Source organism: Opisthocomus hoazin, chromosome Z, assembly GCF_030867145.1.
Source record: "Opisthocomus hoazin isolate bOpiHoa1 chromosome Z, bOpiHoa1.hap1, whole genome shotgun sequence".
Lineage (NCBI taxonomy): Eukaryota > Metazoa > Chordata > Aves > Opisthocomiformes > Opisthocomidae > Opisthocomus > Opisthocomus hoazin.
The window spans coordinates 39292562-39364465 of record NC_134454.1 but is presented as its reverse complement, the minus strand read 5'-3'; the positions used below and the strand labels follow the sequence as shown (position 1 = coordinate 39364465).

General features: G+C 45.6%; 2 protein-coding genes across 2 annotated transcripts; one reads left to right on the top strand and one right to left on the bottom strand.

Annotated features, from left to right (window-relative positions):
- The first annotated feature begins 134 nt into the window (after positions 1–134).
- Positions 135–4495, top strand: LOC142358791 (cyclin-dependent kinase 4 inhibitor B-like). Its single transcript, XM_075410556.1, has 2 exons — positions 135–528; positions 3137–4495. The coding sequence occupies exons 1-2, from the start codon at positions 187–189 to the stop codon at positions 3422–3424; spliced, it is 630 nt and encodes a 209-aa protein (XP_075266671.1). The 5' UTR covers positions 135–186; the 3' UTR covers positions 3425–4495.
- A 10385-nt stretch (positions 4496–14880) lies between these two features.
- MTAP (methylthioadenosine phosphorylase) lies at positions 14881–65346 on the bottom strand. Its single transcript, XM_075411342.1, has 8 exons — positions 65296–65346; positions 57843–57929; positions 50757–50815; positions 41554–41721; positions 34650–34752; positions 30336–30575; positions 29296–29418; positions 14881–19076 (listed from the first exon to the last, which is right to left on the bottom strand). Exons 1-8 carry the CDS (start codon positions 65314–65316, stop codon positions 19038–19040), a joined length of 840 nt encoding a protein of 279 aa, XP_075267457.1. The 5' UTR covers positions 65317–65346; the 3' UTR covers positions 14881–19037.
- Between the last annotated feature and the right edge of the window lie 6558 nt (positions 65347–71904).

Here is a 71904-nt window from a genome sequence, read left to right as displayed (position 1 = left end):
GGGCACAGGCCCGCAGCCCCCATCCCCTGTCTTCTCCCACACCGACGGCCCCCCGGAGGGAGGCAGCCCCGCGCTCTCTCATGGGCACGAAATCCCGCTGCCCTGTGTGGGTGCCGAGCTGCCCCCCCCCCCCCCCCCCGCCTCTCAGCTTGCGGAGGGGGCTGACGGCACCCCCCTCCCCCCGTCATGACTCCCCTGGGAGGGGATTTTACCGCTCCCGGTGAGGGGGAACACACACCGAGGGCAGTGCCCGGGGGGGCTGGGGGCCGTGCCCGGGGGCCCGGGGAGGAGGAGGAGGAGCTGCGTCTCGGCGGCTGGCGAAGTCCCGGCCGAGGGAGAGGGACAGCCCCGGGAGGGCCGTGCGGGCCGTGCCGTCGGGGGGCGATGGAGAGGTCCCCCCGGGGCGGCGGCACCGGTGACCGGCTGTGCAGTGCGGCCGCCCGCGGGGACTGCCAGGAGGTGCGGGAGCTCCTGGACGCGGGCGCGGACCCCAACGGGACCAACTCCTTCGGGAGGACCCCGCTCCAGGTACGGAGCGCCGGGGGGGGGTGAGGGGGGTGCTGCCCTCAGCCATGCTGGCGGGGGAGAGGGGAGGAATTTCGGTTTTCGGATGGATTTTTCTTGCTGTGATCGGAGCCGGACTCCAGCCGCGGCTGCCCGAACGCGGGCGGGAGCTTTTCTGAACCCGCCCGCCCGTTCTAGACGGAGTCTGTTACAGAGGGGCACCGCTGGCAGCAAACGAATTGGGCTAGGGGGTACCCAAAAGGGGAAGTGGCACTGCAAAACCCGCTCCCAGATAGCTTCAGGGAGTTGACTGCGCTTCGATCAGCTTTTCTGGTCCTTTTGTTCGTTTTAAATACAGCCTTTATGGGTCTTTTCCCCCAGTGAAATCGAACCAGGGCCCCTTACTGGTATTTTCATGTGAAAGAACGGCGCGGGAGAAGGCATAGAAATTGTCACCGCGCAGAAGCTTTAGCTTCAAACTAGGAATTTCTTAGTGGTCGTCACTATTGATATTTTTAATTTTCACTTTTCGTCGATAGTGGTGGTATGCATAGACAGATATTACAAGTAGCAGTGTGTAGTGGAGCTGCTTCCCAGGCATTCTGAGAGCTAGAAGCATGTTATATTAACCGGCATATTTAAGTCGAATGTTTTTAAATTGAACAATTAAAGTACTGTGATTTAATCTGGAGTTGTGCATTTCATGAAAAGATGTTTTCCGAGTTGTCATGTGAAGCTACGCATTTAATGATTCACCAGCCAAGCTGAACAGATATTTTGGTCCTTGCACTTTATGTGGAAAAGGAAATGTTTTTCTAAAGTAAGTTACCGAGAAAGGGACTGAGAAAGTTATTCGTTTTGTTTCTGTTGTAGGTTCAAATTCCAGATGAAAAGGGGATCCAAATTGTTGTAAATTTTGTCTTTCCTCCCCTCATTTCGGAGAGAGACTAAGTTCTGATTCCCTTACTAGCACTTTCTAAAATGGCTGCCACTCTGACGTGTGGGCTTTCTTTATCTTTCTGAAGAACTTAACCTCTACAGGAATATATAAGTGATGAAATTTGTAAGCATTTTCACACTCGTATTTTAAATAAAACCAAATATTTACAGTCCATAACCAAATTCTCTCGAGAAAGAAAATAATGAGAAAACCTGTTGTTTCAAGGTGTTTTCTACAGTGCTAGCGTTCAATGTACTGAGGTTAAAATCCCACTGAAAATCACTATGGGGGAAGTAAATCCCCAAGTGTCGTTTTCTTTTTTTTGCCTGCTGCTTGGTTGGTTTTCTTTGGTTGTTTTTGTTCAGTTTTTGTTCGATAGTGTGCGATTGGACCTTGCCAGGAGCTTCTGCTTTTGGTTCCTCTGCGGAGTGGGGGTTCGGCAGCAGAGCTCTGTGCGCTGCCCACGAGCGCTCGGCGGCTTTCCCGCTCCTGCGAGGGAGGGAGAGAAAAGGCTCGATGCGGGGTGTCGGGAGGGGGGAAGCCCGCAGCGGGCACCGAGGGGGGCCGGAGCGCTGCCAGCCTCGCTCCGCTTTTGCCCTGCGAGCTGGCTGGCGGCTGATCGACCGGGAGCGCGTCCGAGCGGCGGGGACTTAACGGGTGTCTCCGCGGGGCTGCCACACAGTGTGCGTGCGTGCGTGTGTGTGTGTAACTATTATTTATGGTATAGTACGTGGTTACATGTAAAAGCCGTATATATAAATGGCGTGTATGTCGTGTATATTTGTGTACACAGCCGTGCATATACGTGTGTACACACATATGTGTGTGTGTGTGCGTAAACACACACCCCGCAAGTACCATATATACCCATGGTATACATAAACGGTGTAAAAGTGATATATAAGTGGTGTAAAAGGTATATATAAACGGTATAAAAGGTATATATGAATGGTGTAAATGGGATATATGAATGGTGCAAAAGTAATATATGAATGGTATAAAAGGTATATATAAATGGTATAAAAGGGATATACGAGTGATATAAAAGTTATATATAAATGGTGCAAAAGTGATATATGCATGGTGTAAAAGGTATACATAAATGGTATAAAAGAGATATATGAATGGTGTAAAAGGGATATATGAATGATGTAGAAGTTACATATGAGTGGTGTAAAAGTACATGTAAATGGTACAAAAGGTATGTAAGAATGGTGTAGAAGTTATCTATGAATGGTATAAAAGGTATATAAATGGTACAAAAAGGATATACGAATGGTGTAAAAGTGATATGTAAATGGTGCAAAAGGTATCTACAAACGGCATAAAAGGTATGTAGGAGTGGTGTAAAAGTGATGTATGAATGGTGTAAAAGCTATATGTAAATGGTAGAAGAGGTAAGTACGAATGGTGTAAAAGGTCCGTGCGAGCGGTACAAAGGGTACATGCGGGTGGTGTGAAAGTCACGTGTAAATGTCACAAAGCGCGGAGCAGAGCACGCGCTGACGTGGGGCTGCGGGACGCCGCGGGCCGGGGGGGGCCCGCGGGGACGGCCGCCCCCAGCCGCGCGCGGTGACGCAGCCGCCAACGGCCGCCGCGGGAGCGCGAAGCCCCGGAGCCGCCCCCCCACCCCCCCCACCCCCCCCCGATCCCGCGTGGACCGAGCGGGTCTGACGCCGTCTCTCCCCGCAGGTGATGATGCTGGGCAGCCCGCGGGTGGCCGAGCTGCTGCTGGAGCGCGGGGCCGACCCCAACCGCCCCGACCCCCGCACCGGCTGCCTCCCGGCCCACGACGCGGCCCGCGCCGGCTTCCCGGAGACGCTGGCGTTGCTGCACCGCGCCGGGGCGCGCCTCGACCTGCCCGACGGCCGCGGCCGCCTCCCGCTCGACGTGGCGGCAGGGGGCCCGCACGGACCCGTCGGGCGGTACCTGCGGTCACACAACGCTCCCCCTGCCCGGCCGCCGCCCCCCGAGCGCTGACGCGGGCCGCCTCCTCCCGCCCGGCCGCCCCAGACCCTCCGTCCTCCCCCCACCCCCGCGGAGGGCACCGAGCGCTCTCCCTGCTGCTGGGGAGGGTCCTTCCCTGCCCCTCCGCCCCCCACAGCTCCTCCCGCGCCCCCGGCGTCACGGAATCCGATGAATTTTTCAGGAAAAAGGCACCAAGAAGCGAAGCACGGCCGCGGGGAGGGCTCCGGGGGTCCCCCCGCCCCGCAGGCTGGCCGGCGGGCGGAGGACGAGCAGCACACGGTTCTCTGGTCCCCCGGGGCCGGGGAAAAAAAATTTAATTCGCCGCTTCCCCTCCGTTTGTCGCTGAGTTGATGCGGTTTGGAGAAGCGAGCAGGGTGCGTTTCCCTCGGCGGCTCGCTCGCTGCCCTGCAAGCCCTGGTCCCCGTCGGACACTTGTCCGATTCACGGCGGTAGCGATTTCATTCAGCGTCGCACCGCCCTGCAGTGCTCTGCGTTTTTAGCCATACCTCGAGATTTTTTTTTTTTTTTTACCGCGCTCAGAAATAGTGAACAGCTGAGCCATGCCGTTTACAAATTTAATCGGCCTTCAGATCATCCACCCTCGCCATCCTGCCCGATTTAGAAAAACATCTAACGCTGGCCGAGATTGCAGTTTGGGAACTGCTACAAATATTTCGTATAGGTGGATTCAGGGGAGGCTGCCCATTCGAGTAACCAATTGGTAACCGTTTAGCTACTCCGTTCTTTTAACGTTTGGAGACAACCCGTTGATTCAGAAGGCCTGGACAACGAGCTGGTGATTTTTAAGACATCTTTCTGGGTCTCTAAACCAGACGTTTGGAAACAAAACCAAATGGCCGAGCTTGGTGATGAACCTGAACCGCTTCACATGCATCGCCTCTGTTTTTCCTACACGGTTTCCGTTCTCTGCCCAATGTTTGTACCACTTCCATGTGATGAAATATCTGTTATTCTTCAAAGGAGAATATATAAGTGGTTGGCTTTAACACACACCCCCCCCCCCCCCCCCCCAGTCCTCGTATTTAGCTATTATTTAGCTATTAAACGCTCCTGCAAGCAGCACTACACGGTGTTGGGCGGTGTTATTTATTTCGACTTGTTCATCCCTCAGGCTTTTTGTGCCAGCGCGTAAGTATGCAGACAGACGCATAACACATCCTCGCAGGTCGAATACACAGGGCTCATACCCAGACGTGTGTCATTCACGCACATACGCACGCGAGTTGAAAACACGCGTGAAACTCGTTATTTTCCTTATTTAAAACAGCGCTTACGGAGCAACATGAAATCTCAGCCGCACTTCGTATCTTTGCACGACTTTACGATCTTTTTAAAAGTGGGAGTTTTTTCTTTTTCTTTCCCTGATAAAAAAAAAACCAACAAAGAACAAACCCAACCCCGATGGCGAGGACTCACTGCAGAACAAGGCGCCGCGGGAGCGTGCTATGCCTGAAGACTGTTTTTTCCCGATTCCCGCAGATAGGTTGGTGTTTTTGTTGCCCGTGCTTAGGTGTCCGCGCTTCGCCCAGAAGAAGCGCCCGGCCGTTTCTGGCTTGCCGAGGGGCGGCTTTCTGCCCCTCGTTTATTTAAAATAGGAGGGGCAGGGAGAGGAGGGAAAAAAAAAGCATAAGTCGCTGTCGCTTCAAAAAAATAAAAGAAAGTTATTTCCCATTATTGGGGAACTATTGGTTATTTAGTTATTATATTTAAAATATATAATAATTATTATAATTTATAGTATATATAATATTATTATGTATAATAATATGTTATGTATTACAATATAAAATGCATATAATATATTATCGTATATAATATATATATTATATATTACTATTATAATAAACATTATTGGCTATTTGGGGTCCAAATCGAGACCGAGCCCCGATCTGAGGGCATCTGGCGGCCGGCGGGAGAGGGGGTCGGCAAATTGCTCTGGGGTGTGACGAACTGCTTTTCCCTTTTTCTCCCCCAGCCCGGACCCTCCCCAGCCTGCAGATGGGCGGGCCCCTCCCCAGCAGCCTGGCGATGCGTGGGCCCGGGGGCGGGGGTATTCCCTCCCGGTCCCACCCGTTCCCACCCACCCACGCTGCCGGGGGAGCGTCCCTGCCTCCCGCCCGCAGGACGCCCACCCCCCGAGCCCCCCTCCCCGTGGGACGGAGCCCCGGGGAGCCCCCTCCAAAGCGTGGTGGGGGGAGCGGCGTTCGCGCCGAGATGCCCGCGGGGTTTCCACCCGGGAAAGCCGCCCCGGAGAATTGTGGCTGTCCCACGGGCTCCGGCCTCGGAGCTGTCGCAGCCCAGAACCCCCTCGAGAAGCTGTCCATAAGGGAAAGGGGAGAAAAGCTTGGGGACGGAGTCAGGCGCTGTGATTTGAGAGCTGGTACGTGCCCGAAGAGCCAGACTGAGCAATGCTCCTTGCTCCGCTGCTGCCAGGAGCGGGGAAGGAGTAGGAGATTTCTCATTGCTTGGAAAAGTCTAGAAAACAGGCTTTCCTTTACATTTGACTAGACATTTTCCATTGTGGTGCCAAGCTTTTCTTCCTCCCCCAATAAAAATATCTTCATGTGTCATGGCACTTAGAAGAACAATGTGTTTTCTATTACATGTTCTGGAAATTTACTCTTTCTGGACGTGACTCCCAAGCTTTACAACAGGCACCACCCCCTTTACATCCACCTACACTTACTGAAGTTTCTTTGCTGACTGTGTTCACGGTCTTTGAAAGCTTCACAGAAGCGAAAAAAAAAGTGTTTTAGGAAAGACAGTCATCACCTGAGCTTCCCTGGGCCAAAGGTGTGGAAATACATGAACCTCACTGCCTACTTACATAGAAAATAAGCCTCAAGCACTGTGAGTCTCAGGAAGAAAATGGAAATGCTCAGAGCCCTCGTAGAAGAAAGTGAGGAATTTGAAGATGGGACAGGTAAGCCACAGGACCTGGTGCTGGAGAGAGGACCTCTGAAGACACTCTCATCTTACAAGAGCCCTGGTGGGGCAATCACTTCCAGCAGCAGAGTTGAGGAGTGATTTACCTGGTGGTTCTACACTTTTTTTTTTTTAAATCAGGTCTCAATCAGTCTCAATCTGTCTCAATCTGACAGTCACTGAAGTAACTCAATATTTCTTTGTTTTTGTCTTTTTTTTTCTTTCCCAGACTTCCAGGAAAAAAGATGTAGGAATACTTTAATATACTGTATGAATAGAAGCTAAGGCAGATGATTATTTTTCTTCGTGGAAAACAGAGCAGAGGACAAATTTCCCCACATTTCTCTCTCTTTGTTACCATGCACTCCTAAGTACCAGCATGCTCTTCATGGAAATACTTGCTAAGAAAGTGTTTCTGTGCTGGAGAAAGCCCATGAAGGGGAAATGAAATGAGAGATGGTCCTTAGGAGATGAAAACCAGGAATCTTGCAACTAAAAGCTTCAGGTTCCCTCACAGAAAGGTACACAGATGCTTGCCACTAGACCCAGCATCGCTCTTGGCAGCAAGCATAAGCTCAGGGCTGAGGGCGGGCTGTGAGCAGCCCTGTTTGCACCTACTGCTCCAGCCAGGGGAAGTGCAACCAGGGAGAAGTTTTCCACAAAGGACCAAGTGGGCAAAGATCATGGTGTTAGAAATAACCTACTTCCCACCACCGAACTAGGTAGCTCACGCTGCCATTGATGTAGTCACTTTTCTCAGGAAGCAGCCTCCTGCATGTGATTTCTGAACAGAGACATCGCTAGCTGAGGAGGTGAGAGTGGTAATCTAGAACATAAGAGTTTATTCTTCTAGGTGGGGAAAGTCCCAAGCTCAGCATCTCTTTTTCTCTACATGGTGCTGGTGGTTGACAGCACGGACTGGGCAAAAAGGTAAGGAAACAGGCATGTTGAGAGGTGGGAGGGTGGGGCAGAGATACAGGATGCCCAGAACAGGGGGAAAAGAGGCAGGGCCAGCTCAGGGGAGAGGTGCCTGGAGAAAGAGGAGACAAACACTGCAGAGTCTGCGTAAGCCTGCAAGGATGTACAATGGACATCTACCTCTACCCCACCCCATGCCAACGCAGGTCACTGTTTTTGTGTGGCTTCTAAAACAAAGCTCACACCTGCATATATCCAGTACAGACGGCTGATGAGCAGTGGCACTTAGTGGCACAGTTAGACAATGGACCCTGTTTGGTGGAAATCATGGGAGAGAGGGCGTTCCTTGCATCCAGGGATCAAGCATTTGAACACTGCTAGCTTTACAGGTTTTTTTACATCTGTTTTCACCTTAGACCCTGAGTAGCCTAAGGGCCAGAGAAGGAGCTGAGAGTCAAGCCAAGGTACTAATAACACAGTGGAGTGGAGAATTTGTATCAAATATGGGCCATGTCCAAGGACAGAGCTGATTCTGCTGTCCTCCTTACATCCACTTTAAGGGGAAAGCAACTCCTTCCCTCACCTTCCCCTTACTGGCTTATGTTGCTGGCTTGTTTTCAGCCAGATGCAACAGAATGATTTTAAATTTTTGACCACGGTATGAAAACAAAACATGTTTCAGAACCTGCTTACACAGTGGATAAAAGCCACACAAAAGCTGCTTCCTATAATGGACTAATTAATAAAATACAGTTTCTAAGGTCAATTTAAAAGATTTCCATGAGATCAAATGTTTTCCTCCTTGTCCTAGAGGAGCCATACTGTAGGAGACCAAACAAATGGACAGACTTCATGTGTCCTCTAACATGCGTTTTACTTACTTCAGGCACTATTCTTGGTTCTGTATGTTGCTAAATCTGGGGGAAAAACATTGTGCCCATTCTTTTCTTGTTCCCCCCCCTTTTGAGGGGTACATAGAAATAAATGGTTTTTTTAAACTCATATTGCTCCCTTGAGAAATGCTATTCAACACTGTGTACATCAAGATATTCTACAGATTTGTACCATCCATTTCTTTTCTACAGCTGTATAGAAGCATATAAGCTATTACAATTTATGAATGTATTTCATTTGCATATGTGCTCCTTCTGTGGTTGTTTTCAGTAAATGTTCATGCAGTTCTGTTCACCGGTGGCAAGGCAAAGTGTCTCACCAAATGTCAGGCTAAATAATTTCATGCTAACTAACGTGCAGAAGAAACCTGATTCCATGAGGAACGCCTGCCCTAAGGCAGGACATCTGAAAATACTGAGAGGTGTATGAACCCAAAATGAACATCCTGTGAACAGACTAGTCCAGACTCGTTCACAAAAATTATATGCAGAAGTTACTTTGGCATTTCGTGTCAACCAACAGTGATTTCTAGAAAATCCCACTCTACATAGGCATGGAAAAAACAGATGATGATAATCAAAAAATGGAAAAACTTCTGGATTCTGTTCAGACTTATTCCACACAAATTTAGAACATTCTGTTATCTGGTGTTGCTACTGAGGCCATAAGGCATTTATCTTGCTCTGCCCTGAGCAGAAGACTGAGTCAGAAGATTCGTAGTGTCATTCATACTTACTTAAGGCTTCCGGACGCAGGTTATGTGTTCAGTGATAACCACAAGAGCAATAATGTTATTCCTTACTGCTTGGTTTCATGAGAATAAATTTCATAGGCAACTGAAAATAGAGATACAGAGTTAAGTGTGGGGTTTCTTACCAACACAAAGTCTTATTACTCTCTTGCAGTAAAAACACCAAACTAGTATTATTTTCTCCCATACAATTTAACAAAGATCAAGAGATCCAGGCGGCCATTTGTATGCTAGGAATTAGGCTATTGAACAATGACTTTATTGTTTATTTACAAGAATTAGCAGAAAACAGACAATCCAAAGCTTGATTTTTTCAGCCAAAAGTTTTTTCCATAGAAATAGGGACAATTCCAGAACATGTTCAAGACTGATGAAAACTAAATTGCCTTTCTTTTGGAGTGCAGCTCAGGGGCAGCTGTCAGACTTAATTTTTCACAGGTGTGCTCAGGAAAAGCCCTTTCCTCCCGCCACTTTTCCATGCAGCCCCATTGTGCTGATGCTACTTTGCACCCTTTCGTGACCTGCTTTAACTTACTAGTACGATGGAAGCTGTTCCTTGTTGAGGAAGGGATTACATCTTTTTTTTTTTTTTCTTCTGGTTCTGTGAACTGATGAAACGTAAAGAGGAGTTTGATGTGCATTGGAGCCAGAATAAAAATAAGCAGAAGGGAGGGGTAGGAAAGGGCAGCCCCTTCGGTACACAAGATGTGCTGTAAGGAGTTGAAAAATCCCAGAAACATCTGTGAATAATCTTAGATGAGAATATTTGTAGCCTCCTAAATTCATGCCACTGGGCCTGCTCTATGACATCCTGATGTTCAGACAGAAAATGTATTTCCGATATGCCTAGTCACACATAGCTTTGTACCACGAATTGCCTGAGCCAATTCATAGCACAGGTGGTGAAGAACTTAATAATTATCCAAATACACAACTGAAAACTTTTGCAAAAAAAGAATTAAATGTTAATTTCATTTCTCTTGCACTGCCCTGATTCAGTCAGTACTGCAATGACAGTGGGGAAGAGGAAGCAGTCATTAAAACAGTTAAGCCAGAGTTTCCGTCTTAGAGGGCTGATCCCGCCCAGTGCTGAGCACCTCCCGAATTAATTTCTCCCTTTACTGATACACAGCTGGTTTCATTAAGCAAAATGCTCTCCTACTGGTTACTGTTCTGGGAACTCCAACTGCTCTCGGGTCTGTTTTGAATATTAACACAAGAACCTAATTCTGATGTCACGTGCCACCTGTGCTGATGCTGAGAGATGCTTTGAATGTTGTTAGTATAAAACAGTGCGAAGTGTTAGCTAAGTGAAAATGAGATATGAGTGAGCAATCCTAGGTTAGCAAGATAGATCAATGTTAGGCCGCACACAATGATTTAGAGGAAACAGAAAAGAGAGAAAAAGGGTAAATCTAATGACCTGCCTCATGGTCTAGTTAGTATCGTATTTGAACCTGCAATATTGCATTGGCATCAGTACATTACACTGTTAACACACACACTGGAGGATACTCCGAGCAAAACACATGTCAATCTCATCCAAGAGCAAAGGACTTTAAAAGCTTTGCATAGCTGGGGTAGGCAAAACATGACTTCCAAACAGTAAGTGAGAAGCAGGGTAGGACACAACAGCAACTCCACAGAGAGAGCAAATGCTCATGATACAAGTCTGGGGTGCTCACTTGGGATATAGACATGGGCTTTTAGGTCTCAATGCTACCAAGTCCAGATCCAGAAGTGTCTTTAGTCAAAGCAGAAGGAGATCTGCCGCCTGTGTCATGTGTGCCAGGACGAAGCAGAACTCCCAACAAACGCTACTGGAGGGACAGTCAGACAGAAGCTCCTGCAAGTGGGTGTACTTCTTCCTCTTGCATTTGCTATTTACATATTGAACTTACTCCGCACTTACACTTCTGCTTGTGGTCTGCATGGATTTGGACATTTCATGTAGTTCTAAGCTCTGGCATTTCTGGCATGATGTTGTCTACCTTGACTTCAGCAAGGCTTTCGACATGGTCTCCCATAACATCCTCCTAGGGAAGATCAGGAAGCGTGGGCTGGATGAGCGGACAATGAGGTTGATTGAGAACTGGCTGAATGGCAGACCTCAGAGAGTTGTCATCAGCGGTGCCGAGTCTAGTTGGAGGCCGGTAACTAGTGGTGTCCCCAGGGGTCAGTACTGGGCCCAGCCTTGTTGAACTTCTTCATCAATGACCTGGATGAAGAGTTAGAATGTACCCTCAGCAAGTTTGCTGATGACACCAAACTGGGAGGTGTGGTACATACACCAGAAGGCTGTGCTGCCATTCAGCGAGACCTGGACAGGCTGAGGAGTTGGGCAGAGAGGAACCTGATGAGGTTCAACAAGGGCAAGTGCAGGGTCCTGCACCTGGGGACGAACAACCCCATGCACCAGTACAGGCTTGTGGTGGAGCTGCTGCAGAGCAGCTCTGTGGAGAGGGACCTGGGTGTCCTGGTGGATGACAGGTTAACCATGAGCCAGCAGTGTGCCCTGGCTGCCAAGAAAGCTAATGGGATCCTGGGATGCATTAGGAGGAGTGTGTCCAGTAGGTCGAGGGAGGTTCTCCTTCCCCTCTAGTCTGCCCTAGTGAGGCCCCATCTGGAGTACTGTGTGCAGTTCTGGGCTCCCCACTTCAAGACAGATGAAGAGCTACTGGAGAGAGTCCAGCGGAGGGCTACGCGGATGATGAGGGGACTGGAGCATCTCTCCTACGAGTAGAGGCTGAGTGAGCTGGGCTTGTTCAGCCTGAAGAAGAGAAGGATGAGAAGGGACCTTATAAATGCTTATAAATATCTGAAGGGTGGGTGTCAGGAGGATGGGGCCAAACTCTTTTCAGTGGTGTCCAGGGACAGGACAAGGGGCAATGGGCACAAACTGAAGCACAGGAAGTTCCGTCTGAACATGAGGAAGAACTTCTTCACTCTCAGGGTGACGGAGCACTGGAACAGGCTGCCCAGGGAGGTTGTGGAGTCTCCTTCTCTGGAGATATTCAAGACCCGCCTGGAAGCGGTCCTGTGCAGCCTGCTGTAGGCGACCTTGCTTTGGCAGGAGGGTTGGACTAGATGACCCACAGAGGTCCCTTCCAACCCCTACCATTCTTTGATTCTATGATTTCCTTTGGAGCCCAGTGGAAAATTTTACAAGGCCTAAGTTGGCTATCAAACCTGTATTTCCCAGTCCTTGGCTAATTCTGGCTGCTTCCTGCTTTCTGCACCTGTGCTATTACAATCACTCACTGCCATTCAGTCTCCCCTCCTTATACATGGGGAAGAAAATTAGGCTTTCAGCATTTGTTTCCAACATGCCCACTATTTGTTTCCCAGCTGCATTCCTCTAGTCCCACAAGGTAAATCCTGCACAAGAGCATGAGAGAATGACCTGAACTTCAGCAGTGCCTGCTAGCTCAAGGACTGATGTCTTTCCCTTAAAAGCCTTGAAAGCACTCAGGCTATACAAATCAACGTGTTAATTTCAGACAATTCAACTGGAGAATGAGAAGCAGGCTTGAAAAATGTAAGGTTACATTTCATAAGTTAATACTTCACTAGGCTTTCCATGGTTCTAATCTGTCTTGCATAAGACATGCAATTTACTCACAGAGAAGCTGCTTCATTTTCTTCAGTGCTTGCTATTTAGGTACCTGTGTTGAAGCAGTTACTGTTTAAATAAGCCTTTAAAAGGTAACAGTTCAGAAACATATAGAGAGAAACCAGTCAGGTCCTGAAAAGTCCTGCTGAAACTTCGTTAATTTTTCTAAGAGGCAATATTTGGTATAAGAAATGTCAGAGTGAAACTGTAGCAGTAAGTGTATAACAATTTTTGTTTAACACACCGAAGACACAAGGTTTCTGTAAGAGGAGCAATGACAGCAGTCAGCCTTGGGAGGCATTCATTTTGGAGTCCGAGATGTTTGAAAACTACGCAATAGCAAGAATTTAGCACCCTATATCCTGCTAAGCCACTTACTAAGCCGAGATGTGATTTTCCAAGAACCTCAAGCCAGTTTTGTTAACACTGATTCTGATGTTACAGTACAGGAGCAGCATGAGTACTATGCACCAGAAGAAGGCACTCCAAATCCATCACTGCAAATGCACTGAATAAGGGTTGTAAAAATAAAGTTGCATGGAGAGACAAACAGAAGAGAGGTAATTTCCATCAGTGAAGTCCTCTGTGTGTCATTGTCTCAGTCCTCTCAAGCCACAGACATTCTGAGTCTAAGAATGACCACTGTTCTCTGCTGGAATGTTTACCTGGTTTTAATAATGTAGTACATTAAATTTGTATCTTCTTCTCTGTCATACCTGCAGTACATCCCACAAGATATTCGATACCTTTCTTAGGACTGTTTAGAAAGACAACTAAAACCATTCATCTGGCCAATTTCTATATAATTAAACACTACCTGTGCTTTCTTTGCCAGTTACCATCTTCATCATGGGTACGTAAATATCTCCCAGTACATTTCAAAGAGTATAAAATGCATGCTAAACTTTGCAAAAACACACTACCACTGTGTTACTGACTCTATATTGACTCTGCATGAGACACCTTCAGATACCCAGCCTATGTTCAGAAAGCAAACAGGTATCATGGAATCATACAATGATTTGGGTTGGAAAGGAGCTTCGAAGCTCACATAGCCCAATTTTCCTGCTGTGGGCAGGGACATCTTTCGCTAGATCAGGTTGATCAAAGCTCTGTCCAACCTGGCTTTGGACACATCCAATGATGCAGCATCCACAGCCTCTCTGGGAAACCTGTTCCATTGTTTCACCACCCTCCTTGTGAAAAAATTCTTATGCACAATCTCAGTCTACCATCATTCAGTTTAAAACTGTTGCCTCTTGACCTGTCACTACAGACCCTGGTGAAAAGTCTTCCTCCAACCTTCTCACCAAGAATGGCTTTAAGTATTGAAAGGCTCCAATAAGATCTCCCTGGAGCCCTCTCTTCTCCAGGCTGAACAGCCCCAACTCTCTCAGCCTTTCCTCACAGCAGAGGTGCTCCAGACCTTGGATCATTGTTATGGCCCTCCACTAGATCCGCTTCAACAAGTCCATGTCTTTCCTGTGCTGAGGGCTCCAGAGCTGGATGCAGGACTCCTGGTGGAGTCTCACCAGGGCAGAGCAGAGGGGCAGAATCCCCTCCCTTGCCCTGCTGGCCATGCTGCGTTTGATGCAGCCCAGGATATGGTTGGCCTTCGGGGTTGCGAGCCCACATTGTCAGCTCATGTCCAGCTTTTCAGCTTTTCATCCACCAGTACCTCCAAGTCCTTTTCAGCAGGGCTGCTCTCAGTATCTTCATCCCCCAGCCTGTATTGATACCAGGGGTTGCCCCGACCCATGTGCAGGACCCTGCCCTTGGCCTTGTTGAACCTTCTGATGTTCACAGAGACCCACTTCTTCAGCTTGCCCAGGTCCCTCTGGATGGCATCCCATCCCTCTAGCAAATCAACGGCACCACTCAGCTTGGTGTAATTCACAAACTCCATCCCACTGTCTTATGCCATTGATGAAGATATTATATAGTATTGGTCCCAGTACAGACCCTTGAGGGACACGACTTGTTGCTGGTTTCCACTAACAGAACAAGACTAGCAAGCTAAAAAGCTTACGTATGTACCTGCTTTTTTATTTTCCTTTGGATTTTTTTCTTTACATTATTGTGAAAATTTGTACCTTTCATGTTTCTGATCTTTCCCTTTCTTGGCTTGGATTGCAATCTGAACCACTTCTGTCTCAGCAATCCCTGTTGTTGGACTTCAAACTTAAGTTCTAAGCAGCACAGTATTTTCTAAAAGCAGTCTTTCTAGAAGCGATGTTTACAAGGTATTACCACCAACGTGTTCCATGAATGGCAAAAGTTGTTGTCAGACAAACAAAATTCACTCACTAATGACTAGAAGTAAATAAAAAATCGATTTCCACACAGTTTGGAGAAGCACATTTATTTACTATAAAATAAGCAGCAGATTATTTTATTGAAGTCAAATTGTATTAGAAAATGAAATGCATACATTCAAAGCACTCGAGCACACTCATCATTTAAAACAGAAACTAAAACCAGAGTTGTTCAGATCAATGAGGCAGAAAAAAGCCCAGCACAGTGTTCAGGACACTGGCAGCAAAGTACTTTCCTGTACTGTTCTGTAAGTCACAAAAGTACACCTTCAGGCACAAATTTGGCTTAGGCATTACCTAATTTTTTTTAAGAAAATATTCATTCATTACACATCTGCTGCTGTGAAAGAACCACCACAGTAATTAAGACATGTCTTCTAGCACAGAAACAAAAAACACTGCTTTAAAAAAAATCACTGAAATAAAAAAATATGGATAATGTATAAAAAAAGTATAATTTTAAATTGCCTGTTCAGTCTTTCTGGTATGTTTCTGAAGTGAACTGTAACCATTCGCCCTATAAAAGGAAAAGATGGGAGGCAGAAATAGCAAATAGCGTACCTGTCAATCTGCTTTCCTGGATCTTTCTTTACGAAACCGCGACAGAATATCACCTAGCCTTTCCTTTCTTCCATCAGCTAAAAGGAATCACTGAATAGAGCATGACATCTTGCTGCTGACCATTTTCTTCAGCCGCTGTCTGATCGGGTTTGATGGTAAGGCTATTCCAAGTCTAAACTGTTGAGGCAGAAGCCGCTGTCCAAGCATTCACACACCACTCAAGGAGTCGCACACGCACACCTTCACAGCCCCTTTTCGGCTGCTCACACACACACACACACACACACACACTCTCACGCACTCTTGAGCGCTTCCTCCCTCAGGCTTGACCCGCAGTTTCCCAAAGCAGAGTCTCTGACATGACATACATCAGACGAATCTATTGAGTGGTGCAACAGAGTAAACCAGCTCAAGCTGAGTGCCTCCGGAGAGGGACCCCAAGCAAAGGAATCCCTGGGCAATACTACCTTTACAATCTAAGTTCCTGCCCTGCATGACTTCTCCATGTGGTGTCCAAGTGGCAGCTGATCCGATGGTGTTATTTGGGTCTGGGGCTTTTGTCCCTCACTGGGCCTCTTCATTGTCTCTGGGCAGGCTGAAGATTCTTCACTTATCTTCAAACAGGCCCTGCTGCTGTCAGTTGATGACTTAACCTCCTTAGCTTCCTTATCGGGGGGGTAAAGCCACTGTAAGGGAAGATCGGGTTCGTGACCACCTGAGGAAACTGAACGTATGTAAGTCTATGGGACCTGAGGAGATGCATCCCAGAGTCCTGAGGGAATTGGCTGATGTAGTTGCCAAGCCGCTCTCCATGATATTTGAAAGGTCATGGCAGTCAGATGAAATCCCTGGTGACTGGAAGAAGGAAAACCTTGCACCATTTTTAAAAAGGGTAGAGAGGACCCTAGGAACTACGGACCCATCAGCCTCACCTCTGTGCCTGGGAAGGTCATGTCGTCTATGCAATGGATATGCAACGGATGTCATGTCGTCTATGCAATGGATGTCATCTATCTGGACTTCTGCAAAGCCTTCAACATGGTCCCCCACAACATCCTTCTTTCTAAATCAGGGAGATCTGCATTTGATGGGTGGTCTTTTTGGTGGGTAAGGAAGTAGTTGGTAAGTTGCAGCCAGAGGGTAGTGGTTAATAGTTCAATGCCCAAATCCCAGGCCCCGGAGGGAAGAGAAGAAGCCCACAGAGAGGATGACTTTCCCTTGGTCGAGGAGGACTGTGTGAGGGATTGCTTAAGTGATCTGGACGTCCACAAATCCATGGGCCCCGAAGGAATGCACCCACGAGTGCTGAGGGAGCTGGTGGATGTCATTGCTGAGCCACTCTCCATCATCTTTGAGAGGTCCTGGAGGACAGGAGAGGTGCCCGAGGACTGGAGAATGGCCAGTGTCTCTCCAGTCTTCAGAAAGGGCAAGAAGCAGGACCCAGGGAACTACAGGCTGGTCAGCCTCACCTCCATCCCGGGGAAGGTGATGGAGCAGCTTATCCTGGAGGTCACCATCAAGCAAGTGAAGGAAAAGAAGGTTATCAGGAGTAGTAAGCATGGATTCACCAAGGGGAAATCATGCCTGACCCATCTGATAGCTTCCTACAATGGCATGACTGGCGGGTAGATAAGGGGAGAGCCGTGGATGTTGTCTACCTAGACTTCAGCAAGGCTTTCGACACAGTCTCCCATGACTTCCTCCTAGGGAAGCTCAGGAAGTATGGGCTGGATGAGTGGTCAGTGAGATGGATTGAGAACTGGCTGAATGGCAGACCTCAGAGGGTTGTCATCAGCGGTGCCGAGTCTAGTTGGAGGCCGGTAACTAGTGGTGTCCCCAGGGGTCAGTACTGGGCCCAGCCTTGTTTAACTTCTTCATCAATGACCTGGATGAAGAGTTAGAGAGTACCCTCAGCAAGTTTGCTGATGACACCAAACTGGGAGGAGTGGTGGATACACCAGAAGGCTGTGCTGCCATTCATGAGACCTGGACAGGCTGAGGAGTTGGGCAGAGAGGAACCTGATGAGGTTCAACAAGGGCAAGTGCAGGGTCCTGCACCTGGGGACAAACAACCCCATGCACCAGTACAGGCTTGCGGTGGAGCTGCTGCAGAGCAGCTCTGTGGAGAGGGACCTGGGTGTCCTGGTGGATGACAGGTTAACCATGAGCCAGCAGTGTGCCCTGGCTGCCAAGAAAGCTAATGGGGTCCTGGGATGCATTGCGAGGAGTGCGGCCAGCAGGTCAAGGGAGGTTCTCCTTCCCCTCTACACTGCCCTAATGAGGCCCTATCTGGAGTACTGCATCCAGTTCTGGGCTCCCCACTTCAAGACAGATGAGGAGCTACTGGAGAGAGTCCAGAGGAAAGCTACAGGGATGATGAGGGGACTGGAGCATCTCTCCTATGAGGAGAGGCTGAGTGAGCTGGGTTTGTTCAGCCTGAAGAAGAGAAGGATGAGAGGGGACCTTATAAATGTTTATAAATAACTGAAGTGTGGGTGTCAGGAGGATGGGGCCAAACTCTTTTCAGTGGTGTCCAGGGACAGGACAAGGGGCAATGGGCACAAACTGAAGCACAGGAAGTTCCGTCTGAACATGAGGAAGAACTTCTTCACTCTCAGGGTGACGGAGCACTGGAACAGGCTGCCCAGGGAGGTTGTGGAGTCTCCTTCTCTGGAGATATTCAAGACCTGCCTGGACAAGATCCTGTGCAGCCTGCTGTAGGCGACCTTGCTTTGGCAGGAGGGTTGGACTAGATGACCCACAGAGGTCCCTTGCAACCCCTACCATTCTGTGATTCTGTGATGGAGATTGGAGACAGGTAGTGTCCCTTAGAAGTCCGTGTTGGGACTGATGTTGTTTAATATTTTCATCAATGACTTGACAGTGTGATCGAGTGCACCCTCAGCAAGATTGCAGATGACACCAAGCTGAGTGGTGCTGCTGACATGCCAAAAGGATGGGATGCCATCCAGAGGGACCTGGACGAGCTGAAGAAGTGCGTCTCTGTGAACATCAGAAGGTTCAACAAGGCCAAGGGCAGGGTCCTGTACATGGATCCGGGCAACCCCCAGTACCGATACAGGCTGGGGGATGAAGGGATTGTGAGCAACACTGCTGAAAAGGACTTAGGGGTATTGGTGGATGAACAGCTGGACATGAGCTGACAATGTGGGCTCGCAACCCCGAAGGCCAACCATATCCTGGGCTGCATCAAACGCAGCGTGGCCAGCAGGGCAAGGGAGGGGAAGTGCATAGTGGCGGGTGTGGTTTTGCTGACCCCCCTCTTTACTCCATCAAGAAGTGAGAACTCTGTCAGTTCATGGTCACTAAGCAAGTTAGCTATATAAACATGTATGAGTAGTATACTGGAACACAAAACAGCAACTCTTCTTACATTTTGACTGATTTTTTCATAACAAAAACTTACCAAAAATCTAACTTTAGCCACTTTTTACATTATCAAGCATAATAAAGATCATAAAAGATGTCCTATACATTATTATCGGTCAATGTGTACTCCATTCTTTTATGCTTGTAACAGTTTTTGAAGATATTATAACCTCTGGAAGTTCAAAAGTGATCCACTCTTCCTTGTGACTCCCCAGACTTCAAGATCCATCCAGGTTGTTACTGCTTTGGCAGGATGACCGAACACTGCACTGTTGTCTGAAATACAAAGTTAAAGTAGATGAATTCTTCCTCTGCCAATGCAGAGCAGAATTACTTATCAACGTCAAGGCAAACTACATAGCTTCCATTTGGATCACAAACAGATGTAACTCCTTCCATGTGCGTAGTACCTGCAACTTTCTCCACCACCACAAAAGCTAAAAGAATTACAGGGAGGGCATAAGGCACAACAGTTCAAGGATTTGTCATTACAGCTTTTAAAACCTATGTAACAGGCTTATTGGTATCGAAAACAACAATTTGTATTGCGTTTGCGTGGCGAGGTTTTAGTACCAGGGGGTGCTACAGGGGTGGCTTCTGTGAGAAGCTGCTGGAAGTTTCCCCTATGTCCGACAGAGTCAATGCCAACTGGCTCCAAGATGGACCTGCCGCTGGCCAAGGCTGAGCCCATCAGTGATGGTCGTAACACTTCTGGGCTAACGTAAGAAGAAAAAAAACCCAACCGTGTAATGTCATTTGCAGCAGGAAACAGGAGTGAGAATACAAGAGAGAAACAACTCTGCAGACAGCAAGGTCAGTGAAGAACGAGGGGGAGAAGCTGCTCCAGGCACCAGAGCAGAGCTTCCCCTGCAGCCCGTGGAGCAGACCATGGTGAGGCAGGCTGTCCTCCTGCAGCCCATGGAGGTCCACGGTGGAGCAGGTATCCACCTGCAGCCCGTGGAAGACCCCACATTGGAGCAGCTGGATGCTCTAAGGACTCTGTGACCCTGTGGGAAGGCCACACTGGAGCAGACTCCTGGCAGGACCTGTGGCCCTGTGGAGAGAGGAACCCATGCCGGAGCAGGTTTGCTGGCAGGGCTTGCGGCCCCATGGGGGACCCATGCTGGAGCAGCCTGTTCCTGAAGGACTGCACCCTGTGGAAGGGACCCATGCTGGAGATGCTCATGAAGAACGGTAGTCCATTGGAAGGGCCCACGTTGGAGTAGTTCATGGATGACTGTCTCCCGTGGGAGGGATCCCCTGCTAGCATAGGTGCACAGTGTGAGGAGGAATGAGCGGCAGAGACAATGCATGACAAAATGACCACAACCCCCATTCCCTGTCCCCCTGTGCCACTTGGGGGGAGGAGGTAGAGAATTCAGGAGTTAAGTTAAGCCCAAGACAAAAAAAGAGGTGGGGAGAAGGTGTCTTTAATCTTTATCTCTCATTATCCTGCTCCCATTTGCTTGGCGATAAATTAAATTCCTTAAGTTGAGTCTATTTTGTCCATGACGGTAACTGGTGAGTGATCTCTCCCTGTCTTTACCTCAACCCACAAGCTGGTAGTCGTATTATCCCCCCCTGCAGTCCAGCTGAGGAGTGGGAGTGATAGAGCAGCTTGGTGGACACCTAGTGTTCAGCTAGGGTCAACCCACCACACAATCATATTGCAGAAATACTAAATTAAGGACTCCAAGCCCACAGGCTACAAATCAAAAATTGTGCAGGTTGCTTTTTGTTTTTAAGGCTAGCATACTGGCTCTGAAAATGAAGTTCCTATAAAAAAAGTGATTTCTACATGCTATGTGTATCTTCATCAATTTTGAAGTACAGCTATCAAGAACAGAAACCTTTCTCTAAAGGTGCACTGATCAGGAGTGAATGAAATACTCGTTACACAGGGACAGGCAACTTTCACATCAGCCACAATCAAGAGTAGGACCTGAGACATTCTTCAATTTCAGCTTTCTTGAGAGGTCACAGGATCACAGAATGGCAGGGGTTCCAAGGGACCTTTGGGGATCATCTAGGCCAACCCCCCTGCCGAAGCAGGGTCACCTAGAGAAGGTTGCACAGGACCATGTCCATGTGGGTTTTGAGTATCTCCAGAGAAGGAGACTCCACAACCTCCCCAGGCAGCCTGTTCCAGGGCTCTGTCACCCTCAGAGTGAAGAAGTTCTTCCTCATGTTCAGACAGAACCTCCTATGATTCAGTTTGTGCCCACTGCCCCTCGTCCTGTTGCTGGGCACCACTGAAAAGAGTCTGGCCCCATCCGCTTGACACCCACCCTTCAGATATTTATAAGGTCTCCCCTCAGCCTCCTCCAGGCTAAACAAGCCCAGCTCCCTCAGTCTTTCCTCATGGGAGAGATGCTCCATTCCCCTCATCATGCTTGTAGCTTTCCTCTGGACTCTCTCCAGTAGCTCCTCATCTTTCTTGAAGTGGGGAGCCCAGAACTGGATGCAGTACTCCAGATGGGGCCTCGCTAGGGCAGAGTAGAGGGGGAGGAGTACCTCTCTTGACCTGCTGGCCACACTTTTCTTAATACACCCCAGGATCCTATTGGCCTTCTTGGCAGCCAGGGCACACTGCTGGCTCATGCTCAACCTGTCATCCACCAGGACACCCAGGTCCCTCTCCACAGAGCTGCTCTGCAGCAGCTCCGCCCCAAGCCTGTACTGGTGCATGGGGTTGTTCGTCCCCAGGTGCAGGACCCTGCACTTGCCCTTGTTGAACCTCATCAGGTTCCTCTCTGCCCAACTCCTCAGCCTGTCCAGGTCTCATGAATGGCAGCACAGCCTTCCGGTGTATCCACCACTCCTCCCAGTTTGGTGTCATCACCAAACTTGCTGAGGGTACACTCTGTCCCTTTATCCAGGTCACTGATGAATAAACTGAACAAGACTGGGTCCAGTACTGACCCCTGGGGACACCACTAGTTACCGGCCTCCAACCAGACTCAGCGCCGCTGATGACAACTCTCTGAGCTCTGCCATTCAGCCAGTTCTCAATCGACCTCATTGTCCACTCATCCAGCCCACAATTCCCGAGCTTCCCAATGAGGATGTTATGGGAGACAGCATCAAATGCCTTGCTGAAGTCAAGGCAGACAACATACACTGCTCCCCCCTTATCTACCCAGCTGGTCATACCATCATAGAAAGCTATCAGATTGGTCAAACATGACTTTCCCTTGGTGAATCCATGCTTACTACTCCTGATAACCTTTTTTCCCTCCACTTGCTTAGAGATGACATCCAGAATGAACTGTTCTGTCACCTTTCCAGGGACAGAGGTGAGGCTGACCGGCCTGTAGTTCCCTGGGTCCTCCTTCTTCCTCACCATCAGAGGGACCTTGACAGGCTGGAGAGGTGGCCCTGCGTGAACCGCATGACGTTCAGCAAGGCCAAGTGCGAGGTCGGGGCAATCCCAAACACAAGTACAGGCTGGGTGGAGAGTGGCTCGAGAGCAGCTCTGAGGAGAAGGACCTGGGGATACTGGTGGATGAGAAGCTCAACATGAGCCGGCAATGTGCACTTGCAGCCCAGAAAGCCAACCACATCCTGGGCTGCATGAAGAGAAGCATGGCCAGCAGATCGAGGGAGGGGATTCTGCCCCTTTACTCCGCTCTCCTGAGACCCCATCTGGAGTACTGCGTCCAGCTCTCGAGCCCCCAACATTAGAAGGACATGGATGTGTTGGAGCGGGTCCAGAGGAGGGCCACGAAGATGTTCAGAGGGCTGGAGTACCTCTCCGAGAAGGACAGGCTGAGGGAGTCGGGGCTGTTCAGCCTGCAGAAGAGAAAGCTCCGGGCTGACCTTCTAGCAGTCTTCCAGTACCTGAAGGGGGCCTACAGGAAGGATGGAGAGGGACGTTTCGCAAGGGTGTGTAGTGATAGGACAAGGGGGAATAGCTCTAAACTAAAAGAGGGCAGATTTAGATTAGATATTAGGAAGAAATTCCGTGAGGGTGGTGAAACACTGGAACAGGTTGCCCAGAGAAGCTGTGGCTGCCCCCTCCCTGGCAGTGTTCAAGGCCAGGTTGGCTGGAGCTCTGAGCAATCTGGTCTAGTGGAAGATGTCCCTGCTCATGGCAGGGGGGGTGGAACCAGATGATCTCGAAGGTCCCTTCCAACCCTTACCATTCTGTGATTCTGTGGTTCTATGATTCTTGCCCTTTTTGAAGACTGGAGTGACACTGGCTTTCCTCCACTCCTCAGGCACCTCTCCTGTCCTCCAGGACCTTTCAAAGATGATGGAGAGTGGCTCAGCAGTGACACCTGCCAGCTCCCTCAGCACTCGTGGGTGCATCCCATGAGGCTCCATGCGTTTGTTGGTGTCCAGTTTGCTTAAGTGATCTCTAACCCGATCCTCCCCAACCAAGTGAAAGTCCTCCTTCCTGCAGGCTTTCTCTCTTTCCTCCAGGGACCTTTCCTGAGGGCCAGCCTTAGCACTAAAGACTGAAGCAAAGAAGGCAGTCAGTAACTCCGCCTTCTCTGTGTCTTGTTACCATGGCACCCACTTCATTCAGCAGTGGACCCACACTTTCCTTAGTCTTCTGTTTGCTACTAATGTAGTACAAGAAGCCCTTCTTGTTGTCTTTGCCATCCCTTGCCAGACTTAATTCCAGGTGGGCCTCAGCCTTCCTTGCTGCTTCCCTGCATGCTCTGACAATGTTCCCATATTCCTCCCAAGTGGCCTGTCCCTCTCTCCACATTCCATAGACCCTGCTCTTCCATTTGGGTTTCACTAGAAGCTCCTTGATCATCCATGCAAGTCTCCCGCCTCCTTTGCTTCATTTCTTACTCCTGGGGATGCACCGATCCTGTGCATGGAGGAAGTGATGCTTAAAAAGTGACCAGCTCTCTTGGACCCCTCTACTTTCTAGAGCCCTAACCCATGGGATTCCTCCAAGTAGCTCCTTGAAGAGGCCAAAGTTAGCTTTCCTGAAGTTCAAGGCTGTGATCCTAATTTTTTGCTCTGCTTCCTCCACGCAGGATCCTGAACTTCACCATATCAAGGTCACTGCAGCCAAGGCTGCCCCCAGCCTTCACATCCTCAACCAGTCCTCTATTTGTCAACACAAGGTCCAGCAGCACACCTCTCCGCATTGACTCCTCCACCACCTGTGTCAAAAAGGTATCATCAATGCTCTGCAGGAACCTCCTGGACTGTGTGTGCCTGCCTGTGTGGTCTTTCCAGCAGCTGTCACAGAATCATAGAATAATAGAATGCTTTGGGTTGGAAGGGACCTTTAGAGGTCATCTAGCCCAACCCCCCTGCAGTGAGCAGGGACATCTTCAACTAGACCAGGTTGTTCAGAGCCCCATTCAACTTGGCCTTGAATGTTTCCAGGGATGAGGTCTCCATTTCCAGGGATGTGGCCTCCAATTTCTCCCCTTCCCCATCAGGGACCGAGTCAGGAGTCAAAATGCAGGTGTCTAGTGGTGCTTACAGAGCCCCAGGGGCCATGCCTTGTCAGGGTGGCTGCAGTCCTCCATAAGAACCAGGGCCTGTGATCGTGAGGCTACTTTCAGCTGTCTGTAGCAGGCCTCATCGACTTTCCCTTGCTGATCAGGTGGCCTGTAGTAAACACCCACAACACTGTCACCCATATGAGCCTGTCCCTTAATTCTTACCCATAAGCTCTCGTCTCTTTCTTCATCCACCCCCAGGCAGAGCTTGATACACTCCAGTTGCTCCCTCACATAAAGAGCAACTTCACGACCTCACCTTGCTGGCCTGTCTTTCCTAAAAAACTATGTAGCCACCTATGACAGCATTCCAGTCATGCAAGCTGTCCCAGGTCCTTAGCCTGCAAGGACCACAGTACGCAGACCAATGCAACTGCAGTTGAAGTGAAGCCTTGATGAATTTTCCCCCTTCACCTCATTCACCTGAGCCAATTCACTCTAGTCACATTAGTACGTTTACTGATTTCATTGACATACTTTTTGAGGAAGAAAATGAGTCAAGAATACTTACAAGATCAGAGCTCTACACACATAACTTACCAATGTCAGCTTCAGTTTATGATAGACTACAAAAAATGACTAAAAACATTAACCTTTATGCCCTTCAACTTGTTAGCTACCAAACATGTTAAAGACCAAGTACATCAATGATCGAGTGCTAAAGCAAATGTACAGATACCTTACCCAATCTAAACTACCTCACAGTATTCACTTACAACAGCTCTCTTACTTAAGTACAACACTATTCCTTGTATCAGAGGTCTTACAAATATCGTTTCACACAGGCAGTTCAAAAAAGGCAGGTGCTATCAGCAGGTCTCCTAATAAATTCCAGAAATTTATATGAGGAGCATCCACAGAAGCTCTGACAGGTTACCACAAGCTGATTTTTTTACACACATGCTGTCAGAAAAATCAGTTCTAACATGATATTCCTTTTACCATCCCAGTACAGATTCTTCCTCCTGATCCTCATGGGGTTGAACCTTCATGTAATAAAGGTACAGAGCTCAATTCCCAGTTGTTATGATTTAAAATTCTTTTCAGCAAGCCAGTTTTTCCTCTCTCACCAATACTTTTCCTAACAAATATAAAAAAGAATCTACTGTATTGGTTTCCTTTTGGAACTGTCCACTGGCATTGATTCCTTTACTTCATTCAGCAATGAGCTCCCATTTTACCTGATCAGCTTTTGATACCAAAGCAGTGGCTGAAGTTCTTGTTGCCTTTGATATCTCTTCCAAGTGTCAAATACAGGCAAGCTTTGGTTTTCCTGAAACCACCCCTACATGCCTACTCCTGCTTCTGGATTCCTTCTTTGTAGCTTGTCCCTGCTTCCAACTCTTGAAAGCTGCATTTTCGCACTGGACCTCTGTTTCCTGTTTAGCCAAGTCAGTCTTCTGATCAATCTTTCTGTGGATTACTCCTGTGCTTGGAGAATGCTCTCCTTAAAGACCTGCCAGGTTTCTGAAGTTCCTTGCCCCTTCAGAGCTGCCTCCCATGAGATGACACCTACTAGTTCACTGGTTAAAGCCAAGTATACTGACCTGAATCACAGCATATGTACTCTACTTGCCGTCCTTGCTCCCCACAGGATGTAGAATGTCACTATTTCATGAGCATTACAGCAACAACTGCCAGTGATTATCAACCACTAAGCAACTCTTTTTAGTGAACAGAAGATCCAGCTGTACACCACCCATGGTTGACCCATCCTATCCAGAATTTTCCCTGACACCAGCCAGAAATCACTTGGACCACTGTGATCATCTGTGTTTCCTGATACACGACATAAATACAATGTGGTCATACCTTGTTCTGAAAGAGTAAGCGCTCTGTACCCTGGCCATGTCTCAGAAGCACAGGCTGCAGGAAGATGCTGTGCTTGCAGACAAGCTTGCAAAAATGTCCAACACTCCAGAGTTTCCTGAAGACTGCTGTGAGACTTAGAGGTAACATCACCTCATATTGTAGGCAGCCTATCCTTTAGCAGAAAAATAGCCCTTGGACGTTTTTGCTTCAATGCTCCAGGGTTTCCTAGACTACTGTGAGATTCAGAGGTAACACCACCACATGTGGGTGCGTGGGTGGCATACATAGCTCCATGGAGGAGACAGATAAATGCAGCTGGGCAAAGAGATTGGCAGCATATTTTCTCCTGCCTGGTGAAGTTCCTCTAGTCATAGCAGCCAGATTACACTGCTCGGAAAGGAAAAGTCGTGTCCATGTACACCTTTATGGTTTCACACGCTTCCCCAAACACTAGAAACAGACAGTGGCAAATGCCTGTCTGAGATGCGGCCTGGATGCAGGCTGGCATGGCCTTACATCCTCACTGAGCGCAGAGTAGGAGCTGCAGTCTTCCTTAGCTCCCTCCTTGCCTGCATTCCTTCCTAGAGGGCGTGCAAGAGGCCCTGTCTTTGAGCTCTAGGAAAAGGTGACTCCGAAAAAGATCAGTTAAAAAAATCCCACCATCTGCCTTTGAAAATTCCCAGAGTAAAATATACAGAAAAACACATCTACAAAGAGAATTTTTTTTTTTAAACTCCTTATGGTTCAACTACACACTTATACAGAGGCACACACGTGCGTATCTCTCTTTGCGGTATTGCATAATTGTGTCTCTCCTTATCCACTAACACAGAAGGCTAGGACGTTCCTTTCATCTACTTTACCACTATTTAACGCCTCCAACAGAAAGATTTTTAGCCTTTTCTGTCCTTCCTAAGTAAAATCAGAGGAAGCCTCCAAAGCCTGAGGCTTTCCTGTCACTTGTCCAGAGTACTTGGTTGTGTTAAATCAGAAACAATTGTGACTTCTCATCTCCCGACATAAAATCTCTAGCACTATTGCCAATACCTAAGTTCCTGTTTCCAGTTCTTCTAATGCCTTCAGATCAACTCCTTTTCTCAGTATATTATCACTCAAACCAAGCCACTACCAGCAAAGAGCACAAACACGTAAGAGCCAAGAGCCAAGCCAAAGTGAAACTGTGTCAGTCTTCACCCCTGATACCAGGCAGTAGCAGATGCTTAAGAGAAAGACTGTAAGAAGCTACATTAGAATGGAGTGACCCTTCTTCTGGAGCATCATATTTCCTTCTTTCAGCAAACAGTTCAGGTACTGAGCTGGAGGAAGCACTTGAATCAGTGTTTTAAACAGCTGACAATGAACTGAAAGAGTCAGGGTTCATTAAAGGGGAACTTCACAAACTCAGCGCCAGCTATTTCCAGTCACCTGCTCTTTCACTCCCGATGAAGAATCACAACAATCACTCAAGGGAAAGCAACAGGACACTGTTTACTGAAATACACCTGCAAGAATTGGAGGCAGATCCCTTAGTACCTAAGTAGTGTTTTACACTTGGGAAATTTCCTTGCATGCCAGCACGACCAAAATAGCTGAGGAATATCTAGGACATTTTTTAGATTATTTGTTCAAACTCTAAGGTTTTTTGTATAGACAGGCATCTGTATTAAAAAGTGTCACCCAGTCCTCTGAAAATGTTTTCTGTGGATTGGAGGGGAGAACAAATATTGATTCTGTTGTCTCCCTTACCCATCCACGACACAGCTTCTTACAGACTGCAAAGGGGAAATGGAAAAGGCAGTTACCGCTCACAAACATATAGAGAGGATATTAAAATAGCTGTTTCAGATAATTGGGTGAGGAAGAGTCATAAACATAATCCAAGGCCTCCGAATAATAAGCAGGTTTTCTAGTGAAGAATCAGCAAAAGATTAATTTCAAGGATTTGGGTTGGACCCCCAGGAACCTGATCTGGTCAAGCATGCTTGAAAGTGTCTGGGGTGAATTTTGCTTAATATGTATTTCCTTTAGGACACTGACTAAAGTAGAGCTGAGAGTCATGGACAAGAGAACCATACTGGAAACAAAAATGAAAATTTGATCCCAATCAGAAGACATGGAAGATTTTTACAGCACATGCAGTTCTGCTGATAGCTGAATTTCAGGAATACACTTTCAGGTATACGAAGACATGACTTATGTCTGTGTTCATCTTTCTTACCCGTTCAAATTTCAGTCAACACAGTAATCTTCAGAAAAGAGAAGGAAAGAACCTAACAGAGGACAGAGTTATCAGAGGCTGCAGTCTCTCAAAAGTTTCCTCAACAGGCTTCCTCCTTTTCAGACCACTGCTGCTTCCACTAACAGAGATCTTTGTAGCCCACATCTGTCTGCTCTCTGTCTTTCACACTTCAATTCTCTTTCCCTGTCTCCCACACCATCTCTATATAATCCTCAGTTGGTCTTGTGCTTCACGCTTTTGCACTCTTGAAAGTGGCTATTTGTCACAAAAAGCTTGCTGAGAAGTTGGATAGACATCCAAACTATTTTAACATTGTTCTTCCCCTCTATGCTACAGCCAGAAACAAATCTCAAGCATGGCTGTGAAACAGATGTGATGTAAAACATGTCAATAAACTCTTGTCTAAGAAAAATTCTGCCTCAAAATTCCCTCACCAATATATTGTGAAATGCGTTTTTTTTTCACGCACTGCAGACTTGAATTCTGTGGGAGAACACCGTTCTAGTAATTTCAAACCAGTTATTACCCACAACTTGTAGCGGACTCCTCTCCTTCTACATGTCAAGGAGCACAATGTTTCTGGTTTGGTTCAGTCTTCTCTGCTGGGCTCTCCATTGTTCCAAGATCAAAGCTGAAGCTGAGTAGAGGTACAGGTCTTTTATTCGGATACTCACATAGAATTGTATCTTACCTGTGCTACGAAGGATTACACTTCATCAACCATATATAGACGTCCTTAATTTTATTACCTTTTGTATCACTTCTCGTAAAACTGAAACTAGATCTTTGCAATAAAGCTTGTGAAAGTCTTAATTAATTTGTTTGCCTGTCTTGAATGGATTTGGTTTGTTGACGCATCTACTCTAAGAAGACACTATTTAAGCAGAAACATCTCAGAATGTATACGTGTATTAGGTGTATATATGCATACATTGTCCCCAGTACTCATCAGCCTCATGTATGTACTTACTTTCAGGGTTTGCAGGGTGTCGGTCCATTCCATGGAAGCTATCTGAGGTATAGCAGTAAGGAGTATGCTAGTAGCTTTATTTGCGTTTCCTTTCAGCGTCTTTAAAACTTTATCCACTGAAACCTAGAAATACAATAAAATTGAGTGATGTCTCTCAATTTTGATGGCACACATTTTAAATACTCAAATAAATTAATTTCACTCGTACATCTCTAAGTGAAAAGATGATGTCTTAAAACGCCACAAGCAATTTGGCCAGTAAAAACTTCTTTCCTCTGTGGGTGTATGTCTGACAGTATTTTACACAAACAGAAGACTGTTGTGGTTGAGCCCCAGCGGGCAATAAAGAACAACACGGTCGTTCTTTCGCTCTTCCCCTGTCCTGGTGGGATGGGGAGGAGAATCAGAAGGAAAAGGTAAAACTTGTGGGCTGGGATACAAACAGTTTAACAGAACAGCAAAGGGAGAAGAAAATAACAAAAATAACACGGATAAAAATAATACACAGCATACAATTTTCTCGCCACTCGATGCTCAGCTTGCTCCTGAGTTGCAAATCCCCGTGTTCCAGCCAGCTCCCCCACTTAAACACTGAGCATGATGTCACATGCTATAGAATATCCCATTTGACTGGCTGGTTTGGGTCAGCACAACCAGCTTCCTGTGATAATTAACCAGCTGAACCCAAGACAGAGAACGAAAGCAGATACATAATTTTGCACAGAGTTGCAAAAGAAAAAACACCAGACCAATTACGGGAAGGCAAGCTCGTACACAGAGCTCAGGAGCTTCATACACACGGACCCTCGACTCAGACAAGAAGAGACAAAAGGTTTGCTAGTAGTGAGGTAAGTTTATGAAAATGAATGAGGTAGCAACAATTGATTCTGTTCTTACTTTCACAATCATTCAGAGTAACTCAGTGATACAGATGTAAGCTAGAACAGATTAGGTTCAGTATGTGATCTCTTATCAAAACCTACAGGTTCTCATCCAGATTCCTCAGGACAAGACTCGGAGGAAAAAAAAGTTTCACTCACTGCTTCTTCATGTTCTTTCCAGCAGTCGTAATCTGTTGCCATGGCAATACTGGCATAACTCATTCCAGCTTCTTTGGCAAGAATCACTTCAGGCACTGTGGTCATGTTGATAACATCAGCTCCCCAGCTGCGAAACATCAGGCTTTCTGCTCGAGAACTGAAACGTGGGCCTTCAATTGTGATCATTGTCCCCTTGGAATGACACTGGAGCCCAAGCTTCTTGGCAGTCTCAATAAGAACCTGCAAAACACGCCAATATCAGAAAAAGAAAATAATTCCCCTGGTGCACTGCTTTTGCATCGCATCAAAAAACTTTCAGTTTCCTTATCCAGCAGATAAATTAACAGTCCTACTAACAGGAATGATCCTGAACTCATCTGATTTTGTTCATATCAGTTGGATTACTGTTTACAGTGGAGACCAAGATGAATGGAAACCAGAATTTTTTTGCCTGATATTTAGGCTGTGCTGACATTGAGAAAACAACGGTGAAAATGCTCCACTGAGCACTAACATTACCACATGGTGGAGCTGAGCTGGTAAGAACAGTAATAGGAAATTTACTTTTTCAAAGTAAAACTCTACAAGCACTTACTTCAGAGTACCTGGGAATGTGTAGAGAAATTGTTACCACATTTTCCTACCCAGTGACGGAGCTATACACTTTACACACACCATGTACTTCACATTAGTCTTTATAGTTGCAGCTAGAACATTGTATATGGCAGAATCACCATGACTTACTTTCTTGGTAAATCGCCAGGCTAAAATCAGTTGATACAGTAGGCACTGAGAGCAGCCCTGAGGAGAACAACTTGGGGGTGCTGGGTGACAAGCTCAGCATGACTTGGCAATGTGCGCTCACAGCCCAGAATGCCAACCATACCCTGGGCTGCATCAAATGCAGCGTAGCCAGCAGGTCGAGGGAGGGGATTCTGCCCCTCTGCTCTGCTCTGGTGAGACCCCACCTGGAGTCCTGCATCCAGCTCTGGAGCCCTCAGCACTGGAAAGACATGGACCTGTTGGAGTGGGCCCAGAGGCAGGCACAAAAATGATCAGGGGGCTAGAGAACCTCTCCTATGGGAACAGGCTGAAAGAGTTTGGGCTGTTCAGCCTGGAGAACAGAAGGCTCTGGGGAGACCTTATAGCAGCCTTCCAGTATGTGAAGGGGCCTGTAAGAAAGCTGGAGAGGGACTTTTTACAACGGTATGTAGTGATAGGACAGGGGATAGTGGCTTTAAACTGAAAGACAGCAGATTTAGATTAGATATAAGGAAGAAATTCTTTACTCTGAGCATGGTGAAACACTGGAACAGATTGCCCAGAGAGGCTGTGGATGCCCCCTCACTGGAAGTGTTCAAGGCCAGGCTGGATGAGGCTTTGAGCAGCCTGGTCTAGTGGAAGGTGTCCCTGCCCATGGCAAGGGGGGCTGGAACTAGATGATCTGTAAGCTCGCTTCCAAGCCAAACTATTCTATGATTCTATGTGTAAACGGGACTAGGACACCCGTAACTGTCCTGAGTAGGAACAGGAGGGTAACTGTGATGACATCTGTTAAAAATGACCACTAACAGACAAGAAAAGCTTGAAAAGAAGTATAAAAGCAGCACAAAAAACTGAAAAATTGTGACATGACAGGACAGACCTTCATAACACAGCAGCAGTGAATACATAGTCAGGCACCACTGGAAGCTGCCTTCAGGCCAAGTGTAGCTGCGTCCCTGCAAAACGCTGAGAGAAGCCTGCAGCCCAGCCGGTCGGCCAACCTGCCACAGGCAGGTGTAACACCTCGAGTGTGCTGTGTAACCTTGTGGGATGCCTCCTCACTGGCATGTGGATCAGTGGATTGTGTGGAGCAGTGCAAATACACATAACGCTGGACTACCCACATCTCCCACTACAGGTGCCTGTAAACAGGTAAACCTGCACTCCCAGAAGAGGGTGGGTGTCCATGGAACCCACGTGCGCAGTGGAAGGGTGTCTGTGCATGCAATATGTGTGAATACGTGTGTAAGGGTAAAGCAGAGCTTCTGGGGATTAGCCACAGAAGGACGCTTAGCAATTTGTAGGTATTTATTAATATGCTGTAAGTTAACCTAACATTAATCACACCTAAGATTGTGGTTTATTGCTGACACTCATTCTGAATGTATGATTCACTGAGTGCCAGTTAACTACACGTTGTTAATAAATCAATAGACAGCTTGAATTGTGATTTAGCTTCAACCACAGTTGAGCAGTATTTCCCTGAAAATCTTTACCAAGTTGCAGCTTTATGATGTTGCAGTGAACCCCAATTTCTCAGAGCACTAATAAACAAAGCACCATACATTACTCAAAAGTTTGCAGTCAGAGAAAAGATAAACTCCTTTCAGATTCTCATTTATAGTGCATAAACAAAACAACCCAGAGTATTTTCATGTATTTACACATATACAATTTAATATAAAGTTTTCATATGTTTTCATGCAGAATTCCTTTATTAGTCTATTACATTAATAGTTTTGGCTTTATTATTATTGTGCTTATCTATGAAATTCCCCAGAATTAGGATAAACTGGGCTGAAATGATCCCAACAATTTTCAGGGATAGTTCCAGGAAAAAAGTTTAAGTCACTTTTATTTGGTATTTTCAAATGAAGTGAAAGCATCCCTTTTAAGCCTGCTAAGAGCTCAAAACCACATGTTCTTTAAAACATCTGTTAGGCTGATTAGAATGCACAGGCTAGTGAGATAATGATCACATGTGAGATTGGGAAGTACCTAAATGTTTTTTCTCTGTTTGAAAAGGAGCATTTCTCTGTTGGCTTTTCAAAAAATGTAATACCCAAAGAACATTAGCTACTTAACAATCAAACAAAAACTAGCCTTGGCATATGTTTCCTGCAACCTCAGGAAACAGCTTATACGTGTCTACTTACCTTTTTTTAAAACATGAGAAAGAGATACATTGTGCCAATCCCTTCAGTAATAACACTGTTTTTAATCCATTTCAGAAAGTGTACAGTCAGTTCTCAACAAACTCCTTGTATCTGCTGTGACATGACATCATGCTCAAAGTCAGTAAGCAACTAATCCTTGGTGAGTGCATGTGGCTAGGCTTCTGTTGCAGGAAAAATGCAAAGTATTTTGCATAATTTGCTGCCTAATGGAAGCAGTGCAAAAGCATGCATGTGTATAATATGTAGTTGATTGTTCGCTCATGAGATTCAAAATGTCTTTATTGCAAAACACCTTGATTCCCAGCACACTGAAGCATTGTTCTGCTAACGGTGCTGTGGAGGACCTGCTGGTAGGTATCTCGAAACCACACTGTGTGAGGCCAGTTAACAAACATAGCCTATGATGACACTGAAGTGAACGGGTGACAAGAGTGGAATAGCTCAGTAGTACAAATGTCTGTACTGCTCTCGGTACAGACTGGGCCACCTGCTTCACAATTCACCTTTGTCCTGCTCAGTGTAGTAACTGACTACACAGAGAGCACATCTCTGAGATGGGTATGACTGATTCTGTAAGCTTTCCTGTGCCCCTGGAGAGTGTACCTCCCTGTGGCTTCTGATCCCAGCATTACACAACAGCACAAAATGTGCAGTTCAGTCTTCACCTTCCTTTTTCCTGAGGTCTAAGAATATGCTGAGGTGGCATATTTAATCACAGATACACTCCTCCACGAAGCTTATAAAAGTGTTGAAAAACAGAGCAGTGTTTTTGAAGCCTGAAAATCTTGAAGTGACAAAACTAAGTGCAACAGTTAAGAATAAAAGGCTACTGTAATTTGGCTTCTTTCTATGTTTAACATCCTTTAAACTCAGCCTTGATCCCCACCCACTGCTACAGTGCACAAAAAGCACAATTGCAATATTGTAATTTCTGTGAATGCTAAAGTACTATTTATTTATTTTTTTGTATGATGTAGAGTGCCTCTACCATAGGTGCAGTTTTATTCAGAACAAAAAAGGAACTAATTCCTAATTCAATCCTCCTGCTTTGTCCACTTTGTTGCTCTCTTGGCTTGTTACCTGATAAATAAAGATCTTTTGCCCTGTTATTAAGACCCTGGGTGAATCTAGGTTGCAGAATAACATCTTCTGCATACCTCCCTTAGGAAGACAGCTGCTATAGACATAAGGTCTTTTACTCCCCATGCCTTCTAAATATTACGTTCTTCCTTAATACCACAATATATCTGAGAAACAGGAACAAAGAGGTGTAGGTGGTGTCTGTATTCTGAGAATATATAATTAGACGACTATATTATGAGTAAGTGCCATAAAACCAACATTTCTAAACACTGTTACAACATTCACTAACCTCTCTGGTTTTGGTGCAGAACGGCTCTGCCATTGGAATATGACATACTCCTGAAAGAGTGGAATGCTGACCATCGTATAAAGTACAATGTCTTTTAGTTGTCCTAGAAAAGCAGAAAACATGCTCAGAGAGAAGAACATGCAGAAAACAGAAGAGCAAGCAAGAAATTTACACAAATCCAAAACAATAGCATTCCTGAGGAAACAAAAATATCAGTACAACCTTAATGACCACCTGTAGTCCTGTTTTGCCTCTGTACAAACTTATCAGAATTGAGCTCAAGAGTATAAAAGTGTTACTCCAGTAGTGCACTGTCAATTAGAGAAAATCGATTGTTAACAAGACACTGAAATGCTGATTTATCCCTAAATTACACAAGCAGTCACATTATGCTGCAATTCTACCCAAAAGAAATCAGCTAAATTTAATAGTCAGGCAAGTTAATTTCTGAAAAAAACCAGCACAGTAAGCTTTCAGGCAGGGAAGGAATCAAGTCTGAATTACCACAAAGCTAGTCAAAACAGAGCTTGTTCATATCATTGCATTCATATATTGAAAGGGTGGGAATTTATAAGACCAGTTTCCTGAACGGAAGAGGTGTGAACTCAACCAGAAAAACCCTGGAACAGAACGTCTTCATATTCTCAGAAAGATTATACACATGCATTGGCAGCTTGCAAGTAGAAAAATCCTTTATTTCCCCTCTTTCATTTGAGAAACTGTTTCCTTGCATGGAAATGGTCAAACATACTGCAGAAATTACCATCCACCATGCCACTTTGACAACTACTGGAACTGCTGCCCACCATCCCTTTACCTTCAAATGCACTGCCTCAAGCTAATTCAGCCAATTGGATCACAAAAACCTATAGAACAAAATTATTTGAGATATTCCCTTCTTCCCCCCCAGTGTGTCACATCTTGTACTTCATAGGAGAAAAGTAAGGTAACAGACAAATTCAATTCAATTCACAGTTAAAATACAAAATTTCTGCTGGTGATACTAGTCACAACAGTTTCCCCACTCAAGTCACAAGCAAATATTTAAAAGAAGGTTTTAAATACAAGTTACATGTTAGAGTAGAATTGGAAAAAAAAGAACCAGTAGGGTAGCCTTCAGGATGAGATTATAAAACAGGAAAAGAGATGAGCAAATCAAAAACATATGCAAAATGGGATACAGCTGTTAAAATTGGTTGAAACGCTAATATTAATTTTTCCTTTACGGGATACTGAAGAGCTGCAATTAGAATGTATATGATTTTACACACTTCCCCCCCCCAGTGTCTTCTAATGAATTATTTAGAATTGGAGGAAATGGGAAAAGTCATAATCCATTTCCTGCAGTATAGTATTTCAGATGTTGTTAGTCAGGCCCTTTCACTCAGAAAAGCCCTGAGGAAATATCACGTATGTATAAATACTAATCTCTAACTTTCAGATACCCTACATTCTTAAGGCAGAACACACATCACTACATGTTTAGCACCATACCTACAAACCGCATGGGAATAAGTAACAGCGGTAAGACCTATGACTGGTCTGAGCAATGGACCGCATGAGTTTGCACTCCGAGTCCATATTTCCTCTTTTGCATGGAGGGCTGCGGCTCTGCAAAGGCCACAGCTATTCGATATGGGGCCAGCTGACGTGTCCATAAGTTGCCAGGCTTAGGGTGAGAATAAAGGCAGATTTGAACCAACCTCTGACTCTTGCTATCTATGAAGTAATGGCTGGCATAGAGGAATGCCTTTTAGCCTCTCCTCTTTTCTGCAGCCCTGCTACTGAAGTCAGGAGTTGGCCATCCTGATGTGTCCTACTCAGCTGTCTGCGAGGTACAGGGCAGCAGCACGTAATTTTCACCGCTGCAATACCGTTTCTCTGTATCCATTGTAGAGAGCACAAAGGTTACAGAATCACAGATGCCTTCCTTTCCCTACTGTCACAGAGATGAAAAGCCACAGAACAAATTACAGTATCTGCCTAAAGCTCCTCTCATTATAGGAGTTTCAAGACCTTCCCCATGTACCTTGAGTGACTCCTTATGGAGCCAGTAGGAAACATTAAGGAACTCAATAGCCTTTCTTCAAAGACAATCTGCTCCTTAGATCTCACAGTTTTAAATGTGGAGAAGTCTGCATGCCCTCCATCAGAAGCAGAGCCTGCTTAACAACAGAGCAGAACATCTCCGGCTGAATGTTATACAATTGCCTGATGGTTTACATTAAGACAGGAAGAAGTCACCAAGTACCTGCTTAGAAGCTAGCCACACTACTCGTAGTAGCAGCGCATGATCCAGAAGGATCAAACATAGCATAAAGGGAAAGTACAGAGATGCTCCCAGTGGGGGAGATCTGAAGCAGCACCTGAAAGCATCGGACTGATAACTACAACCAAGCAGCTCCTGCTGGCCGTCTGACCTCTGCAGGGTTCTATGGAGCACCCCCAACGGACCTTCATGCTGCCTCTGGGCCAAACAGTGGATGGCAGTACAGGAGAAAAGTGATCTCCTTCCCTGGGAAAGGAACATGTATGTTTTTATGCATAATCGCTTGTGTACAAAGCTCAAGGAGACAGCGGTACTCACAGTGCAAGCAAACCCTTGCACTGTTGTGCCATGCCTGCATTCCCCTTACTGCTTGTTCAGAGCTACACGTACTGCAATTTTGAAGGTGTCCCCAGAGTTTGTATTCCCCACCCTGCAGCCATAGCCACACTTTTAATCAGACAGTAAGATGGCTTTTGCTCCTTCATCTTTATTTTATCACAGTCACACAAAATTTTCTGGCAATGCTGATTCTGACTGATGCTAAGAAGCAAAATCCAACTCAAATAAGTGAGCAAACCAACCATTTCCATCTGTGACAAACTGTCCACTACCATTTGCACCATCACCTTCCCCTTTCTTCCAACAGTGCTGAATTAGCAACAAGCTATTAGTAATTAAAGAACAAAATGAAAATTCACGCTGGCACCTGCTATATAAAAAGTCACCTTGGCATGCTCTGCCTCTTCAGCAACAGTCAAAGAAAAATCTTCTATGAAAAATTTTAAGGAGCGTAACAATACTGTAATAATTGTAATGCTGTATGTGACACAAAGAATCCAAACAATAAAGGTGGGACCTGTCACAGGATTTCTTTTATGAAGCTATTTTCTGCATCTTCTCGAGCTGAGTACAAATAAGTAGTTAGCTTCTTATTCTTCTTTTCCTAGCAAACATCATCAGCAACACAAAGTATTAGCAAGCCCGCAATCAGTCTGATCTAGCCAGTCGACTAAGAGCACTGTAATAAACTAACAGGAGCCAAAGGCATAAAAAAAAATTTATTCCACATTTTTTTTAGGCACTTGTTTCACAGAATAGAACAGCTGTTTTAGCCCATAATAGTACCTGTGATTACTTTTGGATCTGGAAGCAGGGAGAAGATCATGTAAATATTTTGGTACTTATTTAACAAAATGTTATCTTTTATTGTTTAGACAGACATACTAATAGATAGGCCTGAAGAAAGCAGAGACTCTCTATACAAAATCAAATACTTACTAGAAGTGCTACTGATCTGCAGAATTAAGCTCTCAAAAGTTTGGAAATGCTACATAGGTCTAGTTACACCTATTCATTATTCCTAATCACAAGCGAAACCTATGCCCTAAATTAGGCAGAAGTCCTACACAACTCCGCATATTGAGAACCCGTTATTAATGCCACAGCATGCGTGCCCAAGGGGAGCAAATTACAATCGCTGCCTACAGCTTTCTGCTCAATTCTAGTTCTTCTCCCATTCCCATTCACTATTAACCCTTCTTGTTTCACGCCTGAAAGAAGAATAATGATGTCGTCCCTACAGAGAATTAGAGCCCTCATACCAAAAGGTATCTGGACACGTCGAAGGCACTGATTTTAATGGCAGCTTAGGTAAACCCTTCCCACCTAGACACAAGCCTCTTTCCTGTGTAGTGCCTGGCATGGGTTAATCACCATGCAGAAGCCAGGGTACCTTTCAACAAAAATAACTGATGGTTTTTGCAGCTTTAACCAGTACCTTTTTCCTAAGACTGCTGACATGGTTTGTTTGCAGGACTATGATCTTTCATTAGAAGGTATTTCACAAAAATTGCATGTTTTCCAACTTTGGTGGACAATTGGTCTATTTGGACCCATGAAACCTTCTTCCCATCAGCAGTAGTTTTCATAATGTCTTAGGACGTATAATGCAATCACTCTTACAGATGATACACCCCTGTGAAAAGCAAAAATGCAGACCCTACCTCTGAAGAACCAGCAATCTAACACTCACTGGGAAAGACCATCAGGGAAAAAGACTTACCACAGAAATCAAACTGTCAGACAAAACAGACTATTATGACTTGTCAGTTTTATGAATTATAGGGCAAGCTAGTAATGATTTTTAAATTTATATTAGCTATCTCTTTCCACACCGAAACATTCTCACTTGCTCTTCTGAGAAGCTTGTTAGTTTCCTGAAGCCATGAAACAAGTCCTCACTCTTCTACTCAGAAATGAAAACTTACTTGCCCAAATTAAATGTTGCTCACATACAGGCTACTTCATTACTACTCAGGAGTATCTGAATCAACTCTAAATGAAGACACAGATCACAGAAAGACTGAGGTAGGTAGGAACCTCTGGAAATCATCTGAGCCAACCCCCCACTCAAGCAGGGCCACCTAGAGCCAGTTGCCCAGGACCACACCCAGACAGCTTTTGAGTATTTCCCAGAATGGAGATGTCACCACCTCTCTGGGTAACCTGTGCCAGTGTTCAGTCATCCTCAGTGTGAAAAAGTGCTTCCTGATGTTCAAAGGGAACCTCCAGTGTTTCAGTTTGTGCCCACTACCTCTTCTGTCACTGCGCACCACTGGAAAGAGCCAGGCTCCTTCTTCTTTGCATGGTCCCTTCTGGTATTTATACACATTGATAATCTCCACGTTGAGTCTTCTCTTCTCCAGGCTGAACAGTCCTAGATCTCTCAGCTTTTCCTTGTATGAGAGATGCTCCAGTCCCTTCGGCACATTTGTGGCCCTTCGCTGGACTCTCTCCAGTATGCCCATGTCCCGCCTGCACTGGGGAGCCCAGCACTGGACACAGCATTCCAGGTGTGACCTCACCAGTGCCGAGTACAGGGGAAGAAGGATCACCTCCCTCGACCCGCTGGCAACGTCCCTACTAATGCAGTCCAATATACTATTTGCCTTCTTTGCTCCAACATAAATGATTCCTGTTCTTTCACTTACCTTCACCTCAGATAAATACATTGACCTGTTCAACAACAGTTTTTTTTTTTTTCCTTCTTCTTGACATGTTCTCAAAACCCAAACTTCACCAAGCTGATTATTTCCTTTCTAGCTCAGAAAACATGATGCAGACTGGCAAGTGCTGGGAAATGTAAAACTGTGGGAGGAGATTAGCCGGCTTCAAAATTAATTGTAAATTTTCATAATGACATATTGGATGAAGGATGGTCTCAGATTTCGTATCTGGGTTCATTTCCTGGCTTTGTTAATGTCTTTCTGCCTGATCTCTGCAAGAGTTAGTTTCTCCATACTTTCACCCTCATCCATAGCAGATAATAACTCTGCAATCATTTACAACGTTTCTTGTTTAGAACTGCAGGCCAGAGGCTACTTCTTACCATGCATGCAATTCACAACTTAGCATGGTCATGCTTCCCTCACCTACCTAGGAGTCTGCCAGATGATAATGCCATCAAAATAACTGATGCTTTACTTGCAATCATCTAAATCATGTACAGAAGTGTGTTTAATATCTTTCCTAAATAAATCAGCATTAATACTAAAATTACTCATTTCCAAGTACTACTGGCAGAATAAGGATGGCTATGATTTAATCTGTAGAAACAGTGATCAGTCTAAATACTTTTAGACTTGAAAAAAAGAAATAAAAGAGACCATTGTCAGCAATACCGCTGCTCTCCATCCATAACTCAACTCTAGTACAACACGAAGCAGTTTACCTGGGGCTTGCTCCTGCAGGGTACTTAGTCATCTAGATACGCTGTACTTAAAATGTACTCTCTTACAAAAGAAAGCATTTCAGTTATGCACACACAAAAATGTAAGTCAAAACTTGAACAGCACTGCAGAGAACAACATCACAAAGAAGCTACATAAACCATTCCAAACATCTAAAATTGGACAAATGAGACTTCCAGATATAGTACACCTACCAGTATTGTTAATAAATTTACCTCTTATAATGTGCAACCATATTTTTGAAACATTTGGTGTAGCTGGTGATCATTAAATGTAGCGCTTTTTTTCCCAATTGCTTGATTTTTTCAGAACATCAGATAATCAAGGAGGGGAGTACTGACTGGAGCACACAGACTTCGCAAAAAAATTACTTAGCCAATCAAAAATGTTAGCATCTCTCCTTGTTTTATAACAACCTCTTCTCTTTCCCCACTGTGTTGCACTTGATCTCTCTTCTGTAGTGTCTCATTATTACTGCCTATATCTTCCTATTCGCCTCCTACAATGCTTTCATGCACCTCCCCCGCTCCTTTCAGATTCTTCTTAAAACTTACAACAGCCTGTGCTCTTATCCATGTTCCTCCCCCACATCTGAGAACAGAAGATCTCTTCAGAAGACTCTTCCCAAGGAGCTACACTTTACTTCATTCAAGGCCATTCTTCAAAGCTGGGTTTCTTCTACGTCTGACAGAGCTCAACTTCTTGTAATCTCATTCCTAGCATGGCTTCTTGTACAAATCTCACCTTTTGCCATAAGAACTGAGGCTATCACTTCACTCCACAAAAAATTAATTTAACATTATACATTATTGGATGGTTTAACCCCACTTGTGCCCTTTTCCCTCCCCCAAAACTAAGAACACAATAAAAAACAAATGTTACTCACCTGTCAATGAATTGGTCAATTATGACAAGATCACCAGGTTGTATCTCCTCTCGTAATGAACCACAGGCAGTACTCACTAAAACATGTGAACAATTTTCTTCTTTTAATGCCCAGATATTGGCACGGTAATTGACGTTTGATGGCATAATGGTATGATGCCTTCCATGTCTGCAAACATACATGTTCCATGAGTAAAATAAATGAGACTGAAATTGCCTTCCTTCTCCCAGATAAAAAGAATTCCAGGAAATGTAATTTCCCTAACAACATTGGAAGTGGAACTGATCTTTTCAGCTACTTCAAGTGCAGCTTGTTTTCCTAACTGTATTAAGGTTCTCTCTTTATTTGATTTAAGAAGTAGTGGCGTGGTTTTCTTTTTAAATGCAAAACTTAGAAGTTCAAGACTTTAAGAATCTTGATAATATATTCCAAATAAACTTCAGCAGCTTAAGAATACAAAAAAGCATTTATCTCTGAATTTTGTAAGTCAGCTCCATAGACTCTGAAAACCCATGTGCAGCAAATTGTATCTTCTATACACCACAACAACTTCGTAAGATTTATATACACCTCTGCAAATTTCTGGTCAGAAGTGCTGTTTGTATTCTTCCAGAAAAGAGTGGCACATCACAGGAAATTAAAACCAGAGAGAACATACTGTTTTAATCTGTCACCTTCCCAAAGAAAACAGTAGAATCATCACATTCTTCTCTTTGCTCTTAAAATTGCTCTTAAAATCATCTGACAGCTATCATAAATTAGAAGAATGACTTGACACTGTTGCAGTGTATTTTTTCACCAAGACAGGAAAAACACAGTCTTATAAGGACAAACTTCCATGTTATCTCTGTCATCACTACAGAGATACATCACTCACATGATTAAATACATTTGAAAATTATTTTCAACCACTTAAGAGGAAAGGAGAAAGCTAATTTCCCAATTCATTCTTCCACAGAGACCAAAAGGTCTTACGAACTGGATCAACTGAGAACTGGGAGTTGCACACAACATGACTGTCCTGGGTTTGGCCAGGACAGGGTTAATTTTCACCGGACTCCAGAAAGGGGCACAGCCGGGGGGTGGGGGCTGACCCCACCTGGCCAAACAGAGCCCGGTATTCCATACCATGTGCCGTCACGCTGGGTTCCGGTGGGGGGGGGGGCGGCACGGCGGGAACGCACTCGTGCCTTGGGGGGGCGCAGCGCCGGTCCTGTTTCAGGAGAGCGGCTGTCTGGGTCGTACGGTTCGTTGTTGTGTTTTCTCCTTATTTGTATCGTTGTTCCTGTTTCCCTCTGTTTGCTGTTCTGTTAAACTGCCCTTATCCCGACCCACCAGTTTCTGCCTCTTTCTTTTTATTCTCCTCCGCATGCCGGCGGGGGGAGGGGCGGCCGTGTGGCGCTTTTGTTGCCGGCGGCAGCCGAAACCAAAACATTATATTTGGCGCCCAAGCGTGGGGCAGGGATAACGGCAGGGCTGAGCAGTGGGTGTTAAAACTGCTTTCTTAGATTTTGTTAAATTTTGTTGTAGGCATTTTTTCTGTGTTACTTAAATAGTCGCCGGTAAAAATGTTTCTGTCTTTCATCAGATGGTTGTGTTTTTTGAATCCGTACTTGCTGTACTTGTTCCCTGTGGTGCTATTCATCGTCACAGGGAAAAGGATCAGGATTATGGTTTTACTGTACTGTACGATATCGACTTATGACATGATAACGTCAATGTGCATGAAATTAGGCTTGTATTTGCATGCGGCACTGCGGTCATTTCCGTACCTCGGACCCCATGTCTTAGAATTTGTGAATAATCAAACCCAATCTGTGGGGAAAACCGAAGGGGATACCTTCCCCTACTCTTTCGCCCCCCCTCTCTCCCTCAGGCTGGTCCTAATGGCTTTTGAGAATTTCGAGTACCCGTGGGATGCTCAGGGCAGCACTCTCCTTTTGTTATGCCTCCTGAATGGGTTTCAGCTTTTGTTTAGGGTTAAGCAAGCAGTTAAGAACATCGTGCAGAGACCTGCCCCGGGCCTGGATAGCTGTGAGTGGCTGGGTGTGTGGGACAGCATGGGCAGGTGTGTGGGACAGCAGTGGGCAACCCCGGTGTGTTTTAAACTCACCCCTGAACACGTGCAGGATCCGGACAATCTAGTAAAATATCTGCAAAAAGTGTGCTGCCACCCTGGGAACTCCAGAGAGACACAGATCACTGCAACGTGCTGGGGTCTGGCCCATGCCTACCGAGCCATGTTCAACCTGATTCAGTGCCCTAAAGGGGAAAGGGGGGGAAGCGAAGCAGCAGGCGCTGCGGCTGGCGCTGCCCCCCCAGCTGGCCCTGCAGCCCCTCCAGCCCAGCAGGCAGTCACAGCCCCCCAGACCGGCACTGCCGCTGCCACAGCAGCAGGGTCTGCCTCGGTTTCCCTGGCAGGCACAGCAGCTGCTCCAGCCCCAGCTCCAGCTGCAGGCATCGCGGCTGAGCCCAATGACCAACCTGTGCCAGTAGCAGTCTCCCCCGTAAAACTAAAGAAAGACGCAAAGAGAGCAGATCGCTCCGGGAGGGATGACGATGAGCCAGGGTCATCGCGGGAGATAGAGACAGAGATCATCACCCGGTCCCTGTCCCTGGGCGAGCTGCGAGACATGCGGAAAGATTTCAGCCGCCACCCAGGTGAGCACATTGCCACCTGGCTGCTGCGGTGCTGGGATAACGGGGCCAGCAGCTTGGAGTTAGAGGGCAAGGAAGCCAAGCAGCTGGGATCCCTGGCCAGGGACGGGGGCATTGACAAGGCCATTGGGAAAAAGGAACAAGTCCTCAGCCTCTGGAGGAGACTTCTGTCAGGGGTGAGGGAGAGGTACCCCTTCAGTGACGATTTTGTATGTCATCCTGGCAAGTGGACCAATATGGAAAAGGGTATTCAGTACTTGAGGGAATTAGCTGTGCGGGAGCTGGTTTATAATGAACCAGACGATGACCAGTTACCCACAGACCCAGATGAAGTCCAGTGCACAGCATCTATGTGGAGGAAGTTTGTGTGGAGCGCACCCTCCTCATATGCCAACTCACTGGCAGTTGTAAACTGGAAGGGTAAGGAGGCACCAACAGTGGATGAGGTGGCTGTCAGACTCCGGCAATATGAGGAAAGTCTCTCTTCCTCCCTTGTCTCAGCTGTGGAGAAACTGGCCCGGGAGGTGCGGCAAATCAAAGAGAACATGTCCTACTCCCCACCTGTACGGGCCAGTGTCTCAGCTATTAGGGGCAAGCGTTTCTCTGCTCAGGAGAGGGAATACAGAGACTATACACCCCGGGGCACCCTGTGGTTCTACCTGCGTGACCACGGAGAGGACATGAGGAAGTGGGATGGAAAACCCACCTCAAGTCTAGAGGCACGAGTCCGTGAGTTGCGAGGTAAAACAATCACCAAAGGGCATTCTGCTAGGAAAAATGCTGCTCCAGTTTCCAGCAGTCAGCTCTCCAGACCAGGTAGACAGTTTGACCTTGATTCTGATCCTCTGGAGGGGACCTCCAAGTCCTTCTTACAGCAAGTGAGCAGCAATTTCTCTGACGAGGATTAGAGGGGCCCTGCCTCCAGCCAGGTGGAGGAAAGGGACAACCGTGTCTATTCGACGGTGTGGATTCGGTGGCCTGGCACGTCAGATCCACAAGAGTATCAAGCTCTAGTGGACACTGGTGCACAGTGTACTTTAATGCCATCAGAGTTCAAAGGGTCAGAGTCCATTTGCATTTCGGGAGTGACAGGGGGGTCCCAAGAGCTGAGTCTACTGGAGGCTGAAGTGAGCCTCACTGGGCAGGACTGGCAGAAGCACCCCATTGTAACTGGCCCCGAGGCTCTGTGCATCCTTGGGATAGACTATCTTAGGAGAGGCTATTTCAAGGACCCAAAGGGGTATCGGTGGGCTTTTGGCATAGCTGCTGTGGAGGCGGAAGAAATTAAACAGCTGTCCATTTTGCCTGGTCTCTCAGAGGATCCTTCCGTTGTGGGGTTGCTGAGGGTTGAAGAACAACAGGTGCCAATCGCGACCACAACGGTGCACTGGCGACAGTATCGTACCAACCAAGACTCCCTTCTCCCCATTCATCAGCTGATCCGCCAGCTGGAGAGTCAAGGAGTGATCAGCAAAACTTGCTCACCCTTTAATAGTCCCATATGGCCAGTGAGAAAATCTACTGGAGAGTGGAGACTGACAATAGACTACCGTGGCCTGAACGAAGTCACACCACCGCTGAGTGCTGCCGTGCCAGACGTGCTAGAACTTCAATATCAGCTGGAGTCAAAGGCAGCCAAGTGGTATGCTACAATTGACATCGCTAATGCATTCTTCTCCATCCCTTTGGCAGCAGAGTGCAGGCCACAGTTTGCTTTCACCTGGAGGGGCATCCAGTACACCTGGAATCGACTGCCCCAGGGGTGGAAACACAGTCCCACCATTTGCCATGGACTAATCCAGACTGCACTGGAAAAGGGTGAAGCCCCAGAACATCTGTAGTACATCGATGACATCATTATATGGGGCGACACCACGGAGGAAGTTTTTGAGAAAGGGGAGAAAATAGTTCAGATCCTTCTGAAAGCCGGTTTCGCCATTAAGCAAAGTAAAGTCAAGGGACCTGCTCAAGAGATCCAGTTTTTGGGAATAAAATGGCAGGATGGGCGCCGTCAAATCCAAATGGATGTCATCAACAAAATAGCAGCTATGTCTCCACCAGCCAGCAAAAAGGAAGCACAGACCTTCCTGGGTGTTGTGGGTTTTTGGAGGATGCACATCCCAAATTACAGCCAGATTCTAAGTCCTCTGTACCACGTGACCTGGAAGAAGAATGATTTTGAATGGGGCCCTGAGCAACGACAGGCATTTGAACAGATTAAACGGGAGATAGTTCATGCCATAGCCCTTGGTCCAGTCCGGTTAGGGCAAGATGTTAAAAACGTGCTCTACACCGCAGCCGGGGAGAATGGCCCAACCTGGAGTCTCTGGCAGAAAGCACCAGGGGAGACTCAAGGTCAACCCCTGGGGTTCTGGAGCTGGGGATACAAAGGATCCGAGGCCCGCTATACTCCCACTGAAAAAGAGATTCTGGCAGCATATGAAGGCGTTCGAGCTGCTTCATAAGTGGTCGGCACTGAAGCACAGCTCCTCCTAGCACCACGATTGCCGGTCCTGGGCTGGATGTTCAAAGAGAGGGTCCCCTCTACGCATCATGCCACCGATACTACGTGGAGTAAGTGGGTCGCTCTGATCACCCAGCGCGCCCGAATGGGAAACCCCAGTCACCCAGGAATTCTGGAGGTAATCATGGACTGGCCAGAAGGCAAAGATTTTGGAGCATCGCCAGAGGAGGAGGTGACACGTGCTGAAGAGGCCACACTGTATAACCAGCTGCCAGAAGATAAGAAACAGTATGCCCTGTTCACGGATGGGTCCTGTCGCATTGTGGGGAAGCAGCGGAGGTGGAAGGCTGCTGTATGGAGCCCTACACGACAAGTCGCAGAAACTGCCGAGGGAGAAGGTGAGTCCAGCCAGTTTGCAGAGGTGAAAGACATCCAGCTGGCTTTAGACATTGCCAGTCGAGCGAAGTGGCCAGTGCTCTATCTTTACACTGACTCTTGGATGGTGGCCAATGCCTTGTGGGGGTGGCTGCAGCAATGGAAGAAGAACAACTGGCAGCGCAGAGGCAAACCTATCTGGGCTGCCCCATTGTGGCAAGATATTGCTGCCCGGCTGGAGCAGTTGGCTGTAAAAGTCCGTCACGTGGACGCCCACGTCCCTAAGAGTCGGGCCACTGAAGAACATCAAAACAACCAGCAGGTAGATCAGGCTGCTAAGATTGAAGTGGCTCAGGTGGATCTGGACTGGCAACATAAGGGTGAACTGTTTATAGCTCTGTGGGCCCATGACACCTCGGGCCACCAAGTAAGAGACGCGACATACAGATGGGCTCGTGACCGAGGGGTGGACTTGACCATGGACACTATTGCACAGGTTATCCATGAATGTGAGACATGCGCTGCAATCAAGCAAGCCAAGCGGGTAAAGCCTCAGTGGTATGGAGGACGATGGCTAAAATATAAATACGGGGAGGCTTGGCAGATTGACTATATCACACTGCCACAAACCCGCCAAGGCAAGCGCTATGTACTCACAATGGTGGAGGCCACCACCGGATGGCTGGAAACCTACGCTGTGCCCCATGCCACCGCCCGGAATACCATCCTGGGCCTGGAGAAACAAGTCCTGTGGCGACATGGCACTCCTGAAAGAATCGAGTCGGACAACGGGACTCACTTTCGCAACAGCCTCATAGACACCTGGGCCAAAGAACACGGTATTGAGTGGGTGTATCACATCCCCTACCATGCACCAGCCTCGGGAAAGATCGAACGTTACAATGGGCTGCTAAAAACCACTTTGAGGGCAATGGGGGGTGGAACTTTCAAAAATTGGGATACCCATTTAGCAAAGGCCACCTGCTTGGTTAACACCAGAGGGTCCACCAACAGGGCTGGTCCTGCCCAGTCAAAACATCAGCGCCCCGTGGAAGGGGATAAAGTTCCTGTAGCGCACATGCGGAACATGTTAGGGAAGACGGTTTGGGTTAGTCCTGCCTCGGGCAAAGGCAAGCCCGTCCGCGGGATTGCTTTTGCTCAAGGACCTGGGTGTACCTGGTGGGTAATGCGGAAGGATGGGGAAGTCCGATGTGTACCTCATGGGGATTTAATTTTGGGCGAGAATAGTCCATAAATAAATTGTATAAAGTTAGTTGTTAAATAACCCTGTCACTGTCTGTTATCACTGTTATGATTGTTGTATTTTGTACCAGTAGTAGCATAGTAAGAATTCTCCAGATTAAAGAAGGATGGACTTCTTCGATGAGAACCTAGCAGAGCACAGCGATGATGGAAGTGGACCTGGTTTTCAACAACTGGCATCCAGCAACTTCATTAAGATCAACATCTCCTGCAGACTGTGGGCACAGGCCGCACCAGATACATCAGCCGTGAGCTCCGGATGCAGCAAGTGACCGCCCATCACCACACATCACCTCTCCTGCCACGGAAGACCATTACGACAGATGGAGCCTGAAGTCACGGATTAAATGAACTCAACGGACACTTTAGAGTGATGATCCACAGACTAAGGGAATGATATCTGGAGACAGGAGAAGTGGTGGTGAACAACTGGACAATGGGGGACCTGGGCATGACGTAGATGGTATGGAATAAGGGGTGGATAATGTCCTGGGTTTGGCCAGGACAGGGTTAATTTTCACCGGACTCCAGGAAGGGGCACAGCCGGGGGGTGGGGGCTGACCCCACCTGGCCAAACAGAGCCCGGTATTCCATACCATGTGACGTCACGCTGGGTTCCGGGGGGGGGGGGGGGGGGGGGGGGGGGGGGCGCGGCGGGAACGCACTCGTGCCTTGGGGGGGCGCGGCGCCGGTCCTGTTTCAGGAGAGCGGCTGTCTGGGTCGTACGGTTCGTTGTTGTGTTTTCTCCTTATTTGTATCGTTGTTGTTCCTGTTTCCCTCTGTTTGCTGTTCTGTTAAACTGCCCTTATCCCGACCCACCAGTTTCTGCCTCTTTCTTTTCATTCTCCTCCGCACGCCACGCCGGCAGGGGGGGCGGCCGCGTGGCGCTTTTCTTGCCGGCGGCAGCCGAAACCAAAACAATGACCAAGCACTGTCAGGCAGGATACCCATGTTGTCATTGGCATTTCTGACAAATTACTATGCACATAGACTTCTTGTTTAATGTCGCAGTTGTCACAATCCTCTTCTAGAATATACACACCCACCTATTTTTTTTTTTTTTTTAATCTGGCATTCATGAGCAACTCTGTTATTATTCACAAAATAGAAAGGAAAGTTGCAGGTACCTTAGCCCCAAAAGCAAACTCATGGGGGTTGTATGTGGATTATCATAAATCCCAGCGAGGATGTAAACCACATCTGATTTGTTCAGCCATCTGTAGGCTTTGGGCTACTTTGATACAGCACAGCAATGAGATCTTGGCTTAGCATTTCATTTGAGAAAATGAGAAAAATGCTGTGCAGGTGTAATAAAATACATGAGCTAAGTCCATGCAAGATATGAAAAGTAAGACTACAGATGGAAGTGTAGTTGCAGAGATGGTAACAGTCAGCAGCTTAATGGAAGAATACTGGCATGAAAAGAATCAGGGCCGTGAGTGCACCACTGGGTTGTAATCGCCCTGGTCAGCTGATCCTGGGCCTCCATGCAAACACCCAGTGCCCGTGAGCCTAGGCGCTCCTGTCTCCAAGCTCAGGCCTCAGCCTTCGCTCCTGGCCTGAGCTATGTCACAGGTGTGCCTGTCCCCAGCCCTGACTCCCGGATGGCCTTCAGATTTGTGCTGTAGTTTGTCTCCAGACCTGTTTTCTGGATGGACTTTGGACACACACTGCAGCCTTGTCTCTGTCTCTGGCCCCATCTCCCACTGTTCCTGCCTGGACTCCCTGGATGGATCCTGGACTTGATTCATCACCTCGACTTGTCTGGGACTGCTGACGAACCCTGTTATCAGCACCTGGCTCTGCCCATGCTGTTCAGATGCTGAGAACTGTGCTAGTATTCTTATGTTTTATCTAGTAGTCCTAGATATCCATGCTTAGATCAGCATGAAATTTCCATGCACCCATCTGCAGATCCTGCTTCCAGAGTCTCTTCTGAGTATGGTAAGAGATGGCTGAATAAAACTGACCCAGGGAGGGAGAACTACACAGGATGCAGCCTCCTAAGCAATAGTTAACAGCCAGAGGACTAAGTAATCAAAGGGAACGATTTGGAAGAACCCACAGTGATACCAGGGATACAGTTCATCTGGAAACAGGCAATTTCCCAGTTTCACAAAGGAAATCTGCAAACACAGGTAGCAGACACATTACTGAAGTTATCAGCCATCACCTACCTACCACCTGAGCAGGTAAGCAGGGGATTCATACTAGGGCAGCACCCCCCCCACTGGATTTCTCTTTCCTAATCTAGATGATATTTTTAATACTCTCAGTCCCTGCAGTACTCAATTTGTTCACGAAAAATCCCAGACTTCTGCTGGACTTTGCTAGCAACTACACAGAGCAAGATGAAGTTATCAGTTCACCTGATGTAAAAAGAAAAATCTTTTGAGAAAACTTTAGGACACACAATATAAAACCCCTTAAAATGCTCATTTACCTTGCCAACAGCACACAGTCCACATTTTTTATCTTTCCCAATATCAAAGCATCCGATGGCTGCAAGGCAAGCAAATAAGAATGAGTTACAGCCTGACAATCACATTAGAAACCTTAAATGCTACTTAAAAATAAGCAGGATAGTTATGAAACAAAACACTGGTTACCACTGTAGCCTCACGTTTTATTCAGCTGAGAATATGTAATTTGATATGGCAGATTTGTAAAACCAGTCTGGAACACGAAGATAAACTCTGATGCCAGAAGCATTATCACAATTTTTCTGCGTTCATACTGCCATTAATATTGCAACTCGTCACTTTCCGGTTTGAAACAGCAATACGTTCAAATACTTTGAAAAGGTATTTCAAACAGCTCTACACAAACGTGAAAAAAAGCATGTACATATTGCCTTTACATTGGTTAGCACATCTCACTCTCTTCTGTAGACTTAAGTGCCACTCCCTACTAAAACCCCCCTCCCAACAGAAATCACATTTAATCTGTTCCTTTTCATAACAGTCCCCGTTCTCTTCTCTGTCCCCTTTCTACCACGGCCCCCTAGCTCATGTTAGGGGTGTGAGGAAGAGTTCTAGACACCTCCAAACCACCCTTCACTCCCCTCCGCTGCCTGACAACCTCCCTCTTCCCTGCTGCTGGCAGTCCCACTTTTGGGAAGTGAACTGTGATATGTCAGAGAACGTCTGGCACACCAGTGGCAGCAGCAGTGCTGTGTGCATTCTGCCCAGGGACCAGGAGACAGCATGCACTCTCCTCTCACGCCTACACAATGAGAACACATGTTTCTCCTGACCAGCCTGGAAGTTAGAGCATTTTGTGTACAGCTGTCCAGTTGGTACACATGCCCTGCCTTGGAGGCGGTCATATCGCCCACACGAAGCAGCCCCCAAGTCATCAACTGCCACTACAGCAAATTGACTGCTCTGTGGGCTGTGTTCTGCTCCTGGGCTATAGGCATCAGGGATCTGAAATACACAATGCTTCTAGCTTCCCTTTTTTTTGAAAAATGTAAGGCTCTGTTCCATTAGATGCCAGACTGCATTTGTGCCTAAGAGCAGTGCAGCTGGATGTGCTGCTTCTCCTCCCCAGTTCAGAACTGCATGCATTTCATTCTTTTTATTGCACTGTAGAAGAAACTGTAAATAAACTAGAAGCCACTCTGTGCCGACCTCTCCTTCCATGCCCTGGGATTTAAAGCTGAAACAGCTATTAAAAAAATTATGATTTATTCACTGATTACGAGTCTGAAAGTGTCTGGAAGGACTAACACACTTGTATTTAGAAATATTCTGTTGCCTGTTACTTAATATAATTTTATTTATCTTTTAATGCTAGCCCCAAGATTTCAAATAGCATTTAGTTTTACAACTGTTAATTCTATTACACACTTGAAAACTCACAGAGATCTAGAATAAAGTAATACCAGTCTCACATAGCTGCATTTTAGATATACTAATCTCTAATAAAAACATCACTTTCCACTCCCTATTGCACAGCTCTTTTTGGTCATTTTTGATGTGAAATCTTCTCAAAGCACCATAATTTACTCAATCACCTATGTTTAAATTCTGACAGACACAGATTTACTTTTTTTTTTAAAGCTAATGTTCCAGAAAGAGTTTTTTTAGAACTGTAGTGTATTCCGACTTCTTTTCAAAAGTGTCCGCTTAATATTCATGTATTGACATTTAAACATTAATCTATTTACCTCACTTTATGTATACTCTTCTGAACCAGATATGGCTTTAACAGTGAAATTTCACACAAGGCAAAAGCCTTGCTGTCTAGTTGCCAAGGCATTTTCATGTTGCAACTTTCCATAACAATGAAAATTCACAATAATTAGCATTTGGGGTTTTGTTTTTTTGGGTTTGTTTTGTCTAGAGAGCACACATTTGCTGTGTGAAGTAATAAGCACACAACTTAGCTCACAGTAAGATACACAAACACCCTTAAAAACTAAAGGTGACTTCAGTCAAAGTTCCTTGCCTTCTATTAGAAAGAAAAGTAAACACCATTACGTTGGGGACTGGACCCTTTGCTTTACAAGTGACAGATACAAGTTTATTGCAAGCAATAGAATCAAGTTTACATCAATTTCTAAAAGATCTGAGGTAGAACAGTGCAATTGAACTGCTATTTGATATTCATCCCCACCACAGAACTCCGTTGAGTTCTGGCATACACTGCTGATGCACCAAGAATGCAACAGCTTTGAAATCGAATAGGCTTCAAAACCCAGGCAGCAGCCTGGGTTTTCTTCCTGATCCACTGCCATCCCAGTTGCTTCAAAAGGCTTCAGGGTGGCCATGTAACAGGACTGGTTGTCATCTTTACACAGATTTTCACAGAACACTTTCAGGGCATCTTCCAGGTGACTGCATGAATACCTTTCTTGCACATGACCACTACAAACATGGCAGAGAAAATGTCAGAAGAACAAAGAATGCTCTGCTAAATGATAAACTGACAGTTTAAGAAAAGACTTTGCAGATACTGCACCATGGGTCATTAAAAGAGAGGAAATAAGGATAAATCAGTATGTGTAAAGTTACAAGGATGTGAAAGATACAGAAATTTCAAACCATGTGTTAACCACGTAACAGAACCAGTGTATGCTTCTGTTCCACTCTCTTCATCCCATAAGTTCTTTCCAGTGCTGTTTATCTCTCTACTATTATCTCAGCTGTAGTCGGCAGCTTCGAAATGCTAAGAAAAACCTAAAAACTTCCAATGAAACAATCCGAATTTAAAGCTCCAATACAGTATTTTAAAATAAGGATTTAAGAAAAGGCTCAATAAAAGTTCTCAAACATTAATAATTCATATAAGTATTTAACTACTTCCCCCTTCCACAAAATCCAAGTCAGACACATATTACTCCGTTGAAAAACCGAAAAGGATGCAAAGAACCCTGGACAGTTAACCCTAAATTACAACAGTAACAAACAATTGAAATAAATCCCTTTTGTCTGCAATATAAATCTGCTTAAAGTACTGCTCATCTGGTATTTATATAATTCATTTTTTCCTTGGTCTCACCTCAAAAGCAAGCTGGAAGGGAAAACAGAATGAATGAACAAAATAAAAATCTAAGCAAAACTTGAGATGGAAAAGAATCTCACAGATTCCCCAAGCCTTCATTTAACCTGTGATCTAGTTTAGAAACCAAAGAATGTACGTGTTTGGGGAGCCAGAAGAGGAGCTTAAGTGTTACGTCATCTGGTCTGATTTACCTGATGCAGGCATACAAAGCTCATTTGCATGAGCTTTGTTTGCCATATACACATATGACCGAAAAAAGCAGAGGCACCTACAATAATTTTCTAGAATGGGAAGATATTTTGCTGATCTGGGGAAAGGTGATTCAGAACCACGTTCTGTCATCCAGAAAGTAAAACAATCTAACTGAAAGTATATTCTGAACAAAGTTTTATTAGTAGTGTCAAAATTCAATGATGAAGATAAATGTGGCTGCAAGCAATTTTCTTATCCTATAAGTGAACAATATTTTCCACACCTGGAGATGGAATGCCAAAAGATTTTATGGTATTTTCCACAGAATACCAAACGCAACCAAAATGGTGGAAGCAGACAAGGCAGAAAAGAAGGCTGGAATATTAACAGCCGTAAGCATATTTATTCTTAAAAAAACTAATGTACTGCATCTTCACTAGTATTACTAATGTAACCTGAAAGATCGTGGGAGGACCAATGCCAATATAGAGAACCACAAAAATGCTCACACTAGTTTCCCTTAAACCTTTCCATATTTCACCCGAAAAAAATATCCCCACATTCCCTAACGATGTAAGTTTTGTTACTAAATGAATCTTAGAATTTGAGAAGGCCAAAGCAGAAGACAATTCAAGGACTCTACGTGAACAAAATGTAAGCTATTATTCTGCTTCTAAAAGTAAAGAAACAGCACTAAAGAAATGTCTATTTTGCTGTTGTTAAATGTCAAAGGAGCCAAGGAACGTGACTACCAGAAAGGTTTTCAGCTTAAAGTCTTTTGGCTATGTTCTTGCCAAAAAACTTAAGGATTAAAAACCAAAATTTAAGGCAAGTAGAAATGTACACTTTACATTTTTACAGGATAGAATGAAATTTACATACATTTTTTTAACTATGCCTTGCATTTTCCTTTTGGCATTCATTCATTTTCATTCTTCATAGTTTTGCTTGAACTAAATAGGCTTTATGTTGCATCTCTAATTCTCCCACCAATTAAAAGACCACAAAGGTCTGAACAGTTTATTTAGATTAAGCCCTTTACTTCTTCAAATTTCAGGCAGATTCTGTCTCCACTGATGATACAGCTCTATGAACAGGCATCTTTATGGCAGAAAAACCCAAATTTGGTTTTATTTCAGTAAAAATCAAGAACAAGACACACCTTTAGAAAAAAATACTAACATAAACCAAAAACTTCTAAACATTTCCAAGCACACTTAAAAAAAGTTCTCATTTGCTCTTTCGCATTCAGCAGTAGCTGCTTCTCTCATCTCTGCTGTTCTAAAATGAGAGAGGCAGGCTGTGCAGCACCTTCCTTCTGAATGCTAAAAAGCCTCAGCACCAAAATAAGCAAACATTAATCCACCTGATGATACCAAATAAATTTGTGAGGTTTGTTTCTGCTTCAATTGCAGTCCATCAGCTTGACCCACTCAATGCACTTTATACAACCCTGCAACTTCTGGTCCAAGCCCTGCACATCTTACACTAAGGCTGATCCACCATTTGCTCCATGAAGATGAAAACTGCATTCGAACACTGAAGTTAGTGCGATTCTATGCAGGAGTGAATCTACATGAAACAACCCTTAGATCGATGGCCTGAGTTCTTAGAGTTCAAATCTACAGGCAGAGAGAAGAGAGACAGGCCAGCAGGGGTAAGGACAAAAGCTCGCTGTTTGGCTGTGCTCCCCTTCACAGGCACAGAAGTCCCACAAAGTTGCAGTTTTCTATCCATATCAGCTTAGCAGTCCCAGTTCAGCCCACTACAGTATCCAGAATCCACGCTTGGGTTCCTATCATGACACCTCAGTTACACCCCACCCCATACACAGAGACAGAATATTCACTAGCTTTTTCTTTAAGTTGAGCCTATGCTAAATGTGTAATACACAAGCTCAGACACAGCCAGTCCATTGACCAAGGCTTCTCACAAACCACAACAGGCAACCAAGATTTATTTTCCCTTATTCATGTTGCATTTTGTGAAGAACACAGAAAAAAAAGACAGTAGCTAAGCTGCTTCCTAAACGAAATTTAAAAAGCCTTCCATACTGACCAAAGGTGCAGGACTGAGGAAGCTTTTTCCACTCCCTTGTGCAGAAGCCATCCTGCAGGCACTCCTACTCCTCTCAGTAATACTAAACCCTGCTGTAAGCTACCTACTGCACTGCAGAATTTGGGCAACCCAAATGCTGTTGCATCCCAACGCTGTGACAGAACAGCCCTCCAAATGCTGTGCTGCCACTGTGCCCTTAACAGATCCCTGTGAGGGAGAAAAGCATTTCATCCTTCCTGGATATGAAGGCTTCAGTTAAGATCTGCTACAAGCATAGTGCTATTTTTGCTCCATGAGCAGTCTCTAGACACAGTCATGCTGTGACCATCCATGACTCCCAAAAAACGGGGAAGGTAAGGTAATGGCAGCTGGTTTGGGTTAGCCGGTGGATTCTACTTCAGACCAACACTGGCTACCATTTGGAGAGCAGAAAACAGAGGAGACAGGTTCCCTTCATTCTCTTGCAGTTTGTTAATAGATTTTGAAGGATGGTGGAAAAGTCATACATGTATTTTTCTGATGGTGTTTTCTCCTCCCTTAATCTTTATCCCCTTCCCCTTCTTGAATGGTGCACACACAAACTCCGCTTGCTCTTTATGCTCTTACTTCCCCCTTAAACTATCTTGCATGGAGGCACGGATTCAGATTTTCAATCACACACCACACACTGAGCCTTCTGGCAAGCTTCTACTCACAAAATGACTTCTTCCAACACATGCCAGATGTTTTATTGTATGTATACTAGCTTACACTGGTAGATTTCATAAGATATAATTCTGATGGCAATTATAAAGCACCCAGACTCCCCTGGTCTTATGACATTACACAACATCTGAGATCCAGTTCTTCTGTGTCAACTAGAACCTCTCTCCCTGCCTCTATTTCCTGTTCATGCAACACTCTCTCAACTTTCGGCTTGCCTGTTCCTACTATACATGCTTTGGGGCAGGAATTGTACTTTACAACACATTTAGCACAGTGAATAGAGAAACACCCCTAGCCTCTCCTCCCTTTTGCTGAGGAAAAGAGCTGAAGTAATGTGAAGCAGAGCTGGTCAAGCACATCTGTGCCACAAAAACAGTTTCAGAGCTTCATTTTCAAACCAGTTTCAAAAAATGTGGTTATAAGCATGACTACAGAGGAAGTTCCGTCTGAACATGAAGAAGAACTTCTTCACTCTGAGGGTGACGGAGCACTGGAACGGGCTGCCCAGGGAGGTTGTGGAGTCTCCTTCTCTGGAGATATTCAAGACCTGCCTGGACAAGGTCCTGTGCAGCCTGCTGTAGGTGACCCTGCTTCGGCAGGGGGGTTGGACTAGATGACCCACAGAGGTCCCTTCCAACCCTGAACATTCTGTGATTCTGTGAAAGCAGTGGTCTGTAAAGCATAATTCAGTGGTTACAGGGAAAATGGTGGCCCATATACCTCAAAGCACAGTGTTCTCCAATCCAGAAAAGTTACTGGAGCAATCTGACATATACTGCAGGTCACAAAACAGCACAAATTTAAAAGAGAGTGTTTATCACACTTGACTTATAAATTCATCCAATCTACAAACACTAATAGGTATAGTCTCCTTTGGACATCACCTTTGTAACACCTTGTTTCTACAAACTAAGAATCACACAACACATAGCAACTAAAAGGAAACAGTCTTATGACAGTACCTCCTTCATGCTCTCATTTAACAGTCTGAAAACTCTTAAAGCATACAAACATCTTTAAACACAGCAAAAAGTCTCAGTAATAAAAAAACATACGTTATACAGACCTTGCCGTAAGGAGTATCAACATATTTTTCTGTTCTTCCTTCTAAGATATCTGGATCATCCAGGCCAGTTCCACCAATAATTCCGACCTTCACACAAAAAAAGTACATATTAGTCTTCTTGAGATTACACACCATTTAACACCGTGTCTGAAAAACTAACTAGGCAGCTACAAAATGTATCTTCTGCTTGGGATGGGGCTAGACTACTAATCAGCAAAACATAGTATGTCCAGCAGTTTCCCAGAAAGGAAATTTGAAATGACTGATTTTGAACAACTGTGTTCAACTTGCCAATTTCTTACACTATGATTCTTCTCTTTAAAGACACCAAATTTAAAAAGCTATGTAAAATGCACAAAGATGTGCCAATTCATCATTTATCCCCAATACAAAAATGACGGGTGTTATTTGGCAATGCCTTTAATGAGTGAGAAATACCTGTATAAAGCATATTTTAACAAAGGCTTCCTGTTCACATGTAGAAAAACAGTCCTACACATAACTGCCATACTGAATACCAGGCATTACTATATAGTAATTATAGTATATTACTATATATATAGTGTATATATATACACATTACTATATAGTAATTATAGTATATTACTATATATAATGAAAATCTTTTTTCAAAAAATTAGAAGATTTTGCTGTTGACTTGCCAAGATCTAAGAACTTCCCTGTTTCTGTAAATAGTCTCTGTATAGCTTCTGAAAAGGGAGACAGTTCAACAGCATCTTCACAAGTGAAATAAAAAGAATCTGCTGACAATTTCACCTGGTGTGAGCACTGCCAGGTTGCTTCACATATTTATGACTAGGTCCTCCAGTACCTAGGAAGACAGCAGCGCTCATTCAAACTCTGCCTGCAGCTGGGTCACTAATTGTCTCCTGTGTAGACACGCTGGTGTCAGGTTTTTATTCAACTCACAACATTTCCCTAAGTAAAAACTTAACAGACTCTTGCTCCTCCTACTTTTTTATGAAGTCTTTTCAAGTACCTTTTTCCCCAAATTTTTATGAAATTGACTAACTGTTTCAAAGCATAATGGAAAGGGAAAAGAGAGGGCAAAGCAAAGGACCACTTAAATAAAATATACTTAATTTCCTCAGGAAATCAGCTAAAAGTCCTGTGTTGTGTTTTGATACAACTTGAAGTGAAGGAGTATGAAGTGATTCACAATCACCACGTATCTGTCTCGCTTTAGTAATTACTAACTTCTTGTTCTTTCTCATTGCTCATCTGTTCTAGTTCTTCTGTAAAAAAAAAAAAGGGGGGGTGAAAATAAGGTAGTTTGAAACATAGATTCTCATTGAGTCTACACTGACCTGTGACTTCATACTCCAGTTAAAGAAAAATGCATCTGAATTTTCTTGTTTCTAGTTCACCATTGGAAAGTATCTTGGTTTTGTCCTTGTAGGGACAATTCCATTTTCAATCAGGTCAAGTTTTCTCTAAAGTTCAGAACACTTCTAGCTCCTTGGATGGAACAGGTACTGTCAGGCCCTTCACAACCTCAAGCAAAGTAATGGTATTATAATACCATTATTAATGGTACTATAAAGCTGTAAGATGCTGGCAGAAGTCTCACAATCACTAGCCCTTGTTCTTGTCGGGGACTTCAACTTACCAGACATCTGCTGGAAACAGAACACAGCAGAGAGGAAACAGCCTAGGAGGTTCCTGGAGTGTGTGGAAGATAACTTCCTCACGCAGCTGGTAAGTGAGCCTACCAGGGGATGTGCCTCGCTAGACCTGCTGCAGAGGTCGGGACTGCTGGTCAGGACTGCTGCAGAGAGGGACTGCTGGGAGATGTGGTGGTTGGAGGCCGTCTTGGGCTTAGCAATCATGAAATGACAGAGTTCTCCGTTTGAGGTGAAGTTATGAGGGGTGCCAGCAAAACCACCACGACAGACTTTCGGAGGTCAGATTTTGGCCTGTTCAGGACATTGGTTGAGGGGGTCCCCTGGGACAGAGTCCTGAAGGGCAAAGGGGTCCAGAAAGGCTGGACATTCTTCAAGGAGGAAGTCTAAAAGGCACAGGAGCAAGCTGTCCCCATGTGCCGCAAGGCGAACTGGCAGGGAGGACGACCAGCCTGGCTAACCAGGGAGCTCTTGCTGGGACTTAACAGAAGGGTTTACCACCTCGCAAGAAAGGGCAGGTGACTCAATCGGAGTACAGGGCTCTTGTTAGGTCACGCAGAGAGGAAATCAGAAAGGCAAAAGCCCAGCTAGAACTCAGGCTGGCCACTGTTGTAAGGGACAACAAAAAATGTTTTTACAAATACATCAACAATAAGAGGGCCAGTGAGAGTCTCCATCCCTTATTGGATGTGAGGGGGAATACTGCCAATAAGGATGAGGAAAAGGCTGAGGCACTTAATGCCTTCTTTGCCTCAGTCTTTAATAGTCAGGCTAGTTATTCCCAGACAGTCAGCCCCCAGTGCTGGAAGATAGGGAAGGAGTGCAGAACAAACCTCCCATAATTCAGGAGCAAGCAGTTAACAACCTGCTATGCCACCTGGACAGTCACAAGTCTATGGGACCAGATGGGATCCACCCAAGAGTGCTGACGGAACTGGTGGAGGAGCTGGAGAAGCCACTCTCCATCATCTATCAGCAGTCCTGGCTAACAGGGGAGGTCCTGGACTGGCTCACCAATGTGACACCCATCTACAAGAAGGCCTGGAAGGAGGATCCTAGGAACTACAGGCCTGTCAGACTGACCTTGTGCCAGGCAAGATGATGGAGCGATTCATCCCGAGTGCACTCACCAGGAATGTCAAGGACAATCAGGGGATCAGACCCAGCCAGCATGGGTTCGTGAAAGCCACGTCCTACTATGACCAACCTGATCTCCTTCTATGACCAGGTGACCCGTGTAGTGGATGAGGGAAAGGCTGCCGATGTCATCTACCTGGACTTTAGTAAGGCCTTTGACACTGGTCTCCACAGCATCCTCCTGGAGAAACTAGGTGCTGCCCATGGTTTGGATGGGTGTACTCTTCACTGGATAAAGAACCGGCTGAATGGCCGAGCGCAGGGAGTGGTGGTGAATGGAGTTAAATCCAGCTGGCAGCTGGTCACGAGTGGTGTTCCCCAGGGCTCAGTTTTGGGGCCAGTCTTGTTTAACATATTCATCAATGATCTGGATGAGGGGAACGGGTGCTCCCTCAGTAAATTTGCAGATGACACCAAGCTGGGCGGGAGTGTAGATCTGCTCAAGGGTGGAAAGGCTCTGCAGAGAGATCTGGACAGACTGGATCGATCGGCCAAGGCCATCCGTATGAGGTTCAACAAGGCCAAGTGCCGGGTCCTGCACTTGGGTCACAATGACCCCATGCAACGCTACAGGCCTGGGGAGGAGTGGCTGGAAAGCTGCCTGGTGGAAAAGGATCTTGGGGTGCTCGTTGGCAGCTGGCTGAACATGAGCCAGCAGTGTGCCCAGGTGGCCAAGAAGGCCAACGGCATCCTGGCTTGAGTCAGGAATGGTGTGGCCAGCTCGAGCAGGGAGGTGATTGTGCCCCTGTACTCGGTGCTGGTGAGGCCGCACCTCACGTACTGTGTTCAGTTTTGGGCCCCTCACTACAAGAAAGACATTGAGGTGCTGGAGCGTGTCCAGAGAAGGGCAATGAGGCTGGTGAGGGGTCTAGAGAAGAAGTCTTATGAGGAGCAGTTGAGGGAGCTGGGGTTGTTTAGTCTGGAGGAGGCTGAGGGGGGACCTTATCGCTCTCTACAACTTCCTGGAAGGAGGTTGTAGTGAGGCAGGTGTTGGTCTCTTCTCCCAGGTAACTAGCAGTAGGACGAGAGGCAATGGCCTCGAGTTGCATCAGGGGAGGTTTAGATCAGATATTAGGAAAAATGTCTCTACTGAAACAGTGGTCAGGCATTGCAACAGGCTGCCCACAGAGGTGGTGGAGTCACCATCCCTGGACGTGTAGATGTAGCACTTCAGGATATGGTTTAGTAGCCATGGTGGTGTTGGGTGGATGGTTGGACTCAATGATCTTAGAGGTCTTTTTCAACCTATGATTCTATGATTTAAAAATAACGTCACCATTTATCACACACAGAGAAAATGCTACTGCTTTTTTTTCTTTTCTCTAATGAGACCAGTTGTTGTGATGTTGGACTGACCTTTAAGATGAAGAATTTATATCACGGCTGAGTTGCTTATCATGGCAAAAAAAAATCTGGAACCATTCTGGCATGACTTATTACTGCATGGTTCCACCAGTTTTTATTATTTTTAAAGACAGAAAAATTCTCATGTAAAAGCTCCAGGCTTCAACGTACAACACCCCTCTTCCACAACACACCCCCAACTGCCTCTTACTCCAGCTTTTTCTTAACTTTCACACTTATAGAGAGCTCAGTTGTTTAACCATTATATTAGCTGACTCATAAAGCATTTTGTGTCAACAAGCAGGGGCCCTGTGGTCTTCGTTACACATCAAATACTTCTCCAAGAAAGCTCTCTACACTATATGATGTAAGCGCTGATACGCCGAAGTAGTTTTAACAGACCTCCTGTTTCCTTTTGCTACCCCCCTGTGGAGCACGAGGAGTAGTGCAAAGGAGAATACCAGCAAAAATACACAAACTCCAACCATGAGTATACTCAAGCATTAGGGAAGACCTAGATCATTGTCTGCAGTAGTACTGATGTGTCTGTTCCCATGTTACTCATGTTGGTTATCACAAACGTTCAGGTTGTTAGCTTGCTCATGAAAATTCTGAACAATACATAAATTTTAGGATAAATACTTTTTGCCTTAAGAATTGCGTTAAGTAGTGTGCAACAGGAACAATCATAAAACTCAAACCAAACAAAAGACCACCTTTACCATTGCTCATGTGTACATTCAGTAAATATGGAAGATTACTATATTAACAGAAGCCAGGATAAAAATGGTGCCTTTTTTTTTTTTTAAATCCGGAAAAAAATGGTTCCTTCAGTAACTTAACTAGTTCTAGTTTGATAAAATGCTTGTTTTATAAGTGCCCTATGATTTAAGATTGAGAATACTCAACAGGGAATGCTTACCTGCCTGAGATTTTATGTTTGGTGAAGTGAAAATTCTTGGGACTGCGAAAAACAGTGCAATGCTGCAGGTATCAGCTACATGACACAAAACTTAAGTTTGGAACGACAATGCTTTGAGGTCCTTACGAACATACAGATCCAGCACGGCAACAGACTGTTCCTGTACCAGAAAGCAGCACACCCGATCTGCGGCAGCACAGAGCTTGTAGGCCTGGTGAGGCTGCTTTCAGACTTGCTCTTGGGCTCCCTACTCCGGCTGCTGCAGTGGCATCAGTATGTGCTTGTGCTGCATAGCTCCATTCCAGAGCAGGCTTTTACACCAAGGGCCATGCTGTCAGAAACAGTGGCAGTGCAACAAGCTAGCAAAATATTCACAGCTCTCAGGGTGGAGTACCCACATCTCGGAAGAAGACCTAGACTATCTTGAATTTGCTTTTGCCTTACTTCACACAAACCACCTTTCCAGCAGTTTGGTCAACCTTCAAGCCACCTCAGGCAACACTGGCTAGAGAAATACTGGGCTCACTATAATTCACCAGAAAGCTACTACAATGGAAGGAAAGTTAGGCCAGCAGAGATTTGTTGAAGCAGGAGCTTCTCTAACCATGTAATGCCAACTTGGAGCCGCCCACTCCAACCCTAAAATCAATTTTACTTCTCTGCAAGAGAATTATTTTTCCTCCAGTTTACACAGCAGGCATGGTGGTGATGGGTTGATGGTAGGACTTGATGATCTTAGAGGTCTTTTCCACCCTTGAAGACTCTACAATTCTATGATTCTATAATCTCCAGGACTATCATCTGCGTCTGGGGACTTGAGACCCAAAGATCTGATCCTATATTAAATTCTGCTTTACAGACCTTCTAGTGAATTATCAGAAGGAACGCAGCTGCTCTAGGGTCCGTGGGGAGTTACTCTGCCAAGGGAGGTAAGGTCTATTCCAATCTATCAGCCCAGGCATTAAAGGTAAGGACAGCAGAAAGGAGCTGACTCAGGGAGAAAAGTCTCACCTTTCCACAAAAGACAGAGCCAGTCACATCTAGGGGTGACCTCAAGAATGGAAAGATGCAGGACTGCATATGTTTCATTAGGGACTTTGCATCCTACAAAGGGGCACGAAGGACATGACCTGTGAAAATTAATGGAGTCTGTAGCTAAGGTTACCTGGAATTCAATCTGAAGTAAAATGGCATTGCAGTAGAATAAAACATGAAGTATTTCACCAAGGTATAGTTCATCTCAAACACCGGGATGAAGAGCAACAAAAATGAAACCTAATGAAAAGTTATCACACCAGTAAGTACAAAATCAAAAGCACGTCTCTGTGGGAGTCCAAGCAATGATCACACTTCAGTGCACGCTGTTCTTGACCTGCACTTTGGTGAGATTCCTCGAATAGGTTCAAGCACAGGACACAGAAGTATCAGTACAGTAGCAGCCTATGCTTGTCATCTGACGGTCTTTAACACTAGTATGTGTCAAATGTTACAACGGTCAGCTATGAGTCTTTGGGATAACAACCAACCAATGAATACATCTGTAGTCCTCTCTTCTATTCTGGGGATAATGAGAAGAGGATGGCACTAAAAATACTCATTTAAAAGAAGGTAAACAGCAAGCTGCATACAACCTACCGCTAAGAGAATACACCTGCCGTCTCTGTAAAATAAACACAGCTCAGAAGCCACTTCCACACGCCAAAACAACTGGGAGTTACTACACCTCAGAAAACTAATTCACGGTTCAGTCAAAACGCAGACGCAGAGTCTCAGCTCAAGCAGCCCGCTCACGGCTGACGCAGGCCGTCACCTTCCGGGCCCCTTTTCTAAACACAGGGGAGCTCAGCCGAAACTCCGGCGCCGGCTCGCTTCTGCTGAGGCCTGGGGGTCTCGCTCCCTCTCACGGGCGCATCCGACACCGCAGCCAGGTCGGAACCCCCCAGAAGCAGAGGCCTCCAGCTTTCATTTAAAAAAAAAAAAGAACAAAAAAACCCCAATCCGCCTCTTCCGGGACAGCCAGCGGGGTCGGCCCGAGCCGCCAGCAGATGGCAACACCCGGGTCTTGGGGGAGGGGGGGCCCACACGGGCGAGGCGGCGGCCTGGCGGGGGGCGACCGGCCCGACGCCGCCACCCACACCGGCCCCTCTCCCGCCGGGCACCGCTGCGGGCCGCCGCGCTCCGTGCCGGGGGAAGGGGAGGCGGGAAGGGAGCGGGGAGCTGGGGAGGACGTGGGGGGCGATGGGCAGCGCCAGGAGGGCAGCGGCGTGGCCCACGCCCTCCCGCTTCCACCCCGCACGCCCGCAGCCAGCCCGAGGGACGCGGGGGCAGGGGGGTGAACCGATAGGCGGGGAGGGGCCTCCCGCCGCCACCGCCCTCCCGACCCACAACGGCGCAGACCCACGCTTACCTTCACGGCCGCGGCGGCCATGTTGCCGGGAAGAGCAAAGGCGAGCGCGGGGCGGGGCGGGGCGGGGCCGCTGGCAGCCGGCCAGCCCGCCGCCGCCGCCGCGCGCGCCCTTCGCTAGGTGGCAGCGCGCGGTCGCGCTGAGGGGAGGGCGCGCCGCGCGTATGGCTGGGGCCCGGGGCGGGGGGGGCGGCCCGGCCTGCGGGCCCCGTTTGCGGGCCTGGGCCCTGTGCGGGCTGTGCTGCCTCGATGCTGGTCGCGCAGCCGGGGTTCTTCGGGAAGCGGTTAGGAACACGCGGTGAAGAGCAGCTCCTTGGAGTAAAATCTGGTTTATCGTGATTTGGCATCACAGCGTATGACGTAACTGCTTTCCTCCCTCCGTTTTTTTTCACCAGGATGCCTCCTCTCCAGAAATGGGTATTGCCGTCCTGTTATTTCTGCGTGTTAATATGCTGCTCTTGCGCTTCACCAGTGGCCTGATCAGAGCGTCTCCAGCATGCTTTGGAAACATTGCTATCAGCTGGTCCGTAAGCACTGACACGTTATTATGTAGCCTTGAAATCTATCCTCAGTGAAGGTTTTAATACTTTTTTAAAAAGCTTTCATCTTGGAGGTGCTTCTATTAAGTCAATGAGAATGCTGGTCTGTTTGAATACCTCTTGAAATCACAGCCAGGGTACCCATCCTGCTTGCTTATTATATATTTTCTCTATATATATATTTTCTTATACATATTACTTCTGATCTGCGTGTTTACATGTGACTCTCCAGGAGTCTTCACTGACTGCGTGTAAACGGAGCGATGCTGCACCTGGTGGTACGTAAATACTTCTCAGAGTTATCCTGCAGCTCCAGGAAACACTATTCCACAAATGTTGACGTGTAATGGAAATAATTCGTCTAGTCTACTTAAATGTGTAAGCATGTGCTAAAACTGCTAAGCATTGGCTCCATCTTTCTGAAAACTTTCAAATAGTCCATATTTCAGCTGGACCACCTACCATATTCCTGGAGACACTGTGTTTTATTTGACTTCTCCCCAAAATTCCTGAATTTGTCAACAGAGGGTGGAACTAAACAGCATCACAGAATCCACGAAGCACCCTATGAAACAGTGACGTGAAACAAAAAGTGCTGATTAGTCCTGGATTCCCAGGAACAGCAAAACGAGACCAAAATTCCAGCTCTAACCTATGTGAAAATATGTGATTTAGAGTATTTGTAGCTGAGTGGATGAGGTTTATTTTCAAGTAAGAACCAGTTCATTTAGAGGCTGAATATGGCTTAAATTAAGGGTGGCCTTTTCAATATCCAAAAACAATTCTGAGAACAAACTGGAGCATGTTTTGAGAAAACAAAAAAATCTGAAATACACGTATGTTGAAAGTACATATGTTTAGCTCTCCAAGCTAAATATAGCTTTAAGTGATAAGAGTAGTTAACACTGTATCATTATATGTTAAGAATTACAATTTTCTTATTTGTGGTATTTTTCTTATTGCCACAAGGCTATACATTGAAGCAGAGCATTCATTTTACTAGAACATGAGTTTACATTTTAAGAATCGTCCATAGTTTTGGTATATTTGTGTATTTTATTACTAAAAATAGATCTAAATACTAAGTGTAGAGTTTTCAAAAATAGCTGGTGTCTTGTTATTTGGAAGTACTTATTTTTAAAAGCGTTTGTTGTAGGTTTTCTTTAAAGCACCTTTATCTATCAGAGAAACCTCAGCCATCCAGACACACCATTCTCACGTGCCACTCAGTGCTAGCTGTCTGTTAAAAAACGTCACGTTACCTTCTACTAAAGGCAGACTCAGATTCACCACTGAACATACGTCCCACATTTTATCACAGCTGAGAAATCTGCTGAGATCTGGGAGGCAGTACATTGTGTATCAGAAAAAGCATATTCTGGATAACTTAAGGCAGTAGCCGCTAGTGCTGAACTTGTTTCAGCTGGAATTTGCTCTCTTTGCAGCTTTAAACACTTTATCCTCTTGTCTGAAGTGTGTGTTAAGAGGTCATAGAGTCAGAATCAAAGATGGTCTTCATACGCAGCTGGGATGTTTGTCACAGAGGCTGAAGACTTTTTACTGCAGTTCAAAATGTGACACTATACTGAAGAGAAATGGACTTTGGAAATAAAGGGAGAAAGAAGGACATGGGTGAAATTACCTGTGAACTTTTTCACTGTGGTGCAGTATAGCCATAGTATCATATTAAGACTGAAATTTATCCTATTCTCATTCTAGGTTGGCCTTTCTGTTGAAGGCATACGTTCTACTTTCAATATGTGGAATCTTTAGTGTATAAGTGTTGGCAATTCATTCTGTTTAATTCTACTACAAATTTCCTCTGTTGAATTGCTTATAAAAAGACGTGTCTGTTGTGCTGCAGTATTCGTCTTTTATCGCAACCATGTGCAATCTGTTTGCTTTCCTGGTTCTATTTTTGCTCCTTTTTGAGTATGAGAGCTCACTTTCTTTAAATAGTGTGAAAATACGCACTATTTGAACTCTTGGGGGCCATAAGTTTTTTAAAGGAATCCTTTCCTACTCGCATTTAAAACCTGTGCTACTTGTTCCTGCACAGGCTATTGCCATGGGAGTGTGGTACTGTAGCTGTCCAGAGAGGTGCCAGCTTCATGCTTATGGACTCTCTGTACTAGATGAATTTTGTAGCAGTATTACTCTATATAAAGGTCTGTATATATGTAGGGTAAATCTGAACACAGAACAGCAAACAGAAAAGCCTGCCCGTGGCAAATTGTTAATTACATAGATACTTCAAGAAATGTTGAGCTGGAAGCTCAAAAGAAGCTTCATCACTTGGGGTTTCTGAAGATGTCTAGTCTAAGTGACGGTTTTGACACATTCCAGACAGTGGGTAAACAGCTTGTACTCGGAATCTGAAACAGGAGCTGAAAAACTGTGTTCTTGCAGACAAACTAAGTACCTTTTCAAATTTAATACCATGCTAATTTCAATTTAGCAGTTAACTAGTAAGGAAAACCTGTGTCAGTACGAAATTTTGCACTCCTTCAAGTGAACTCACTGTAGATCAAGAGCTAGTGAATTTCTATTACTGATACCAGCTTATAACCTAGGTTGAGCCATACATGCATTTAAGCCTGCAAAATTATTTAACTGTTCATTCGCAGATAAGAAATAGTTCCCTGTGAAAGAAACACTTTTAAGCGCTTTCACTTCTGTAGACAATATGATTTTGCTAACTCAGTTTTAAATAGCTTACAAAGTAAAATCCTGTTACAGGACTGAGAGGTGGAATCCTTAGCTGGGCTTGTTCAGCCTGAAGAAGAGAAGGCTGCGAGGGGACCTAATATATGCTTACAAATATCTGAAGGGTGGGTGTCAGGAGGATGGGGCCAAACTCTTTTCAGTAGTGCCCAGCGACAGGACAAGGGGCAATGGGCACAAACTGAGGCACAGGAAGTTCCGTCTGAACATGAGGAAGAACTTCTCTCTGAGGGTGACAGAGCACTGGAACAGGCTGCCCAGGGAGGCTGTGGAGTCTCCTTCTCTAGAGATATTCAAGACCTGTCTGGACAAGGTCCTGTGCAGCCTGCTGTAGGTGATCCTGCTTTGACAGGGGGGGTTGGACTAGATGACCCACAGAGGTCCCTTCCAACCCCTACCATTCTTTGATTCTGTGATTCTGTAATCCAATTCAGTGGCTCTTCATCAGTAAACTGTAATCTAGAAATTGTTAACACAGCATTTATCATTATGAGTAGTCAGCTTGCTACAGCAGCATTTGAAATTGGAAGCAGGTGATCAGACAGCACCCCACCAAAACCACCGCCATAATACTCTGGAAAACGTTGTGAACGTGGATGTTCACGATGAGCGTACACTGTTACAAAGACACCAGTTACAAAATTACTAGACAGGCTGCAGTTTCAGTTCACAATTCCATTTATGACTTACAGAAAACCTTGAAATAAGGTGATAGCTTTGTATTTACACAGAGGATGTACTTTGTACTTCGTATTCTAAATGGTGGAATGTAAATCCATTTGTCTGAATAAAATGAGTCATTTAGTGGAGTTTCATTCCACTTTTTCAAAAATAAAATCAATGCATAATGACTTGGAGTCTCTGCTTTAATTTCTCAATATTTCGGTTGGCTGTGTCTCATGGGAGGTGTTTTCTTGGCTTAAGTTAAAATAATGCTTAAAAACTAAGTCTCATTTATACCTTACACCACTCAAAAATTACAGAAGAACCTTTTAGATGAAAATAAGTAATTTATACACCACATTAAGGCACTTCAAACTTAAATGTATTAAGTGCCATTTTTTATGCCTTGAGAGAACTGTGGTGAAAAGTCCATATGTAGGCAATATCTGAAAATGCTGCCCTTCCTAGAAGTACTGATGGGAAGGTCTGACAATTCAGGATCCCCTCAACTTTCTAGCAGGTTTGGCCTGGCATAGTTGTCAAATCTTGGCAAAACTAACTGAAATGTTCTTGTTTGTGTAAGAAGCACTTTAATTACACAAATGCTGTGTTATTTAGTTAAATATAGAAAACAATCTGTGTATAAAAAGGTAATTCTCCACAGTGCAAACCAAGGTTGGGAGAAGAGGGTCTAATGTGGGCAGATAATTAGGACATAGTGACCCTTGAGTTTTAATCCCTCTTCTGACATCAAATACTTCTGTGCATTTAGGTAATTTAAACTCTGTCCCTCCTGTAAAGTCATAATCATGATGATAATCAACCTTAACTATGTTAAAGGGGTGTTCAGATTAGCTAGAGTGTATTTGTGAAAGTGCTTTGAAGATGAAAAGCACTGCATCAAGGTAAAAGGTCTTATTTTTTGATTACAGCAGAAGTTGCTGCAAAGAAGTAACAGTGCTGTGTACACATAGCTGAGCTTTGAATTGCTCTTGCTGATGTTACTTCAAAGAAAAGACATTTGCAATCAAGAGAGGGGAAAGTAAAGGCTCAGTCAAGTATAGTTTACCGTCTGCCTTCATTCATGCAGATCTCGGTGTCAAGAGTTCCCTGTATGCTGCACTGGTTGTAGACTTTGTCGTTTCTGTCCTACAAATTCACAAAATGTATTTCAATAGTGATGAAGTATTGCATCCATGTTAAAAGAAGACCATTGTCTGTATCCTACTGTCGTGGTTTAACCTGGCAGCCGGCAACTAAGCTCCAGACAGCCGCTCTCCCTTTTGCTCCTTTTCCCTTCCTCTGGTGGGAGGGCGGGGGTTAATAGAAAGCATCTGCCACTCACTTTACTGCCGCTGAACGGTGACACATGGAAAGAGCCAAGACTTGACCCAAAGAGGAAGCCCAAATTTAACATATTCTCTTGCACAGTCCATCTAAATTTTATATTTTCTCCTGTATACTGTAAACAATTTTCTTGACCGTGTCCCCAAAGTAATAATTTGAAATTTCAAAATGATTTTTAAGCATAAATAAGCTTCAAGGCTACTGTGTGGAAACATCCAATCATCGCGTTTGGGAATGTTTGAAAACCTAAGTTTCCAGCTGTTTATTATGATCCACTACCTCGATTTATTGTTTCTACAGCTCTCTTGTTGAGCAGAAAGGTTTGTGAACTCTCAAAAGCATGCCAGCAAAAGGGTAACCAAGGAAGTTCAAGCAACCCTTATCAGTAGCTGAAGTGAAAATGGCTGTCTTTACATTGACTCTACTGTGGGACTGGAACACTTCACATTGGTCCATCCATTTGCAAAATGAACTGTTGGCTTTCCCCTAGTTTGCAGCAAGTGGATGTATCCTCAAGAGACCATTTTAACAACACAGAAGTACCAGAAAATCCCTTCCCTAGCATGATTTTTTTCTCAAGGAGGAACCATCAAGAAGCTGACCTCATCAGTTTCAAAGCTGTGATGTGCTCCTTGAGCACTGAATAACCTTAATGAGGTGAAGATTGCACAGTCCACACACAGAGCAACTCTGCCAATCGCAGGTGAAAAGAGGAGAATTTTTCATTTTACAGATAATATACTGATATAGTATTTTGGAAATCCTCCATTCAAAGAAATGCACACTGTATGTGATCAGGTATATAAAACCTACTGCAACAGAAGATAAAGTCCAGAACCTTGACATTTGATGTTACTGACAGGAGTTACTTCAGAAAATAAGATCCATACTGCAACTAGGCAGTCATACTGTTCTTCCTGATAGCAGTGAATGGCCTCAGTCCCCTTTATCTTCAATGATGCCACAGAGAAAAGGGAACCCCAAAGCATGTAGGAAATGATTACAGAAGATGAGCTTTATTTCAATTATCAGCTGCTCTTGTCTGCTAGAGTTAGAGGTGTGTCCTTCTCCCTAACACTGGCCCTGTGACAGTTAATTAGTTTTTTTGCATGAAGTATGTGAGTGCATCAGTGTCACCCGGGCATAGAAGTGCTTATAAAATTAATCTAGGTAGCTATAGTATGGGCTACCTCCCCATAAGGCTCTGCTGGAACTTGCTCATCTACCACATTTTTCTACTTCCAGCGTTTTTTTCAACGTATGTGTCAGCTTAGCTCTGCCTGCCTCACACATATATTAAAAGGGGAAGAATGAAAAAGACTGCCATAGATTTTCGCTT

Bases quoted from the DNA above. Each gene is read 5' to 3' on its own strand.
- LOC142358791 (XM_075410556.1), top strand. From the start codon at position 187: ATGACTCCCCTGGGAGGGGATTTTACCGCTCCCGGTGAGGGGGAACAC. The intron at 529-3,136 runs GTACGGAGCGCC...CTCTCCCCGCAG, and splicing joins TCGGGAGGACCCCGCTCCAG to GTGATGATGCTGGGCAGCCC.
- MTAP (XM_075411342.1), bottom strand. From the start codon at position 65,316: ATGGCCGCCGCGGCCGTGAAG. The intron at 57,930-65,295 runs GTAAGCGTGGGT...TTTTGTGTGAAG, and splicing joins TGGCCGCCGCGGCCGTGAAG to GTCGGAATTATTGGTGGAAC. The intron at 30,576-34,649 runs GTTAGTGAATGT...CGTGTTTTGCAG, and splicing joins TCTGCACCAAAACCAGAGAG to GTTCTTATTGAGACTGCCAA.